General features: G+C 46.5%; 1 protein-coding gene across 6 annotated transcripts; it reads left to right on the top strand.

Moving 5' to 3' along the window:
- Positions 1–9,082: 9,082 nt before the first annotated feature.
- Positions 9,083–52,609, top strand: ST6GAL1 (ST6 beta-galactoside alpha-2,6-sialyltransferase 1). Of its 6 annotated transcripts, none has more exons than XM_015637963.3 (10): positions 9,083–9,198; positions 23,681–23,847; positions 24,851–24,973; positions 25,221–25,273; positions 37,896–38,017; positions 39,117–39,780; positions 43,298–43,395; positions 47,866–47,967; positions 49,180–49,354; positions 51,186–52,608. In XM_015637963.3, exons 6-10 carry the CDS (start codon positions 39,156–39,158, stop codon positions 51,425–51,427), a joined length of 1,242 nt encoding a protein of 413 aa, XP_015493449.1. In that variant the 5' UTR covers positions 9,083–9,198; positions 23,681–23,847; positions 24,851–24,973; positions 25,221–25,273; positions 37,896–38,017; positions 39,117–39,155; the 3' UTR covers positions 51,428–52,608. The 6 variants fall into 6 exon arrangements, with proteins under 6 accessions (XP_015493449.1, XP_015493448.1, XP_015493452.1 ...); XM_015637962.3 differs by having other exon boundaries at positions 25,221–25,265; XM_015637966.3 differs by lacking the exon at positions 24,851–24,973.
- The last annotated feature ends 11,972 nt before the right edge of the window (positions 52,610–64,581 follow it).

Below are 64,581 nucleotides of genomic sequence, written 5' to 3' on the forward strand. Positions count from 1 at the left end.
TCCATCCTGGGTGTATCCTCAGCCAGGCTCTTGCACTGCCCAGGGTGTATCCTTTGAAGGCCTTTTAATAACTCTCCACTTTATTCCTTTAACTCTGGCCAGCCTCTGTTCCAGGGAACCTCTCTGGGCATCAGGACAGTAGGAAGAGGGAAGGTTTTTTTTTGATCCTGGCCCACAGGTGTAACCAGTATAACCTAGAGTTCCAATATTTTATTTTGGTTACTTTGACAAGTTATGCTGCTGAAGTTTCAGAAGGACGTGCTGGGTCTGTCCTGCACTGTATGCATGGCATGAGTGGAGCCACACTTCCAACAACAGGGCTAAAAATCTATCTGTATCTGCTGCTGTTATTTTGTTTTTGCACCTTTTCTTTCCTTTTTTTTCCATGATAAACCAGTATTCACCTGTACTAGTGATCATGGTGAAGGACAGCAATTTTAATTTAATTTAATTTAAATTAAATTAAAATTTAATTTAATTTTAAAGACAGAAAACTTCAATTATCCTTGTCATACAAGTGGCAGTGGCCATGGAGTGGTCTGACACACAGGAGCCATTTGGTGGCCAGGCACTGGATCAGTGACAGACTTTTCCTCTGAGAGTATTTTGGAAGTCACTCCCAAAAAAGTGCATCTTGAGGTTAAATTATAGCAATGGACTGACAAACTTTCCTGACAACCAACCTCCATGCTATGCTTCTAGCAGAGGAAATTCTAGATATTTTATTAAATCACGAAGCTGTGGGGGTCAGGGTGAGCACGGTGCCAGTCCTCATTTTCTCACATCAGAGCTCATTTGGAGTAAATTTTGCTGTGATTCTGCCAATGCAACCAAGCTTCACAAGCATTGTCATTCCTGGAAAGTGCTTTTTCAGGCACTGCTGAAGTAGGTGCTGTGTGAGCTCTTTTTAGGCCTGTTTTGGACATAGTTTAAAAAGTCAGCACAGCAGATAGCTGCATCCTGTTGGATACCTTGCCTCCCCTATTGTCTTTTCTCACACAAGGATTCAAAGCATGGGCACAGGACGTGCTGCAATCAGCGTTTATGGCCCCCTTACAATAACCTCCTCTGGCACTTCTTGAGGAAACCAAGATCAAGACTGAACATAAAATAATTTTATTTGTTGATCTTAAAAATCCCCTGAATAGCAGGCTCCAGAATCAGGAGGAAGTACACTTGAATTTCCAATGAACTGTGACAAAATAACAAAAAAAACCCTCACTACCCCAGACAATTCTCTGGAAATCTTAAAAATGCAGAATCTCCACATTGCTTTGTTAAGCAACATCTTTCTGGGACTATGGGGTGGAGCTTCTTGCCCACAGGAGTGTGGATCAACAGGATAAGGGCTTTAAAATCTATCCCTGGACTTCCACACTGGTGACTTGAAAGTGCAGTTATTTATTTTGCATACCTCAGGATGATGAGTTCAGCACCTGAAGGTGTAGAGTGTATGAAGGATTCAGGTACATGTATGATAATAAAACTATACCCAGGAGAACCAAAGGGAAATTGCAAACTTAATGTGAGTTATGCATGGCAAAAATATCCTGCTGCCTCCCTGCTAGGGGTGGTGGAAAGCACAGGATTGCTCAACATCAGGTAACTGATTATTGCAGGAGGAAATGTTACACTTTCATCAGTTCTGGATTTAGAGGAAAGAAGGGGTAATGTGAAGTTTGTAGAAGCAGGCAGGAATGGTGTGTATTTGGACATGAGCTGGCTTATCATGAGCTCACTAAAAAGGAAGGTAAGCAATAATTTCTTAATTTTTGCCTAATACACGCTTTACCCTCAGCCCTGGAGCCAGACAGCTCCATCAGTCAGGTGAGAACCCTGCAGAAGTGTGGATGGAGCCTGTGCAAGGCCCCCATTGCTGGCTCTCTTTGCCAGGGACAGGCAGGAGCCGTCAGAAGTGACACCCTCGGTGAGCACAGCCCAAAATCGCTGGTCCAACCCAGCCCCTGCATACACTGGGATCACAGGGTGGCCACAAAAACACTCCACGGCCCAGAGGACACTGAAAATGGGGGGTTCTGTCGGGATCACCTTTCTCTGTTCAGTGTGTGCTGAGTTTTGATGCATCTTTAAAGATTTTAGACTTACTGGGCTGGGTTCAGCTCAGAAAAGCTCCTAATTCTGCAGCTCCACACAAACACACAACAGACAGGGTATGAAATAGAGAGTCCAGACATACTGTTTCTTAATTCTGGGCTGGGCTGGAACATCTCTGTAGGAGATGTTACATCTGTCAAGGATTCTGAGGATGTCCTGATGAGAACTGCTTTAAAATGTTTTCTTGAATTTATTTTTCCAATTAACTAACCTTTTGCTGGTTGTTTTGAGTGGAGTTTTTTTTTTCCCTAACAAATGTAAGAAAAATATTTTTATTAAATTCCATCAATAAAAGCACTTTGAATTGAGTGGTTTTCATGTTGGAGTTTTTGGTTTTCCTTAAAATGTTCTGTTACCACTAATGGCAGGTGCTGACCAGAGTGGCTGAAGTTTTTTTCTCGTGGTCTGACTCTGGACTGCCTTGTAATTAAATGGTTTATTGTGCACAGTCTAATTGCTATAGACTGACAATCTGGATGACTCAGCCACTCTCAGAATATTCCTGGCTCACAATATTCCTCTGCACAACAAAAGAAAGACCCTGCACAACTTCAGGGCACTGTGACCATGTCAGATGTGCTTTTATCTTTGACCTGTGATGGTTTAGTAGAAAGAGGAGAGGGGAGGAGAGGTTTTGGTGGGTTACTATTTCAGGGCTGTGCAGTTCACATTCATGGGGAAGGCAGCTGCCTCCCCAGTCACTCCTTTCCCCACCCCTATCCCCAAAAAAATGAAAATAAAAGTGCCAAAACACACACCCAAACACTTCAGAGACCCCAGAGAGTGAGAGACTAGGGCCTGTGGAAGCTCTTCACTCAAGTGCAAAGTCAGGCAGATTTGGGCTGACTTTGCAGAGAAGCAAACTGCCACTCTCAGAGAGGCAAGTGGGATAATGCAGAGCTAACTAAATTCTGGATTACCATGAAGTAAGCAAAATTTTGGGACTGTCTTCCACCAGGAGAGCTGATGGTTGTGTCTTGGCTGTGACAGCTGCACTCTGCATCGGCAGAGGGAAGGGCAGCTCTTCTGCAGGCAGGAAATCTTTCAGGGATGGGCACTGGCCTCTGATGACCCTCAGGAATGAACACTGACCATGGGCTGCCTGCAGTCAACTGCACTCTTCCTGCTAGCCTAAAAAACAAGTATCCAGGAGAAAGAAATGAGACTGCACAAGGGCTCCTCTTGCCCAAGAGCCTGGGCTGGGGAACTCTGTCCTTGTCCAAGGAAATTTCTCTTGCTCATCTCTTGACCTCCCAGACTGTTGGCTGTGCTCCAAGAAAAACCTCCTCCTCCTCCTCCTCCTCCAGAGCACTGATGGGGCTGCAGCAGCCTTACCTCCAGGAAATGAGTTAGTGAAAAATTCCCAGTACTCCCTTTCTGCTTGTACAGCTTCACTTCAGCTGGGAAATCCCAGCTGCCTCCTCCTGCTGCTGCCTTAGTAGGTTATGGCTCACAGGGTAGGTGATACTGGATTTCTTCCAGAATTAGGACATTGCCTTAGATGTTCAGATGATCATTTGAGGATGTTTCAGTTACATTCTGAACTTAACCAGTCTACAAATTGGTCTTTGGAAGACAGCAGGTTCTGTGGCAATAGCAAGGGCCTCAAGTTCCCCCCTGAAGATGTTGTGTAAACTCTGTGATTCTGCAGAAAAGGATTTCCTTATTTTCTTTGTAGAAAGGCTAACAGGCCACCCCCCTTTTCTTTTTTTCTAACCATGATCAAGATAATGTGCAGGGGTTAGGGGAAAAGCGTCACTCGTAATCTGATTCTGCTAAGCTTAAAAATATATGAGTTCTCTTACCTAAATAACTTTGGTGCCATTTTCTTCCCCACTTTGTAGTCTCAAAGAGCTGAAGACATCAGCAATGTACATAATCATGAATGATGGTTGCAGGAGTCATTCTAGGTCTTCATTGTTCAGAATCCAATCTTCTCTACCGTGTGAAGAAAACAAAGAAAATTCTACCCACAGTTTATTTTTAGCTTGGCTGGAGCATAACAGTGAAGGGAGTGGTGTGATTTTTCTCACTGGCATGTTGCTGTGCATCATGATCTGGCTTCAGAGCAACCTTCTCCAGTGCCAGCATGAGAGGAGGTGGGAGGTGAGTGGGGCTGGGTTACCTGTGTCTGTGCATTTGCTGTTCTGCCCCACTGCTGTAAAATAATAATCACAGCCCTGGGAGGTTATAAAACAGTGTACTTGGGGTTGTGCTGTGCCCAGAGCGCAGCGTGGGGCCCCTGAGGCAGAGGAGCAATGTGGTCATTCCCTGTGACCAAAAACCACGTCTGAGAAAGCCCCAGATGCCATGACCTGCCACACTGGGTTTCACTCAATCTGCAAAGATTCCAACGCCCTGCCAGGCCCTGGATTGTGCAAAGAATCCAGCCCCCTGCCAGGGCCTGGTAAATGCAGAGCCTGGGCAGAGCAAAGAGTGACTGCTGTGTTTAATGTGTGCTGTACTTGACTTCACACCTTTCCCCCTGCCCTCACCCCGCTGCTGTGCACACAGGCAAACCTGGGCTGCCCTGACAGGGAGCTGAACACAAGGGCATCCCTGCTGAGCCACATCCCAGCTCAGGCTCTGGGGCCCTCTCCCTCCTCTAGCAGATGAGGGATGATGAGCTGCTGTGCCATCCTAAACTCTGTGCTTGTGCTGGTAAGAATTGGATAGGAACTGTGGCCCACAAGCTGCTGGGATTTGTGCTGACCCATTCATTTGCAGGCAGGATCCCAGCTCAGAGTGAAATATTGCTTTCTTCCATGGGAGGCAACTCAGTGACACAGAATTTTCCAGCCAAAAGATGGGATCTGCCTGTTTTAGTTTGGGCTGTGTGTAGACTTGCATTTGTAATGTCTGCAGCTGAGATCTGAGACAATTGAACCTGCCTAATTGTTGCTGTGTGTATATGCTGCGTGTGTGCCAGCATGGGTTATGCATCCTCCCTTCTCCTTGCTCCTGCTGCCTGGGGAGTGCTGTTTCTGCCACACTTAAATGTGTCATATTTTTATTGAATAGCAACATCCCAACCGAAGAGATAAATACAACACAGGCATAATGAATCATGGGCTCTGTGGGCTTGCTCAGCCCCAGGAGGCTGGAGCAGGCCAAGGGATGAAACACCGTGGTCTAACTCTTGTTTTCTTCACTTTTGCCTGCTAAGTGTACCCATGGCAATTCAGAAAACAATATTCATCCTGCCTGTGCAAGAATCCAGGGATGCTAAAGAGGCCAGGAGAAAAGCATGTGCAAGGGTCAAGAGGGCTAAGTGGAATCATGCTCAACATCCCTGTCTGAGGAGGGGTCTGGCTGCTGCTGCTGCCTGGGGAGCCTGGCCAGGGGCTGGAGGACACTGATCTTACAAAAAAATCCTTGGTTGGGCTGAACATGAGCCTCTAACAACACTCCCACTATGAGAAAAATAAATGAAATGAAGAATACAGACAGAAGTGCAGCCACTTGCAGGCTTCAGGACAGATGTCAAAAGATAAGGCCTGACTGGGGAAGAACCAGAGATGGGCAGCAAGGAAGAGTGGAGGACTTGGAAACATGACCTGTGAGGGCAGGAGGAATGACCTGGCATTGGTGAATCCAGAGGAATGAGGACCAGGGGGACCAGCTAAGCCTTTCAATGTATAAAAGACTACCACAGAGTAAGGCAGTAAATCAGCCTCCCACTGGGGACAGGGGAAAACTACAATAATATTTTTGAAAAGACATTGAGAGGAACTTTCAAACTGCAGGATAAATAAGGACTGGAAAAGATACAGGTTGGCATATCTCCACCATCAGTTGTTTTTAAGACCAGGTTAGACAAACCTCTGTCAAGACTGCAGGGTCTGGCAGCAAGGAAGGACAATGTGGGGTGTTAAGATTAATTTCAGTGGTTTTTTTTGTTAGCTGGTTTCACTGTGCAGAAGCCAGAAGCTTCTGGAGAAGATTTCTGCCTTTGCACAGGGTGAAGGTATTCCTGCACATCCTGAGCATGGTGGGACTTCCCTGCAACTGCTCTGCCCAGCACGTGTGGTTTCCCTGCAGTTCAAGGACAGTCAGGTCAGGCAATCGAGGAGGTAGCAACTTTTTGTCATAAAGCTATTAAAGCTTTAAGCAAAGAGCTAAGAAATTGAAGATGTGGCAAAATATTTTTTCATGTAAAAGCCACTCAAACCCACCTTAGGGGCGTCTCGGTAAAGGAAGGAGCCTTTGAGGAAGATTCAGTTTAGAAGCCCCATAAAATCATTGTTCTCGAACTTCTAATATTAGCAGGCACAGAGCATAAATATTAATCACTTCATTGAGCAGCTGAGTGCTGCTCTGTGATGTTTCCAGCACTGCACAGCTAAGTGTGCCCCTTCCCCACTCATTCATGACTAGATGTCACACACCTACAGCCCATAAAATCAGTAGTGCTGGGACACACAACAGCAGCTGCTGATGCTGGGGGTGGTACAGGATGAACCTGAACTGGCCTGGGATGTGGCTGGGACAGGAGAAGAGCATGCTTGGACAAGAGCCACCTTTATATGCTGTTATTCTGACTCTGTCCATCTCTTTAAAGTGACAAATCGAGAGGGGTGACTATGACTCCCAGCCCTTTTCCCTGAAGTGCTTGCTCTGCAACATAGGAAAAAGTGACTTGGATGAAGATTCTGGTGCCAGCTTTGTTCTCCAGAAGGAAGCTCTGCTGGAAGGTAGGAGTCATGAGCCTGAAAAAGCCAGCACTGCTCAACACAGCCCTCTGGAATTTGGATGCTCTCCCTCACTCCCCCTGTGGTCTCCTGTTGCTGCTTGCCTGGGGGCATGGCAAGGTAAGTGGGTGAGGTTCACCCTGCAGAGGCTCCTGGGCTCCAGCACATTGCTTTCGGTTATCTGCAGATTTTGTAAGAGTTTCCAAAGGTAGGGGAAGGGTTTTCTCCACCATGGGTGGTCCCTGTTCAGGTACCCTCATGATCTGAAGCCCCTTTACAGCAAGAAGGGAGGGATGAGCAGTTTGTGAGTGTCTGTGGGTGTGGGTGTTGGGGAAGTGTTACAGTAGTTTGAGGATTTCTGTACTATCCAGGCAGATGAAATTGTTAAATTATGCTTTTTTCTGAACACAGCACAGCACAAGAGGAATCTGAGCTGGAGCCAAGCAGCAGTGAGAAGGGGACTTGTGCAAGAGGGGAGTGAGTAGAGGGATGAGGCAGAAAGCAAGCCCCATGTTCCTGACCTGGAGCCCTGAAGGGGAGGGCAGGGGGCTTTTGTGCAGCTCCTTGCACTCACAGGTGGTACCTACCTCCACACGATCTAAGTACAAAAAAAATGAGAAGATGCTGAGTGAAGGATCTCAGCCCAGGCTAAGACCTCTCTGAGCAAACATCCACATAAACATACCCCAATTAGTGGTAAAGTGTGGGCTGGCCAGCTGCCCATCTCATTTATGTCCCTACTCAAGAGAGCCGCAGGAACTCATCTGCCTTCAGGTTCAGCACATATGCAAGGCTTAACCACCTTTTAAATGTCCTAAACCACTCTGTCTGTCCAGGAAAGAGTCTGTGTGCTGTGAACCCACAGCTTCAGCGCTCATGCTCCAAGAGCAGCACTCTCAGCCAACGGTTCTGAAGGGCACGGGCTGTGTAAACCCACCCAAGACCTGAGTCCTGCACCTTCTCCAGGCAAGCAGGCTCTGCCTTCCTGATTCTCCAGGGCAGTGCATCAGACTGCTTGCAGGGAACATCCCATCCAGCCCCTCTGCATCCAGGGAGAGGCACCAGGAGACACCAAAGCCTCTCCCCATCAGCTCTTCCTCCAGCCCCTGGCTCAGACTGCTACCAGCCATAACGGGAGAGCCTGGGGAGTGCACACGGTTGCAATGTGAATCTGGTGGCTATTTATTTTCTGAGGGTTTATTTTGTAATACTTTATGTATCCTTGCAGGTGTTTCATGTTCTCTGGTGTTGGAAAGCCCTTGTGAAGACCTTGCTCCGTCTAGCCAGAGCAGAGAGGCACATTGTGCAAGGGAACATCATCTGCAGCCAAGCTGGGAGTAATGCACAGTGAGATGCTGATTTTGGATACAAACTCGCAGGATATAACCCCACATCATATGCTGACTCCTTTCAAGTTGGAAAAACATGGATGAACCCCAGAAACAGCTTGCTTGCTCTTTCCAGTTAAGCACTGGAAGCACCGCAGCCGAGACAGGCACAGTGGTACCGTGTCCTGCAGCCCCAGTGGGGACTGGCACTGATTTAAGCAGGGCTCTTTTTCTGGCTTGCTTGGCCAGGGCTCAGAGTTTGAGCTTTTATGATCACAACAATCAGGTTGCCTTGCCTGGACCCTGATTAGTACATAGCTTGGCAAAACGTACGGCACGCACTGATCCCTGCTTGTGCTTTTGTTTGACAGAGAGGAGGCCAAAAGTAGCTTAAGGCTGTAGCCAGTCGCAGGCAGGCAGTAGCCATGTACCCCATTTTCCAGCTGTGGCATCCCTGGGGATGAAGGAGCTGGAGGAGCCATGGCCCGGAGGGCTCTCCCTGGGCACCACTGAAATAGGTGCTGGGGGAAGCTGCCTGCGGCTCGCTAATGAACTATTGATGGATCTGCGGCGTATATTCAAAATGAGCCCATAGTGATGGGGTTAGATGGCAGCTCTGCCAGCGCGGGGCTCTGCCCGTGTCCGTAACGGGCTACGATCGTGTTTTGTGCTTTTCCCCACGGAGCAGGCGGGCAGGGCCGGCGCTGGGGCCGCCAGCGAGGCGCTGCGGGTGTGGGGTGTGTGTCCCGGCCGTGTGCGGCACCGAGCGAGCCCCCTCGGCTGGGGCTGCGCCCCGCTGCCCGGCGCCGCTCCCCGGGCGCACCCGGGCTGGGCTGGGGGGCGGCTCGGGGGCTGTCGCTCCCGGGCAGCCGCTCCTCCTCCCCGCAGCTGTGCCGTGAGGGGCGGAGGATGAGGAGGGCGAGGAGGATGCCCCGTGCCGAGGCAGCCGGGCTGGCGGCGCCTCCCCCGCGCGGCGGCCCCCGCCTCCCCCCGCCTCAGCGCCTTAAATGCCTCGGCCGCGGCGGCAACAAAGGCGGGCGGCGGCTGTGAGTGAGGGGCCGGCGGTGAGTGACCGAGAGCCGGTGGGGACTGAGGGGCTGCGCTGGGGGTGAGGGGCCGCGGGGGTCGCAGGGGTCGCAGGTGCCGCGGGAGGACGGGAAGGGCCGTGCCCGGCCCGGTCCCGCCGCTCTCGGGGTCTCGGCTCTGGCGTGAGGCGGCCCCCGGCTGTGAGTGGGCTCCGGTGGGCAGCGTGGGGCGGGCGAGCGCCAGCTCCGCTGCGGCGTAACTTCTGTTCGTTCTTCTTATTTATGTTTATAATCACGTCAATATAAACTTCTAAGAGCGGCAGATGTGTATGGCGGCTGCCCGGGCTGCCGGTCCCTCCTGCTCCTGCTGCTCTCCCCGCTCGCCGGGGCTTTGGCGGCACAAAAATCCTCGGTGGCTGCGGAGCCCGCCCGGTGGAGGGAGAGAGGATGGCAGAGGGGGATGAGGCAGAGCCCGACCCCTGCCTGCGTCCGGTTTGTGTTCACCCTCGCCTGAATTTGACAGATCTCTGCTGGCCTGGGTCAGCCCGCAGCGAGTCGTAGCAGGGGATTTACTCCGTAAGTAATTTTAGAAGTAGCTGCATTCGTCTCTACTAGCGCACAGCAGGTCGGGCTGCAGAGAGAATAAATAATGTGTAGCGTGTTTTTTGTGCTACTGTGTACTCGTCTTTCAGGGTAAATCTCTGTTCCTGCATTTATGAGCCCCTGGTAAATCAGGGCAGTGGACGGGAACCAGGGGGTGAAGCAGTGGGAACTGCTGCTGCTTTATCCTGTTCCCTTATCTGCTTGCTGCAACTGGATCTAATCCCTGGCAGTGTCAAAACAGATACATATGCAAGGGGAAAGGTGCCATGGCAGAGCAGCTGGATGTAGCAGGAGATTTTCTTGGCTGTGATGGAGTGAGAAACCAGAGCTGCCTATTAATGTGCGAGGAATGAGTCTAATTTGTGTGACTCCTCCTTTAGTGGCACCCGCACAGGACTGCACTTGCCTAAAGACTGGTAGCTAACCTGAATTACTTTTTCTGAGCTGGGATAACTTTAAATAGATGTGAGTGCTGTGATGCAAGGCTGCATCATCCCCCTGCTCTCAGAGGGGAAGAGTGGAAGGAGACCCCAGCAGAAAAGGGTAAGTATACCTAAGGTGTGTTACTGAGGGGGAAGGGGTCAGCTTTCTGTCCTCAGCTTTTGCTGCAAAAACTTGGGTATTGTACTGACCTTGGTTGTGTATGTGGAAAGTTCTCCTCATCTCCTGGTGTCCAGGACAAAATGCAAACACTCATCCATTGTGTTTCATAGCAGCACTGTGGTTACTGTGTCCCGGAAGGTTTAGGTGGAGTTCTAAATGCCTGAGGAGCTTGTTTAGATGTGAGTGATGCTAAATCCTCCCCAGGAGGAAGAATATTAGCAGGAAAAATCTTCCCCGAAAGGCCCCTGGGACAGAGGCCAAGAGTGTCTAATGAGGCAGACTTTTCCTGTTAGCTGCAGCTCTTGATGTGGGAGGGTGGGGGCCTGGGGGGTTGGGGTGAGCCGATGTGGAGATCTCAGAGGGCAGGCAGCCCATCGCCAGGTTTGCTCTGCTCTGGGCAGCTGATATCTTCACCTGGGCATAAACCACTGCTCTGGAGGTGATGCAGCTGCTGAGTTGAGGCAAATTGCCTGTTTTCTTCTGGTTCAGCAAATAAATTGTTTGATGATGGTGCTGCAGGGATGAGCAGCTCTGTAGTGCCAAGGTGTGTGCTGTGTTGGTGTTGGGGATAGGACGGCCAAGCAAGGCTGCAGCTTGGCTCCAGATAAATCTATCCACTGCTTTTCTTCTCTCGCTTAATTGTTGTTTCTCTTAGGTAAGCTAAATATGGTGGAAGGAGCAGTGTTTTGTGGGTTTAGGGGGACCATTGTGGGGTCCTCTGCCAAAATGTGTGCCTCTGGTAAAAGTGATGCGTGGCCTGAAATTGGAGATGGATACAATAGTGAGCTGCCACATTATCACTGGAGCTGCAGCACTCAGTTGGGCGTGTATGTGTCTCTTGCTGGCAGCAAATCTGAGGTTAGGTTTCAGAAGACAGGAATATCTAATCATATCTACTTAATTCCTGGACACAAAAATATTTGTTGATGTGGCTTTGAGCAGGCTGCCTGCTCTGGTGGGTGCTGTTTGTGTGCTCCATAACTTGGTTAAAACCAAAGAGTGGAAATGCGGGTGTATCATTGTTCATGGAGACCTAGTGTTTTAGGGACAAAATAGGTGAATACTTAAACCTTGTTTAGCAGTGACTGCTGGCAGAGTCATCTCCTGCGGGAGCTGGGAATACACGAGAGGAAACAGAGGTGCCAGTATGAGGTGATCAGAGGTGATCTAACGAAGGGCAGAGCAGATGCTGCCAGTAATGTTCTATATCTTACCTGTCCTTGAGACAGTGGTGCAAGAGAAGCTGCTGCAGGAGCAGATCACTGTGCACTCAGAGCTTTATGTCTCTGTGGCTCTGTTGGAGGTCAGGCAGGTGCTGAGGAGCGTGTCCCAAACACCCACACAGGCACCTCAACCACAGCACCTGGGCAGCACAGTCTGACCCAGCTCCTGTCCTGCTCCGGGCTGGAGGAACCAGCCAGGAACCGTAATGGATCAGGTTGTGTTGCCCTTCGCTCTCAGGCTGACTGATGTGGAGGAGATGATTGAATTCAAGTTCTTTGGCTGACAGTGCTTCTCCTCCCACCCTTACTCTGCTGCATTGGCAGGTTTTGGAAGGGCAGAAATTATGCTGCAGTCGTGGTCCTCATCTCTTTCCTCAGGAGAGGTTCAGTGGCATGCACAGCTGCCTGTGAAAATGTCCTTCTGTTCTGTACTCAACATTCTGTAAAAGGTCTGACAGAATTGTTTTGATGATACTTTTTCAAAGTATTCAGACCTTTTTCATGGCCCTCATATTTTGGAAGAGTGATGTAAATCACAATTCTGCACAGGATTAGCAATCGGAGAGCATTATGAATCAATCTGATACTTTGTCTCAGCCATAGCCCTTCTGAGAACACTGACCTACATATTACAGCTTTCACTGTAACTGCTTCACCAAGGACAGGCTTTGCTTCCGAGGGTAAGGAGGCCCGGCGGATGGACATGTTTGTGTTTGAAGAACATTCCTGGTGGCTTCAGATGTGCTTCAAGTCTGTGCTGCTTGACTGGAGAACTTGTCAATGAAGTGTGAAATACAAGTGGTTCCTTTGAATGTTCTTTTAATTATAATTGTGATGATGAAAAAGCTAGAAGATGAAATGAGATGCTTTCTGTATAAAGTGCTCTTAGATGTCGAGCCAGCAGGGATTGCTGTTATCAGATCCTCTAATCACTTGTGTGATTAAAAACCTTGGAAAAACTTACATGTTTGAGCCACTTGATTGTAGGTAAAAATTGAGGTTTACTGCCTTTTTGAATGTCTCCTCAGCCTTTGGTGAGCTGTGAACCCAAAGCTTCTGTAAAATCCCTCCCTGTGGGTCACCGATGGCACTGAATGTGAATGCACATCTGCTTGTTCCACTTGCAGATGAGTTTTCCTGATTCCCAGAGCCACAAGGTGAACGATGGTAAAAAGTGGTGTCTGCAAAGCAGTGACTCGTCAGGCTTAAGTGCTGCCTTAAACCAATCTCTCTACCTGTCACTGTGATTCCAGCTGCACAGGATAGATGCTTTGGTTTGAAGGCTGCTGGGAAGCCATGGAAAATGAGTGTACTGGTGTGCACGTGCTTCCCAGCACGTTCCAGTAACACAGACCATGGTAAAGACCCTTCCAGGTGGAACATGTGTACAGCAGTCTGTTCACATGCAGATCTCGGGTATGGAACATCACTTGGTTGTGTGTGTGTGTCAAGGAGCTCTTCTGTGAAACCAGAGGAGGTCTGCCCTGCAGTTTTTTGTCTCAGCAGGTTCCAAGCTGTGCCTTTGCCTAGTTTGGGTTTGCTGGTCACTGCAGCATTTGGAAGCTGCCTGGGGTGCTTGGCTTGGGGTGTCTCTGAAATAAAAGCTCTGCCACCAAGTCCTCAGATGGTCTTGAATGTTTGCTTGTGGTCTGTTGCTCACAAGTTCCCACAAGCTCTGTTCTCAAACAGAGGTTGGTGTAGAAAGCTGCAGCACAGCATCTCACAGTTTCTTTCTCTATAAATAGCTAAAATAAAAGGTCTGTTTGCAAGATTGGAAACAGTGCTTATAATATCTCACCTTCTAACAGGATGCTGAAGTGCGGCAATGCCTCTACTGTTTACCTTGTCTCCTGTGCCCCAGACTCCTTTGCCTGGGAATGGTGTGTCTTTACAGGCAGAAGGGAGCTCTGTGCCAGACTTTGCTAACATTTCTCTGCACTCCTGATGCGTGTTAGCTCTGGGAACTGGCAGCTACTGAAAATGAGCTGAGCAAAGCTGCTCCTGGTACCTCGGTGCTGCCGAGGAAGTGGAGAACCCGAATGCACCCAGCACAGGATGCCAATCTGTCTGGCTGTACATCCCACACTGATCCCTGGGCACTGGCTGGCATGTTTGTCACAGAGCCCAGCTTGTGCCTGGGACTCCTAAGGCTGGTGGAAACTGTAAACAAGCTAATGCTCCCTTCTTAAATATTGCATCCATTCTGCTTACAGTGGTTGCAGCCCTTTGGATTTTAAGCTGTAAAATTTTGCAGAAAAATAAAAGTTCTTGACAGCAAGGGTGAATTTTTTAACAGGCATTGCAGTTTGCCCTTTGTGTCTTTGTGGTACAGCATTTGCTGGTTGGAAATCAGAGGGGTTCCAATAAACCTGTGTTCACTGGATTTTCTGCAAATACCCTGTGAGTGCCAGCAGAGTTCCAAGTGTGTGGGAGAGTGTGATGACCCTCATTGGCACTGGAATGACAGCAGAAAATGCTAGGGCAGTTGTGCAACAATGACAGCTTTCTAAAATGGATCTCCTGCAGGCTAAAGGATGTCTGTGGTCCTGGTTTCCCCCTGCTAATCTCAAGGACCTGCTTTTACCGTGAAATAATGTTTAAGGTATAACATCAGAGTAATGACTTTTTGTTCTGAATTTATTTGTAAGGCAGAATCCTTAGGAAAGGCTGCAGCAGAGCTCTGTTGCCTGAGCTGCTCTCTTCCAAAGGCACAGAGCATCCCAAAAGCAATTAGTTTATATCTTAAATTAATATAAAACTTACCAGAGATGACATCTTTATGCTGTGAGCTGCACTGCCTAGCAAGACTGAAAATTTGAGTGTGATCCTTTGTTAACTAAGTTGCGTTAATGTTTATTTATTTGGTTGGTTTTTGTTTTAATCTCCTTCTCTCACAGTTTAGTTGTTCCTAAATTCAAGATTTTACTTTGGTCCAGGGATGGATGATCACTCTGTTAATTCCTGGTTATCCCTGTGACCTGACTGTGGTCTTGCCATTCTTTTTGCTTGCAAGGGGTCTTAAAGAAATTAGGAATTTAGATGTAAAAGATTGTAATTGTTGGAGTAAAATCTCCCTGTTGGTCTCATGAGACCCCACTTGGAAGGCTGCACCCACCTGGTCTGGGGTTCCCAGCACAGGAAGGACATTGGCCTCTTGGAGCAATTCCAGAATAGGCTGCTGGGATTATTAGAGGGATGGAGCACCTCTCCTGTGGAAAGGCTCAGAAAAGTGGGATTGTTCAGCCTGGAGGCAGCTTCAGGGTGACCTCATTGTGGCCTTCCAGTGCTTGGAGGGAGCCCGCAGGAAAGGTGGAGAGGGACTTTTTACAAGAGCCTGCAGTGACAGGACAAGGAGAAATGGCTTCAAACTGACAGAAAGTAACTTTAGATTGGCTATTGGGAAAATTCCTTCCCTGTGAGGGTGGAGAGGCCCTGGGACAGGTTGCCCAGAGAAGCCATGGATGCCCCAGCCCTGAAAATGTCCCAGGCCAGGCTGGATGGGGCTTGGAGCAGCCTGGGTTAGTGGAAGGTGTCCTTGCCCATGGCAGGGGGTTGGAACAAGATGATTTTGATGGTCTCTTCCAACCCAAAACCTTCTATGGTGATTCTATGATACTTTATATTTTTTGGGTTGCTTACATTTTTAGATAAATTTATATTTGTACTCCAGCTCTTTTCCAGCAGAACTTCAGTGTAAATAATTGTCAAGGAGTTGGGTGCTTTGTAAGTGAGGTCCATTAGCAGAAACGGAGCAAAGATGGAAAAGCTGTGTTCTGGCTCCTCTGGGCTGGTATTTCACAGGCAAGTCTGATGAATACTTTATATGTTTTATGAGAGTCTGCAAGGTGCTGGATGGATTTTGTTCTCATCCAGATGATAGTGTCTGTGAATATAAAGCTTGTTTCTTATTAACAGCTGTTCTTGCAGTCTTGAAATCCATTTTTCACAAATCCTTATATAGTCCATGAGTGTTGCTTTCTTGGGAAGATTGTCAAAGGGTGACTGGTTGTGTCTTAACAAATTCCTTCCAGAGCTTGATAACATTTATTTTGTGAAGTCTGTAGCTGCCTAGGGAGCTGCCTTGTAGCTTTCTGAACAGAACCCATAGTGGAGAGAAACCTCCTCCCCAGTAAGGGATGTGTTGTGACTCGCCTCCAACAAATGCTGCAGGGGCGGGTTTCAACTGGACAGGGATGGCATCCAGGGTGAAAGAATTGGGAATAAGAAATTAAATAGTCCCAAGGATATGTTTTAGTATTGGGGACGGGGGATTCCCAAAGACAAAAATGGAATTGCTAGAAATAAGTATTGCTTGTGCCTGTGACATGAAAGGGTATTTTTAGAGATACGGGAGTCTCCAGTTGGAGAGGAAGGAAGAGCAGTGGTTGGAATGCCTTGTGTGATGGGTCGGTCAGACTTTCTGCTTAATAGGACAAAGTGAGGGATCACTGGCATTTTTAGGCTTTTCAAATTTAATTTAATGTTTGTTTAAAGAATAGCTGTCTTGAATCCTGCAGACTGAGCAGCTTCCTGGGGATAAAGTGTATGAAAAGGTGATGGAGCCTTGGAGCTGGGCAGTGGTTCCATGTGCATGGAGCACTGCCAGGCTGCCTGCTTTTCCAGAGGTGTCTGAACAGAACAGAAAGGTGGGGGAACTGTGTGGATGTGATGTCATTTTCCGTAGATTTAGCTGCTGGTTTTCGGAGCAGTTGTTACTTGTGTCTTCTGTTTTATTCTTTTACAACGTAGTGTGGGTGTGGAGTGGCAATTATTTTAGGTTCTATGGATGTGGCTCAGCAATTTCAAAGGTGGTTAGAAGCGAGTTTTTAAAAATTGAGGTGAACTGCTTAAAGTCTGTACCTGGGGTAACAGTCAAGTTAATTTTCAAGTGTGATACACCACCCCTGTCCCTTTCCACTCTCAATTTTGGAGACTTCTTGCCACTTTGTAAATCACTTTGCAAAGCACCCATCTCTTTCAGATTAACTGCATGTTTTAAGGTTAAGAAGTTTGCCTGGTTATTAGGTGAGTGCAGTTGGGTAACTATTAGATATTCATGGATGAATTGTTTAATTAGATGATCATATGCTTGCAATCTAAGGAGAAAAATACAGAAAGGTTAATTAAGGAATGGTTAGAAAATTTGATGTCAGAAATGGTGTTAAATTTCAGCCTGGACTCTCTTAATTAAAATTAGTTTAGTTCATGCTGGAAATGAAGGCAATTTATCACAGCTGAAGATGTGGGAGTGTACCAAGGTCAGCAATGCATATTAACTCATACTTTTAAAATTATTTTCTGGCATTAATGTAGCTTGAATTTTCCCCGTCTGTCTTCACGTAGATAGCAAACCCTGTGGGAGGCTCACTTATTCGAGATATTGCAGAAATGCCTTTTTCTTCCCCACTGCACCTTTGCGACCTCTGAGCTGAGCTTTTACTGAGCTGGGTGAGGACGGCAAGTCAAACCCTGCAGGTGATGTTTCAGATGCTTAATTGTGCACCTAAGCACTGTCCTGCTGCTGCCAGCTCCTCGGCTCTGTGAGGAATTCCCGCATGTCCTGCCACACGGAGGGGAAGCCGAGCACGGAAACAGCCAGCCTCGGTGGGGTGACTGCCTCCGGGACAGGAAAGGAGCGGCTCTGTCCCCGCTTTGTCACAGCCGCTTGTCCCGGCTCAGCCCTGCACAGCCCAGCCTCAGATCGCCCGTGTGTCACAGCCCGGCTCAGCACCTCTGTGGATGCTAACAGAGAGCACAGTGCCTGGGGAAAAGCAGGCCTCAGTCTTGCCTGAGAAAGTGGCCTGGGAAATCATAAGGAGGAGTTAAAACAATCCTCAAAGATAGAAAACAGCCTTACAGGTGCTGTTTGTCAGTTTCTTCTTTTCTTGCAAGAGAAGGTGGAGGGGTGGTGTACCCCACTGACCAATGATGGTGATGTGTTAGTTTACTAACCAGTAAGAGGTTTACTTTCCTGTACTTTCACATATCAGTCTATAAAAGAAGATCTGAGGTAATAAACCTTAAGGAAGAAGAGAGAGGAAGAACTCTCCTGTTCAACTCACAAGAGAGTCTGTGTCGTTCTTCTCGCTGTTCCCAATAGAGCGACACACCTCGGCTGGGAGCTCATCGGGGGCTGAGCTCCTACAGCCAGTTGCTGCTGTCCGAAGATCTCTCATCTTCCTTCTCACCTTCTACCCACGTGGATTTCCCCTGGTTGCTCTAACTCCCTAATCTGGAGGAAAACAAACGTGGGGTGTAGTTAAATGCTAGGCAGGGCTCCCAGTAAGTGGGGAGAGCAGCTGGGAGCGTGTTGCCAGCCCCCCACATTCCTGAGTGCTTGTGCTGTTGCTGGCCAGCTGGTGCTGGAGACTGCAGGATGCTGGAGATGACTTTTGGAGAGCCTGAGCCACCAGGGGTGCCCTAAGCCCACCTGCCAGGGTTTCAGTAACCACAGTTTGTGTTTGTGGCTTGCTTTTTCCATCACCAGCTGCTTTTCTGAAATGGAAAACTCAGCCTGGGTGAGAAGGTGGTCATATCCTGCTTCTCCCCATCTGAGACTGCCTCTCAGGTGTGTTTTAATGCTGTGTCCTGCAGTCTTGAAGTTGTTTTAGAGCATTTCCTTTGACCAAATTCCTGGCTAGCCATATGATCCAAGAAACCTTTTCATCTTAGAATGAAGGAGCATCATATTGCTCCTTCTAGCCCCTTTAAGCCCCTGCCAGATCCCTAAGCAGCCATCTCTTAGACAGCTTTTGGTTTCTCTGGTCCCTGAGCATCTTTTAGCCCTCCTACATCCTTGGCTTCCTTTCTCTTAGGTTTCATGAAAACAAACTCTTGGGGAAAAAAATCCAAAACCAAAAATACCACTGCGAAAACCCCTACCCACACTCCAAATGTCCAAATGCATTCTGTCTTTTTTTCTCTGTAGTTGCACTTACTATTTTTCACAAGACTGAATTTAGCTGTTGGTGTTATCAGTAGTTCTAATGATTTTATTTTTTTTTTATAGCCAGTTACCAGGAGACTATTAGCTGTGTGTTTGTGTCAAAAAGTAGGTGTAATGGTTTAGAACAGATGAGCTGCAAAAACTACCCCCTTAAAAAAGGCCTGTGGAGAAGCTAATTTGGTGTTGCTCACTGGAGAAAGAGATTCTTTCTCTGGTTCGGGGAGGAGGATCAAGGAAGTTCGATTCATCCTGAGCAAGATGGGTTTGAAATGGAAATATTGGTCTTTGCAGTAGCTGGGAAAGGCAGTGTGAAAGTTGGGAGGTGTGGGAAAAGGCTCGTGCTGGGGCACTGCTGGGATGAGGCTGTGACTGGGTGAGAGGTTGGATCAGCCATAACTTGCACAGGTCATCCTTTTCCATGGCCACCTGTAGGTCCTGCTTGAGCTGTGGCTCTGGGGTTGGCTTTGTCCCTGTTGCTGCATTGTATCCTGGGGACCGTGGGAGATACAGTCCTGCTTCAGCTTGCCTTGCAACAAGTGAGTTTCTGTGTTCCTGGGAAAAAAGTCCAATAGCAGGGGATTTCCTCTCTAGGGTATCCCAATAATTGAGCCAGCCTAGCAATCAGTACTGGATTTTCAATTCCTACCCCTGTTCTGGGTAGCAGAGGTTGAGGTCTGGCAGCAGTGATCGCATCAGTCTCTGATCCCTGACTAAAGCTTTTGCTTGAGTTTTTGCTTGAGCACTCACTGCCTGAGTGCTTTTGCTGCTTTCTGTGTTCTTGATTCCTTGAGCCTCTCTTCTGCAGAAGGGATGGTTTGGGGTTTCTTGCTCTTCTATTGTGCTGCTGAAGTTACAGTATTTGCACAGAGCCAGTTCCTCTGAGATGATGATCATTCTTCTGTTCAAGCACAAGCTGCCAACTTACAGAATTAATTGCCAGTGGTCTGCAATAGCCCTTGACTTGTCCTAGAGTTTGCTTTATTAAAAGGAAATAGATCTTTAATGAAAGTGGAAGGACTTCTGTAATTTCTCTGGAAATACAGAAGGGGTTGCAAAGCCAGGTTCTCAGAAGGCAGGACAGCTTTTAATTTACACAGACCAAATTTGGCCTCTGTGTGTGCTGCAGGTTCTGATTGTGTGGTTCCATAGCTGCTGCTTGGCTTGATGCTGCCTTGCTCTTTGTGCATAATTGATCTGTATTTGTGGTTCTTTGGTGGGGTTTTCATTTTCCTTTTTACAGCTCTAAGGTTGTGCTTTACTTGTGTACTTAAACCTTGCCCCAAGGACAAGTTGTCCAATAGGCCCCTCTGCAGTGCTGCTCATAAATGTGTGAGCAGCTGCAGTTCATGGTGTGTTTGTGGGAAAGCAGCTCTGTAAGTGGGGAGCTGAGGCACGCACAGGGTACTCGGCCAATTCTGGGTGCTCTTCTGGGAAGCTGCCAGGAATTCTCTCCTCCTAATTTCTGATGTCCATGAAATGGAATTCTGTGGCTGAGAGCTCAGCTTGTCTGCAGACATGGTCATGAGACTGTCCTTCTGCAAGGGTCTGGCAACAAGGGATGTGAGAAGTTTATTCTAAGGTTTGTTTGATTTCATAGCAGCTGTAGAAGAAGCAAGGCAGAAATCACTTTTTTGTCAACTTTGGCTTGCCTTTCCAGAGACTTTATCTGTCTTTTGTGCCTTATTTACTACACCCTAAGAAAAAAAAAAATCTACTGAGAAAAAACCCGCCCAGGCAGAAAGTTATTTCATCACTGTCATTCAGTGAGTGCTTCTGCTGTGTGAAAGGAGTATGCTGTGACAAAATGAGGGGCAGGATTAGGTCTTTTTTGTGATAGAGGTCTTTTTAGGGATAGAGGAGAGGGCTGGGCTGTCTACCACACAGGCTCATCCTGCTTGAATCATCACCAGGCAGTGCTGATGAAACACTATCCTCCCTATGGAGCCTGAGTGGGGAGGATGGGCTGTACAGAGGGGATTTGTTGGCTGGTTGACACCAGGGGAACCATGGGATCTACCAGTGGCCTGAGAGCAGGCATTTGCTCCAGTCATTACATCTCTTCAGGCCAGTTCCCAGCCTGCCTTCCAGTCCTTGCCTTAGTGGTCTTCATAGACCAGTCCTGGTCTGAAGCTCTTCAGTGTCTCATTCCACTTCCTTCTTGTCTGCAATGTCTGGGTTTCACATCCTGCTCCTTGTGTCTGGTAGACCTGCTCCATCCTGGTTTCTTTATTCCTCACATCTTCTCATCTGACTGATATGACCAGAGGGTACTGCTATCCCTGCTGGTGGTGGCACTGTTCGTGTCCCTGCTCCCTCCCAGCCATGCTGGCCCCTGTCTGAGCCTCTGCTATGGGGCTTGGGGGCATTCCTGGCTGGTGCTCTGCTCTGTAGAGGCTTTAATGATTTTCCATTTAACTGTGAATAACCTGGCAGGCAGGGCTTTGCTTATTGCATTCTGGAAGAGTTGTGGTGCAAGATTTCTAACTTTGGGATGAATCAGCACTACCAATTAAGCAATAAACAGATACCATTTCTTCTACAAGATGACAGCAAGATGTTTTCCTCTGCCAAAGCATCCATCAGGCTGTTGGTTAAGCTGTAGCTGGTAAGGTAGGAAGGAGAAATAATTCCTCACTCATATGAAAAAAAAGAAGTCACAAGTCTGCATTGACTGCCAGTGGGAGGAATGCTGAATGAGAGAGGAGGCTGTTGCCTCCTCCTCCTCCTGGTCCCACAGTCTGGTGACTACTGGCTGTTAGTGCACACACCTGTCACACTGGAGTCTGGATGTTACTAGAGTGTATCAAATCTCTTCAGGCACCTGGGCTGGTACTTAACTTACAGAACTCTCCAGGATCTTTCCATACAGGTCCTCTTAGGAGGGAAGAAGAATTAATGATAAATTAATGAAAACTTTTACGTTGGTCTGAATTGAGGAGTAAGTTTTGGCCCCTAAATAACCTTGTCATCTTTCCAGCTATTGTCTCTTTTGCTAATTACCTGCTTGTATTCATGATGGGGAAACTTGCCATGCGGAAATGTTGTGTAGATGAGTTCCTCGTGTTCTGATTTGACCAGGGGGCAAGGAGGCCTGATCACTCATGTTCTCATGGCTTTCAGAACAAGTGCTGAGGAGTCAAGCTCTGCCAAGGGGCACTGCCCACTCTGCAGCTGGTGGCTTGCAGCCCCCAGCATCGGCTCTGTGCAAGTCTGGAAGGTACTGGACTGTCAGAGGTACTCCTGAGCAGCCACTCTTGCTGTCCTGCTCTGCTGAGGGGCACGTGTCCCCTTGATCCTTTTGCCTCCCAGAGATGCTGGTGAATATTTTGGAGCATTTTGCCCTGTTAGAAGGAAGGAATGGGTAAATGACTGGGAAGCTCCCAAGGCTCCAGCCTGGCTAATGTTCTCCCTTTTACAGCTCTGTGGCTGCCCAGGCTCTGCCACAGCAGAACTTGCATTGCCTCAGGTGGCATCTCTGGGCTCACTTTCCGGTCATGTATAAAGGCAGACTTCAGCAGGGAGCAGGTAGCCAGGGCTGGATTGTTGTATAATTTTAAATATACCCTGAAGAAGTGTTGCCTGGCTGGACAACCAGTGTGCTGGCCTTTTTCAATTGTCTGTGCTTCTCTGAATACCTTTTACCTCCTGTTTGCATCATTTTTCTCACTTAAATGCACCCTTTCTGCAGGCCACAAAGGCTGGTGTGAGCACAGCCTGCAGCGAGGGGATCCTGCTGAGCTTGCAGGCTGGGGACTTCCTAGGCTGGCATGTGAAAGTGCTGGGGCTCTGGCTCACTATTACTCATCCAGCCTTCCTGGAGTGCCTTACAGCTGTCCTGGGGGTCTGCCTGTGCAAATTTCCTCACTTGCTGTGATGGCTGACCGTGAGATGCTTATCAAAGATGCAGCCATGCCAAGACACTGCTGCAGGCTGGTGGACACAAAAAATGATATTTTTCAGTCTAGCAGGTAGCTGTTGCTGGTTTTTCCTTTCTCACCTAACCCTCGAGTATCATTCTAGTTTCACTCCCTCACCTGGCAGGAAACTTCACCAGCCTGTGCTGGTGGGACCTCAGTGCTTGAAGTAGGGCATTGTGTGCCTATGCTGTCCTACACTGCTGAACATGTCTTTGCATGTCTTTTTCATGTCTTCCTCCTTTCTTGCTTTTTACCTTTCTTTTCTTCCCCATCTTCCTCCTTTTCTTCGTCATGCAAAATATATAAAGCCTAAGCTTACCTTTTTCCTGCTTTGCCTCCCCTGCTGTGGTGTGCTGCTGTGGCTTGGGGTCCCATGGATGCTTCAGGCTGGCTGTAATTTGGGATATGGAGACCCAAATTACTGGGACCCCTTATTAAGCTGTGAGTGCTTGGGCTCCCTACTGAGAGCAGAAAGCTGAGCTGCTGAACTTGAGATGGAGCATATGCCAGGCCATGCACATACACTGGAAACTTGCCCAGGGCAGGATAATTATGGGAGGTAGTGTTTCCTCAAGCGGACTGTGTGCTCTTGCTTGCTAAAAAGTCTTGTGATTAGTATCTTATTTAAGAGGATTTTAGGATGTGTGCTGCAGTTACACTGAGTTTCTTTTAGAAGTAGGCAAGAGGTTGGAAATAAAAACTCTGTAAAGGCTCTTTTGTGTTTCCAGCAAGGGTCACCAGGTAATTGCACTGCATCACTCCTCTGTTGTCAGTAGGCAGTAGGTTTTGCTGTGGATGGCTCAGTGGAAGAGGGATCCTTGAAGAGCTTTGCACACACTTTTGTACAGGCTGCATTCTTAAAATCTCCTTAGGGACCCATAGCTCCAGCACTCAAGGTCGAGTTCTTCTTGCCCTGATGTCAGCATTACCAGCTTTCCCTGACTTCTGGCATTAGACTGTTGTGAGTTCTGCAGCCAGCAGGTGTTCACCAGCAGGTTTTGCCTTCAAAACAAGGCTCTGTGTGGTGTTTTACTGAAGTAATGTTTGAAGGTGTCAGCAGCTTGATTGTTGGCCTTATCCAGGACACATGGTGTGGACACACCACTGTCTGCATGCTCTGGGTGTTTCTGTGCCACTGCTGACTTGCTGTGTGGTCTTGGCTGGTGGTTGTAGTCTCCTGGTAAGTCTGATGTGGCTATCTAACATCTTCACCCTAATTTCTTTCCTAGGCAAGAGCACTCAGTTAAAAGGGACATGGGAGCATGAAGAATTGCATGGAGACCACAGATGTGCTGCTTGTGGTGGCATCTCCTACAGCTCTTACCTGGCAATCTGCTGCTGCCTGGAAGGGATTGACAGGAACCTTTGTGGACAGCAAAGGAACCTGGAGATGAAGGTGAATGACCATAGCTCTTCCTCTTTTATTTTTCCTTGTGCCTTTTTTCACTTCCATGTCTGCAGCAAGAGCAGGGCTGCTGTCAGTGTGACAAGGCAACATACATTGGGGCACTGCTGTTTGCATTGAGGCCATCTCATGTTACAAGCAGAGTTGGAAGGATAGTAAAGAAAACAGGGAGGGTTCCCTGATACTCCCTTAGCAATTATCCTACATTTCTCTGTTAAAGCAAAATAAAACATTCTGCTTCTTGTGGGAGCCCTTGTAGAAGCTGACATGTATTGGTTTTGTGCCAGAGATAAGAGTCTGATATCCAGTATTTATTCTGACTTGCATAAGACGAATATGAGATGTGTACTGGGGCTCATTTTGATAAAGCTTTCCATAGAAACCCTGTGGGGACAGTGGCTTTGGCTCTAGGTTAGAGTGATTAGCTGCCTGCTTATACAGCTGACCTCTGCTGATCATGCCTGAAGTGCTTCTGTTGGTGATGTCACTACTTTTGCTATCACTCTTCCTCACTGGTATCCTGCCCCTTACCACAACACTGCAATCCTTTGGCTGTTGCCCTCGAGGATGACAGGTGTCATGTGAGCCATTGCAGTGATGGTTGCTGATGCTGGGACCTCCTTTTTTCTCTTGTGCATGGGAAGGCTAACTTGCTAGGAAGCACTTTTAGAGGCAGCTGCAAATTGCTATTGGGTTTATGTCTTTTTGTTCTTGAAGAAGGTTTGGGAGGACCTCATTGTATAGCTGTTTCTCTGAATATTTAACTTGCTGGCATCAAGAGTTCTAGCTGTTGCTCCGTACTTCCTCTTCTGCTGGAAACATGCTAATGTCCTCTCCTCCACTTAAAATGTGACCTTTAATATGGAAAATGCACCTCCCTTTCTTACTTTCTGGCTGAGCAACACTTCTCTCTCCCAGTGTTGTGTTACCTTTAGCATTGCAAACTAGAACACTTGGGCGAGGGTAGTGGTGTTCCAACAGCCTGCTTGCCTAGGGCCCACTGGACTTCTAACCCCAAAGACACCAGAGAACAGCCAAAATCTGCAGAGAGATCAAGACAGAGCAGTGTGGAGCCTGGGGAGCATTGGCAGGAGTGGGAATGCTCTGCTGGAGGTAGGTGAGTGGAAAAGAAAAGGCATAGCCCATTGCCTTAGGCATTGCTGGCAGCTGCTCTTTTCTTGGGGAAAGAAGAAAACTAAGCTGGAGACAGTTTGATTTGTGGTTAGGTGGGATTTGGGTGGAGAATAAAGGATTAAAGAAGCAAGTCAGCCAGTCCTCTGCTGCAAAACTTCTTGTTTTGGTTGTTGTACAGAAGCAAATTTTTTTTTTTTGTTCTGTTTTTCTTATTTGTTCCCCTGTGGAAGTCACCTGCTCATTGGACAAAGATGGGACTTGAGGTGTGATGCCAGGTGAGCTGGTGAGTTGGCTGGGTCTCATGTGGATATGGGAGCCATCCTCTCTGAGGCTGTGGGAATGCAGGGCACATCCACGTGCAAGGCACAGATAGGCAGCAGGGACTGGGACTGCTGGCCTTGATTGGGTGCCTGACTTTGGGACAGCTGAAACTCAAGGCCAAGTTGACCTTTCAAGCTCAGATACACCTTCTTGTGTGGAGATATTCCCTTTCTTAATGAGCATTCACCTTCTGTTTGTGCCAGAACAAAATCTTGAGCCCCTTTTGAAACGCTCAGAAGTCTTCCTTGTTGAACATCCAAACCCAGCCCTCTGTTCCCAAGTCTGGTTTCAGACTAGGCAGGCCTGGTTAGGCCTGGCTTGCAAGATGGCAAGGCTGCTGGAGAAGTTGGATATATGAAAACCACCCAAGTGATATATACGGTCTGTAATATCTGTATATCTACCTACCCCCTTCTCAGAAGTTACATTGTTTTATATGTTAATATCTGAAGTGGGAAAGGGACTTACCTCTGAAATAGGGAAGTAAAACCAAAAATTGGCACACACCCTCCTTCATGCCCCTGTGGCTGTGTGGGAGCCTCTGACCCCCTTCTGCTTTAGGAGAAAGGGGCAGAGCCTGCTTGTTGGAGCAGAGGGTTTGTTGTGTGTTGGGCACAAATGGGCAGAGGAGAGAATAGGGATGTGCTTCAGTGTGTTGTGTCCAGGTTTAGGAGTGATTTTCCATGGAGGGTGTCCAAGCAAGTGGATACCAGCAGCAAAGCCTTTGACCATATACTGAAATAATTCCCATCAAGGTAATGGGATGATGCACCTGGAATGGTATTGTGTAAGATTAACAGTGCAATTTATTCTACTTGTGCTGAAGTGCAGTGTGAACCTATCTGCATCTGTTTTGGCTGCAGTTTTGTGTGTGCTTTACTTTAGAGACAGTCCCAGCAGAGCTGTGAGTTTTGGGCAGCTCTGTCAGGAGCTGGGTGTTGATGTACGTGGCTCTGTGACCTCTCTCCACACCGGTGGCTGCTCTGTTTTTGTGTAGTCGTGGCTTCTCTGTCTGAAGTCTGTGCTGTGGCAGGTGACACTTGTCTCAGACACTGCTTTGCACTTGAAGCATTTTGTGGGACTTGTGCACAAGCTCTGAAATGCCTGGATGAACAGGCACTGCATGCAGTGGGTCTGGGAGAGCTGGGGGAAAAGCTGACAAAACTGAAGGAAAGGACTTCCAAGAAGGAAGGTTAGTGGAGGGTGGAAGGAGAGCTGGTGATAGGATCTCACCAAGGCAGGAAGGCAACTTGCTGCTGCTGCACTGGGGGAAAGGCCACAGAAATTAGGGCATCCCCTTGTTTGTGCAGTGTGGATGCTGGAAGGGATGTGACAGGCCTTAGGGGAAGATTTCCCTGGAGGAAGAGGAGAGTCCCAGAGATGCTGACACAGTAGGAAAGCACCGCAAAGCACCTCCAGCCTCCTCCCGTGTTCCAGGCAGCGCTGTGCATCCCTGGGCTCTGAGCACAGCTCTTGCACAAAGCACTGTGGTTGGTGATGGGTGCTCAGCACCAGCACTGCTGCTCCGTGGGCTGGGGCAGAGAGCAGAGCCCGGGGCTTTTATCTGCCCTGCCAGCAGCAGCACCATGGCCACGTCCAAGGCATTGGGGGAGCCGACGCCTCCAGACCAGTGTGTGTGGTGAATTTCTGCTCTGCTCTCACACAAGTGGCTTTTTGCCTCTTTGGGCCATAATCTGCCAAGATATCTGAAAGAACTCTGATGTTCAGTCAGCTTTTAAAGACCTCCCCAAAATGGCATGGGAGGTTTGCTGCAAGTTTCTGAAGCACTGGTGCTTCCCCTGTTTGAGATGCCCCCAGATAATGGTGTACAGAGATCCAAACATGATACAGAACCTAGGAACTAGGGCTGGATTTCAATTTTTAGCCTTGTACTTTGGGGAAAATACCCTTAAATTACTGTTTAGCAGACTTCAGAAAATATTCATCAGGCTGATGCATTTTTTAACTGGTGATTTCTATATTTGTTACTTCGGAGTGAGGAAGAAAATTTCAGACCTAATGACATGTGAAAGTAATTTCCTTTGACAGCATAGAATTCTGGCCTATATTCATGTTGGACAGCTAATGAAAAAGCTTTTATTTCTGAAATGTCACTGTATTATGAGTGCATTATTTCTTAACTCAAAAATAGATGAGGCTATGTATGTAAATATATGTGTATCTGTTACAAATCCAAGAGAGAGTGCATGTTTCAGTGGAACAGAATTACTTTAGCTGAATTCGCCTGACTCTTCAAAAATAATTAGAAAAAGCCCCAAACCAAAAAAGAAAAACCCACAAAAAGACCAGTGAAATGCAAATTAAAAATCTTTAAATAGTTTGACAGCTTTACTAGGCTGCTCTGCTGTTTTCCTTTGCTTTAATAGTAAGGTGCTGTGGCTCTTCCTACATGAGAGGAGTTATTCTCACCAGCATACCCAGGGCTTGAGGATTCTCTACCAGTTTAGCCTCAGGGGATACTGGTACGACAGCATGAGGAGCAAGAAAAAAAAATCATGTGCCTCTTGTCAAGAGATAACCAGCACTTTTTATCTTCAGATGCCTGTGCAAGCTTAAAGCACAGTGTGGTAGCAGCCAAGTTCCCATTGTGTTAACCTGGAGGGGAGTTTGTGGAGAGGAGAGTGAGGTACCTTACTGTTAAGGTTTCTTTTGGCAGGAAAAGGATGGAAGGGGGAGATGAAGGTGTGGAGGCAGCTGAGCCTGCCAAGGCTTTCCCTTGGAGAAATGTGCCCTGAGGGACCTGTAGGAAGGTCTAAGTATCTCAAGCCTCTTCTGGAGAGATACCTCTTGAACAAGACCATCCTCTGTTGTCATGGTGAGAGCTCCAGCTACCCCACCATGCTTTGATGCCTGTGTTGATTCTTTGCAACCCATTGGCTTTTCCTCCTTGGTACCACCCTGGCTTTCCCCCCATAAAAACCCCAGCTCCTGCCCAGTTCTGGCTCCCCTTTGCAGAGCTGCTGGACAATGAACGGCATCTCTGTGGAACTGCCACATGGTGCTCCTGTCTCTGACTTGGCCCAGGATAACCTCACAAGCTGAGCACAGGCTACAGGCTGCCCCTTGCTGTGGTTACCCAGCGGCCAGGGATTGCCAGAGACCCCTGAAGCTGTCTCTTGGGACCTCTCTCTGGGAAGGTCGTGGCATCCTGGGTCAAACCAATGGACCTGGCCTGGCCCACCACATGAAGGGTCACCTAAGATCAGTTCCCATGAGACTATGGTCGCATTCCCATCTGAGGTGTTTAAAAACTTGTCCCTTAGCAGTATACTGGAATGAAGGTAGGCAGATTTGTTTAAATAAAATGAATGAGTAACTTTTAACCTAAAACTTGGTCTGAGCCAGGTCAAAAGTCAGCCTTGTTTAATGTTCAGTGAACTTAAGGCCAGTGCTTTTCCACTTTGAGCTTGGATTGGATATTGAGCAGCAAGAAGAAATGGCCTTGTGCTAGAGGTGGCGTCAGATCCTCTCCTGGTCTGGAACACTGTGATGTTGTGGGACTGAGTGAGATCACTGCTGTTGGAAACACCCATCAGATCTTGCTCCAAAGCAGTTAGGCATGGTGTCCCTTCAGGGTGTCCTGGGAGCCACCACCAGCATGTGGAACATCTCTGCTGGATTTCTGCAGGCTCCTTGTCTGCACTGGGGTGCATCCATTCCAGATGTGACAGATGCCTGACTTCTGTGTCTGGGGAGAGTTCCCTTTACCAAGGAGGAAGTCTGGTGTCTTTGTGGCCAGGTGGCACCGGGTGGCCAGAAGGAGCTGTGTCCTTTTGAGCAAGAGTCAGCTCTTGGCAGTAACATCCTCCTCCCATTCCTCCATGAATCATCCTTCCTCCTGTATCACATCCATTCTTCCACCATACGGCTGGTGGGTTGTAGGAGAAGATGAGGACCTTTCATTGCTCTGGGAGGCTGAGAGAGCTTTTTTAAGTCTTAGAGCCTCTTTCTAAGACTGCAGAAACATGTTATACTAAGGGCAGTATGAGAGCCAATGTTTAATGGAGGAGGTACAAAAAAATGTCTGGTGCCTCCTTCATTGCTTTAGGGAGTAACTTCTGTTTTTGTTGGAATTATCTGTCTAGATCTCTCAAAGTCTCATGTACATGAAATGTCTTAAATAGCAGGGGGCAGAAATCTGCCTCCTTCAAGGAGTGCGGTACAGATCCATGATGGATCCATCCACGTGTCATCTGCAAGCTCTGCTGCCAGACTTGGTTCTGAAGTGCTGACTGTAGGAAGTGAGTGATGCGTTTGGGAGCAGAAGCTAGGTAGTGCTTTCCAGGCTTTCCACCTGGTTTTCTGATGGTGAAGAAGGCAGGCTAAAAACTCTGGAGGAAGTGATAAAAGACATTAATGTGACCTTTATTGCATTCTTGACCTCTCAGAAACCCAGTGAGCTTTACATGTTTCAGGCATGGTGTTTTCCTCCCTTCAGCAACTGTGTAGACATGTTTCAGATCAATTCATGCCATGGCAACACTGATCCATCACTGGGATGCTGTCAGGGTATGTAAGTGGGGGGAAAAAAGGGAATTCTTTGGCTGTCATGTACATGGCACCATGGAGCTGCCAGATGGGTGACATGCTCTGTTTGGGAGCTTCCAGCTGGAGGTGGTGCTAGGCTTTGCCAGTCCTCCACCCCACCAAAGAGTGGGCATTGCACATCAGAGAGGCACCTCTTTGTTCCTGCAGTGTTCTCCATGCTGGGTCCTTAAGCAGAGGACATAATCTTGGGTTTGGGTAGGAGGTACTGCTGAACCTACTTTTCTTTCCTAAGCATCTGGGAGGATGCTGAAGGAAGAAAATAGTGAGGAGGTTTCAAATGCAGGCTTTCTCAGGAAGGTTGCATTAGTGTTTTCTGTTCTTCTAAATATGTATGTGAAACTTTGAGAGTGGAGGAGTGTCTTAAGCTCTTTAGATGTCTTTCAGTATGTCTAGTCACCTAGTTTTGTGTTATACATTTATATTGCTTATGATTTATAAAATTGAATTGTATTTAGGCAAAGTTCCTTCCCTGGCAATATTTTAGTGGGATTATTGACAGTAGATACATTTGAAAGGCTGATACAGGAGCACAGTGTTCCCAGACACTAGAACAGGGCAGCTCTTTCTGTTAGTGCTGAAGTTCAGCCATGCCAAGAGCTCCCTGTGGGAGGATGTGACTTGATGTGCTTTGCCAAAAGATATTTGATATCTGCTACTGCAGATACTCTGACTTTTGAGAACCTGGCCGCTGCTTCAACAAGGAACAGTATCCAAGGTTTTGGGGTACATGATTCATGTTTCTCTGCTGCAGCCTGACACTGAGCTTGGACCTGGGCTTTCTCAACTACTTGTGTTGAGTTATACCCGGCATTCCTCTGGTTGTTTCACTCTGTTTAACCAGTGGAAATGGTGGTGTGTGGTAGAAGGTGGTATCAATTAATCTTCTGTATTGCTGGGGTTATGGAGACCAAAACCAAGTAGTTTTGATTTGTGGAAAAACATCTGATTATCATAATGCTGGGTTTTTTCCTTCCTCCTTTCTTAGCAGAAATAAAATAATTAACTCTAATTTTGAAGTTTCCATTTGTCCTCTATGCCTCAAGTTCCATAAAAAGGAACTACTTTAATTTTTGCTGGATAAATAATTGAACTGCTTGTTACATTATTGTTTTTACAATTTCTCTGGTAGTGTTTTCCTTTGCTGGCTTCTAGCTGGTGTCCTTTGTAATGTTCTCTTAATTGCCATCAGGACCTGCCTTTTTTTCAGCACCTGATACTTTTTGATAAACAGCCTTCACATCTGTATGTGTCTTTGCATTATAAAATACGGATTTCTTAGTGAAAAACAATGTATTTTAAATACAGTGCAGGAAATGTTTTGCTTAACATTGTTTGTTTGAATGGGCTTTCTGAAGTCAATGGCTGGAACTCACACTTTGCTTCTTTCTTCCAGTGAAGTTGGTGTGGTAGAACGCTGCTGTTTGTTGAGTGCCAGCTCTGCCATCCCCAACAGGAATGAACTCTGACTATGTAGAGAAAAATAAATCTTGGTAGCTCTCTTGGACTGAAAACTAGCATTGGTAGATCCAGACTTGTGGAAGTTCATTTCACTTAGTGAAAAACTAGGTCTTAGGTTAAATTAAAGTCTTCTTTGAGCGAGTTGTGAAGGGTTACTGCATAGTCCTTCAGACAGACAGACATTGTCCTCACCTGCAAAGGGTTGGTGTCAGATGTGTTATCCTGAAGGGTAGTGTCCCTGCAGCTGGCACACAGGGAATTTTATTGTCCTGTGGCCACGGAACACCAGTTACGTGTCTTGGTGCGCAGCGATATTTGCAGAGGCGTTGAGGTGTTGACCTGCCATATGCTGTTAATTTTAAATAAGGCAGAGTCTCCTGTTCATTCTGGAGGATAAATGTCACAGAGGAACACATGCTTGGTGGGGAATGATTTGAAGATGTAATGTTCTATGTAAAGTAAATGGTCACAAACAAATGATTGCATCTTGGACTTTAAAATTGGGCATGGTAGGGGGATTTCTGCTGTTGGCTTCAGTGTGGGAATGGTTGTGATAAAGCTGACTAATGATGAAATCCTCACTTGTAAAGCCCTGACACTGGGGCTCTGGGTATGGAAGAAAAAATAGCATTTTCAGGAGTTAGTGCTGTTCATGCACGTACTTTTCTCCAGCTGAAGGTGAAACTGGCAGTTCTAGAAATGGAAAAGGTTTGTTCCTAGGCGGGGTCTCCAGGTATCCTGCTGAGTGAGACCCCCATGGGGATGTGCCCATCAGGAAATGGCTTGTGTGTTGAGCTGCACTGGGAGCTGCCATGGCAGATTGCATCCAGCTGGGAGCAGCTGCAGGAGAGCAGAGCTGGCCTGGGGCATGCAGACACCCCGTGCAGGTGGGCTCTCTTGTCCATTACTGTTAACAAGGAAAATTCAGCAGGTGTCTGTCTGTCTGTGGGGTAGGAAGGGGGGTTTTGTAAGGGAGAAGTTCTGGTCCCACCAGCTGAGGGCTGGGTCCTATTATGGAGTTCATAAACATTCTGTCCCTCTGGGTGAGTAACCCACCAAAAAGGATGCTAAGCATGCTCCTCTACATTCACTCTTTATTTGCCTCAGTTTATTTCCTAACTGGAATATGTATTATGAGTCACTAAAAGCACCCTATACAGCAAGACTAAAATGTAAACCTTTAATTAGATGAAGCACTGATAAATCTAATATCCTGGATTTATGTGGCATCTTGTGACTCAGAAAGCAGTTTTAATGTATAAGTATTATTATTATTTAGAATACTTTGATGATAAAAATTGAATACATGTATACAATGGTTAAGGTACTAGATCCATATAAAACACTTATTATATATAAAAAAGCAGCTGCTTTTCTATATAATGAGTTATAAAGGGAAGCAGAGTGCTGCTAGGCACAGCCACCCTCCAAAACCAACATGGCATATAGAAAAGAGCAGGAGTAAAGGGCTGACAGAGTCAGAAATAAAGGCTTCTGACTTATATTAAATCCCAGTGTTTGTTGACATGTAAAACCAAAATGAAACACATGCTTAAACTTTCCCTGGTGCCTTCCCCAGAATCTGCCTCTCCTGTTCTCCTGGGAAGATTTTTTTTTTCAGCTGTGATAGCAGCATATTTTCACTGGCACATGCAAAGATTAATGCAGGCAGGACTAATGGAATGATTTATTTCATTACAAGTGACCTGTATAGCTCCCCAATGTGTCACCTGAAATTTAACCAATGCTTTTTTTCCTCAAATTTCTGTGTAAAGTTTCCTCATTCTCCCTGTTCTATTTAGTGGCATTGGAAATGCCGAAATGTATGGCTCAACAGATGTTTTATTTTCACAGCACAGTGATATTTTGGAAAGAAACCAAGAATTGCTAGAAGCAAGCCTTCTCTGCTTATATATTTACAAAGTCATGATGCACACAGTTGAATTAACAGGCTGAGCTAAATAAGATATCAAAGAGATCTGAAACTTGGCTCCAGAGGGACAGACCTTTAGCTTGGAAAATGTTTTATTGCCTTTCATCTGGTGTATCCAGCATGTGGAAAGTGTAGCTTCTTCATTTGCAAAATCGCATGAACATACTTTGTTTGTTACTGTTAAGGGTCATGATAAATATTTTTTCCTCAGGACAGGAATAGGGAATTTTCAGAGCAGATACAGTTTGGAGGTTACTTTTTGAATCCAAATTTTTTCTTGTGTTAGGTTTTCTTGAGTATGTTATTTTGAACAGAAGAATTCCTGACCTACATTTTCATGTCTTTCCTCTTTTCCACACACATAGGAACTTATTCAGCCCTTGGTACCAGCCACTTCTCTTTTCAGAAATTCTTTACAGAGGGCGTTGGGTGGAAGAAAGGGTTAGCATTCAGAATGAACCAAAAAAAGAATAGAAAGGTGTAGTTAAGTAGAAAATGTTCATATAGGGCAGCATAAAAACATTTAAAAATACATCAGTAAAAGTTGGGAACAAAGCTTTCCTACTTTGTGGGCAGGCACAGCATTGTGGGTGCAGATAGAAATGCATAAATGAAGGAAATCTGGAAAGAAATGTAAATGCTCTGAGTTTAAATATGAAATAGTTAGCACATTATCTAAAAAAAAATGAGCAAAAACTTGCAAAAGTAAAAAGCTTTTGTGAATTCATCAGAGAAGAAAACTGCAGCTGAATGATGCTGATGTACGACTGGCAGGACCAAGGAGAGGTGTGGTAGACCAGGTGGATGTGATTCCTGCATATCCTTCAACCCTGGGGTTATGTCTCTCAAGTCATCATTTAAATTAAATTAAAGGTGTTACTTGACAGGGTTATATTTCAGAGGGACTCTGTAGGATCCATGGCTTCAGACCAGTAAGCATAATAAAATTAACACCTGTAGACTATGTAAGAACTAATGAAGAAGGCTCATCATGTGTTTGCAGAAGGGTCACATTTCAGATCTGTGTCTTTCCTCTTCTCTCATTTTCAGAAGGTCTTAAGCATGGAGAGGGAGACCTTGAATTTTCAAGGTTTTGGTGAGATTGCTCACCAGGAGCCTCAGAAAAAGCCACCCTAAGGTGTCATGGGATGAGACAGTTCCTGACGTGGATTAGTGGCTGCCTGGCAGGGGAGAAAGCAAAGAGTCGGGTTTCACAACATCACAGAAATCCCACAGGAGTTTTCTGGGATCCTCACTCTCGAATGCTGCCAAGGGCTCTGCAGCAGAGAGGAGGAAGGACTGAGCTCTGAGCTTGGCTGTCTTTGTCACCAGAGGGGCTGCTGGAACCAGGGGAAACCCTGAGCAGCTGCAGAGGAGTCTGGTGATCCTGGGTGGCTGGACAGCAAAGGAGACTTCTGCTAGCAGGAGTAAGAGAATGCTCTTTTAGATGTATTTATTCCTGCACCAGGGGCAGCTTGCAAAACAACCTGAAGTCATTGCAGACTGTGTAGAGCTCAGGGCTCAGAAGTGGTCAGGAAGGGAAATAAAGGCAGGAAGTTTCACAAGGAGAATTAATCAGCTGCATTGTTGTGTTGGTGATGGACCATGTGGTGTGAGCGTGTTCAGCAGGGGTGGCCGGTGTTTTCTGCCTTGAGGGATGGTCACACTCTGCTGACGGTGCTGGAAGGTTGACCAGGAGCATCTGAAATGTGGAAAAGGTGCTGTGTGAGGAGGAGTTGGAATGAGTGGGACAGAGCCTGGAAAAGCAGAGGGAGGAGGGGTTGTCTGTGCACTGTGTGCAGCTGCAAAGTTCATTGCCTCGAGCTGTTTGGAAGGTGAGTGGTTTCAAGAGCCAATTAAACAAATGTGCAGAGGATGGGCATCGGTGCAGCTGATGACACAACTTTTGGGAAGCTGTGTGCATTTCCTGGAAGAAATATCATTATACCTTTGTCCCTACTCGTGTGGTTGTCTGTGTACCGGCTGTCAGGTGCTGTAGGAGACAGGTAAAGGCTGTTTGAGATGAGGATATTGTTAGCATTTTTAGGGTAAATCTGCTTTGGGATGTGGAAATCAGGATTGCTGAGTGTTCTCTGCCATGGCACTACAGGATGCAGCTCCCTGGGCAGACAGCAGTCTCTGGGACACCAGAGGAGCAGGATTTTCATACTCTTGTGTTCTTTACGGGTTAAGACCTGAGACCAGTGAGATAATTGGACAGTAAAGGTCAAGAATAAGAGTGTGTGGACAGAATGTAGTTCCCTGACTGCCTTGAAGATATCACATCCCTCACTTGTGTTCTCTGCATGGGATTAATTTACCCTTGAAGGACTTGCTGTGTGCTGTACCCTACAGCTGTGTCAGGTTCTGGGTTTCAATAAGGCAGCTATTTAAGTATTTTTTTCTAGGTTTGGGGGATTTTTTTTTTTTTGTCCTTTCTTTCCTCATACTCATAGCTGACACTCTGTGTTTTGTGTACATGGCAAGCTTCCAACACCTTTGGAAAAGTACCTTTGTACTGGCCACTGCCAGACAGAAGTGCACACAAGTGGCCACTTGTGGGCTGTCCTACTTTGCCAGGAGGAGCAGATGCTTTCCTTCTCCACAACAGTTTTGGTGGCAGAATGCTTGAGAGGGACCCCATCTTAGGGCACTGCTTGTGCAAATAAAATAAAATCCCATCATGTGATGTAGTAGTAATAAGCTGAATTGCAAAGCATCCATAGTGAGCAGAAGGTATCTTGAAATGTTGTGGCTCTACTAAAACATGTTTGCAGAACCTACTTTGCCAGCTTGAAAATCAAAGCAAACTAACTGTTCACATTGCAGCAGCGTGTACAGTCCAAGGTGGGGATAATTTGTGCAGAAGATGAGTTTTCCAGGTGCCTTTGAGTGGCCTCAAAAGGAGAGGAGGAGTTGTGACTTGCTGGGCATCCTGTGCTGTGCACTACCACAGGGAGTGTCCCAGCAGGAATTTGCAGAGCTGTGAAGTTGCCTCACTGTAATGAACCTGCCACCCTTCTAGATAATTCAAGCATGAGAAGCAAAACTGATGGTTACTGAGATGTGCCTGCTATCACCTCCACCTGGAAACCCCTCAGGAGACCTTTTTAAGTCAAAGGAAGGGCAGAGTCCTGCAAAGAGCTCTGCTCTGCAGGGTGGTAGGCTCTGGGCACCTCTGACAGCACTGAGGCTCTGTCCTCTCTGCACAGAAGGTCTCAGTTTCATTTTCTGGAAGCCAGATCCTTGCCCCTTGTAAAGGGAAATAGTGTGAATAAAAGGTTCACAGGCTGGGGGCTGTGGGCAGAGGGAGGTGTCTCAGAGGGCAGTAGGAAGAGCTGACACTGGACAGCTGTGTTTTGGTGTTCCTCTGGATTTGGAAAGCGATGCTGTGTGTGTGGTTTGCCGGCAGAGCCCTGACAGTGTGGAGGCTGAGTCAGCACTGCTCTCCCCATCAGCAAATGGCTTTGCAGCCAGCTGCCTTCATGTGCTGCTTTCTGTTCTCTGTGGCACTGGGCAGGCCCTGAGTGGGCTGTCCCAGCTGCAGAGGGGATGGCAGGAGGCAGCAGGGACAGTCTGAGAGACCACAGCAGGAGAGGAACCATAAACACTGGGGACCCTTACCCATCACAGAACAGAGCACAAGGGTGCCCTGCGTCCCCTCCTGATGACCCCCCCCTTGCATCCCCTCCTGGTGACCCACCTCTCCAGACTGCTGTACCTCTCCTGGTTCAAAAAGACTTCAGCATGCCCTTCTAATATATTTGTACTTCTGGAAATGAAAAATTGTACAGCTTGTCAAGGCAGGGCAAATAATTTTAATTATTGGAATTACTTGTTTCTTGCATCTTTTTGTTGTTGTTTAAGAACTGGAGGTAGAACAATATTTGTTTTTTCATTGTGGAATGCTCTAAAATAATTTTGTTCCTTAATAAAGTTAAAAAATAAGTTGTCAGCATTATGATGCTTTAATAATTTAGTATTTAGTCCTGGAAAGGGTAGAGTTTGTAATTTAGGTCATGTGGCATTGTATTGACTCAGACTTCCTGTAAAAGCAAGCTACTTTCTTGATTTCTCAGCTAATACTGTCAAATCTCCCTTTCTCTTGCTGCATTTCCTTGACAGAGTGAAACTAAAGTCTAAAACATATTTATCTATTTTGTGAAGACTTGCGGATTAAGATGTTTTATAAAGCAGTCTTGTTCCAAAAAAGCAGGGAGCCTTCTCTGCAAGAGTGCCTGAATTACTCCAGGATAGGCAGCAAGATATTTCCCTAGGAAAAGTTAGCTTTTTCTTTCTTTCCCCCATTCATTGTGTTAAGCACCAGATCAGGTTATTTCCTTCACTGTATTATGGGTGTATCCAGTGAGCAGGCAGCCTGTGAGCTGCTGTCTGCTTTAGCTGAGAGCAGCTTTCAGATAAAGAAGGAAGATGCCCATTTTGAGTGGGCATTTAGGCATTTAAAATGTTTATGTGGTGTTTAATGTATTTGCTGCTGTCCTTCCAGGCCTTGGTAACAGCTTCTTTGGGACCACCAAGCTTATCTGAGGCAATACTTGCTCATCCCTAGAACTTTGAGGCTCTTCCTTAATAGGTTTTTCTTTTTTCCTTTTTTTATTTGCAGGTATTCCTTGAACTCTTCGGTACATCACAGAAGTGTTGTATTTGGGGATATCCTGCTTAAGCCCACGGAGGAAAATCTGCTAAAAAATGACTTGAGTTGGAGAGCTGCTGCTTTATCCACAGGTAGTGTTTGTAGCTCAGTAACCTCTCTGCAGCCCAGCCCTGCTTTCAGCAGGCTACTCAGTGAGGAAGTTGTGTCTCTCTGGGAATGATAGATCACTATCTGCATGTGTTTGTCTCCTGAGGACACCTGCAGTCTCCATACTGTTCCCGTGCATTTGGACACATCTGGAGCAGCCATGCAGGGAAATGAGCAGCTGCTGTTCTGTCTTCTGTGGTCTTGTGTGCTGCTTGTGAGGTGTTTATGCATCAGTGTATGTTTTACACACCAGCTCCCTGTAAATCAGCCTAGTTTGAACTGCTTTTTGGGCAGTCCTCCTGTTGGATTTCCCCTTTTATGGCATGATGGGAGCTGAAGGTATCTGCTAGTGTGAGGCAGTGCAATTGAAGACAGGCAGTGCTGTACAACAGTGTCTGGCTTTGCTTTCTCCAGAGGTAACTTACCTGGAATAATTGTTAATGCAAGTGCATTTAGGAGCCCAAATATGGCCCAAACCTTACTGGGGTTTAATTGGCTTCCAGCAGGTGTTCAGTGAGGTTTGATGTTGAGAGTGTACTCAGCCTACTGCAGACTTGGAGCACTTCCCTGAAAGGTCACCAAAGTACCAGGCTGGTGAAGCTCCTGGTGCTCATGAGCTCAGAACTTTTTTTCTCTCTCCAGTTCTGTGCTTTATAATGTTCTTTATTAGCATTAAAGCCTGTGGTCAAGTAAAAACTCATTTCTGGAAGTGCACTTGTTGGCATTTGGATGTTGACTGTCAGGGATGGGAAATGAAGCAAAGCAATGTGGAGACTTACCCTGCCTGCTGGTATGATACTGGCAATGTTAAATTTGGCTGTCACTTGTGGAAAGGAGTAGAAATAAGGTTTGAGTGGCAGTAGCCTCACCATTACATAGCATGTGATGGCTGATAGCCAGCTCAATCTTTCTGATTGGTGTTTGAGGTGATAGACTTTGAAATGAGATGTTTAAACAGCCTGAAATTTTAGAATTACCCTGATGTTGTCTCTCTCCCCTCCCACTGCAGGCAGATCTGCATGACTTTACCTGTGTGTGTGTGCCTATGTCTGCAGCCCTGACTGAGCTGTTTCTTTTTCCCAGGGCCAGCTTCCAGTGCCCCACCTGGATGCACCGTGCACTATGGTTCACATCAATGTGTTGAAAAAGTTCATGTGTGTTCTTGTGGTGATACTGATAGCACTGACAGTTTGCCTCTGGAGAGAAACAAGAAGAAGCTACTATGATCCTTTGAAGACCAGCAGTGATGATTTTCAGGGACACAGGAGTTTGGAGAAATGGAACCTGGTTAAATCACAAGGCCTTTTCCATGAAGCAGCCGGTGAACTGGGGCAGGTATCCAAAATGTGGTTTGGTACCCAAAACAAAGTGAAAGGCATCACCTCTGAAGCAGCTGAAAAGTCCAAGAAAGCAGCCTTTGGGAAGGTATGGGATAAGGACAGCTCATCCAGAAATCTCATACCCAGGCTGCAGAAGGTCAGGAAAAACTACCTGGCCATGAACAAGTACAACGTGAGCTACAATGGAAAGAGGAACGCTAAGCTCAGCCCAGAGAAGCTGCTCTGCCAGCTGCGGGACAGGGTCAATGTGACCATGATACAGAGGTCAGATGGTCCTTTTGGTACCTCTGAATGGCAGCAATACCTGCCAGGGAAAAGCCTCAGTGAAACAGTGGGACACTTGGGTCGCTGTGCTGTCGTGTCCTCAGCAGGGTCTCTGAAATCATCTCGCTTGGGACAAGAGATAGGTTGGTATCTTCCTGTTAGCATGAAGTCAAATATCATTTATAACTTGGGCTGAGTAGGAGTAACCTGCTGTCATGCTTTTACTGATAAGTCTCTTGTAGTCAAAAGGTGTTTAAAACAAGTTGAAATGTTAAACTTCTAAAGTCAGTAAATATTTCAGCCTAGCTGGAGATGGGAGTAAGAGGTAGCTCTATTCTAGCAAGTCCTTTTGGTTCTCGTGATCCTGTTGGCATCATGAAGAAGGTTACATGAGTATTGGATACTAGAGAGTAGTCTTGGTTCCTCAAGTGTTTGTTTCTTGAGGGGGCTTGGGGTGGTTGTGTAATGCTTATTGTACAGTCAGAAAAAAATTCATACAGGAAGACATTTTCAAGGAAGAAATTAAAAAAAAAATGCTAAAGGGGGAAAAAAACCCCTGGACATAGCCCTGAGCAGTCAGTGTTGAGCAGATGGCTGGGCACAGACAATCTTCAGAGGTACCTTCCAGCCTCAGTGGTTCTGGAATTCTTGCTTAAGGCTTTCCAAAAGTGGCACTGCCTCATTCTGAGCCATAAGGCAGCTGACTGAATTTGAGTGCCCCAGAAGACCATCAAAAGACTGTAGGGGTTTATCTCTTTGGACAAGGTTTGGTGATGCTTTGCAGTCTCATTGGACCACATTTACCTGAGATTAATGGATTAATTAATAACTTCTGAAGTTTTGGTCTTTTACTGTGGATTATAAAGAGGTGTGTTTTGATGCCAAAGCATTTTGTGTCTTTGCAAAAGCAGCATGCTGGGGAAACCAGCTCTCTGGTCTTCATCTGAGGATTTTGTACCAGGAAATAATTCTCCAGAGCCTGCAGCTTCCTCAACTTGCTTCATTTTTTGGTGTTTGAAGCTCAGTTAAGGTTCATGCTTTGCTGAAATGTAGTTTCACTGAAGAAGTTTTAAAGTCTGGGATTTTCCTCTCAAGTGGAAGTTGTTTGCAGGCTCGGTTGTATTCCTAAGTTTTCTGTTGGATCAGATCCCTTTGGCCTGCACTAAGGTGTAAGTAGACTTCATCTTCTTAAACAGGTGGATGGATAGATTTTAATGCATCATTCATGGACAACTTTGGCAGAGCCTTCAGAATCATAGTCCCTCGTGGGAGACAGTGTTCAGTTCTTGCTCAGAAGTTGTCCCCCAAACTCCTCTGTGTCCACATGGCAGATGAGCAGGAGCTAGAGTGAGGCTGAGCAATTGGAAGTGTGTTTAAATGCTATGAAATATGCAATGAACAACAGCATTGCCTCCTGGTACAAATTGCAGGTGGGAGTTGGTTGATTAAATGTTTCTGCCTCTTAGGAATGTTTGAAGTGAGATGGGTCAAGACTTGGGAAGCCAGTTCTTACTTTTACTTCTAGTACTTGACTCAGCTTGTTTGGGTGCCTCTTGGAGTTCAGAGCTAAAGGTTTGCCCAGAAGTGACCTTGTGATGAACAGCCTACCCAGCTCAGCTGGCTTGTGCCCAGGGGTGTCTGTGTTAGGTTCCAGCACTGCTGCCAGTGCCTGTTCCTATGGAAGGAGACCCTCACAGGAGTGGGAGGTGATGTTCTGGAGTGGTGGAATGCAGCCCCTGCTCTCTGGATTGGATATGGGAGCAGCCAAGTGGGATGGGCTGTGCTTTGGCTCCTGCACAGATGTCAGACAGGGAAAGCCCTCTCATTGTTCCCACAGCCGATGTCTGAGCCCTCCCCTGACTGAAGCACTGGTTTGTTCCAGATCACAAGGGATGGATGCTGGGGAGGTCACTGTGTAGTGTGCCTGAGGCAAATGCCATTAACCCCTGCTGGTGTCCCTGCCCTGTGTTTCTCCTGCCTGGGTGACAAACTTTCACCTTTCTGCTCAATCACTTACCTCTGCTGGTGCTTCTGCAGAGTTTGAGCACTTGCAGCCTTGAGCTGGGCAGGGTGACTATTAAGGATTCAGGAGCATTCAGTGTATTTCTGTAGGTTTTTCCCCAGTTTTTCCATGTAGGAAATGTGATGTTGTTGGAGGAAGTTGTTGACAAGGTACTAAATCTTACAAGATTAAAGTGAAGTACTTGTGTAAATGAGCACAATGGATTGCTGAGTTATTGTTCCATGAAATACTTGTTCCATGTAATCATGTTAAGCTATCAAATGAGCAATTAGGTAAAGTAAGGGAGGCTGGCAAAGCAGCACAGGGTTGTAAACAACCACCTTTTCCTGGGCTCTTGGTATTACTGAAGGTTATAAATTGTCCCTGAAAAATCTGATGTGAGAGATATCAAGTGTAGCACAACCACCTGGAGAGAGTGAGCCAGCTACTCTGCCTGAGCAGTCACTGAACACCCTTTTAATGTGCAACCTTGGGGAATATTAATGCTTGGTGTCTGGCTGAAGTTATATTTGGGGAAATCACAACCCTCTATTGCATTAGTGCAAGGTAGGATGTGGAGCTAAGGGTCTGTAGTGGTAACCACAGAGCCACTTCTCAGCATGGAGACACTTTTTTCCAGAAACAGCACCTTTCTTGGTTTTGTATGGTGCTTTGGAAGGGAGCCCCACTTGTTGGGGAGAATAAAATAGCTGAGAAATCAGTCTTTGCTGCTAGGGATTACTGATCCTCCAGCATTGCTTGTTAGAGCACTCCCATTTTCAAGAAAATTATCTCAAAAATAATATCTCCAGTTCTGGACCAGATGGGTCTTTCTGCCCTGGAACTTGGCAATTCCCACAGACCCTGACTGCAGGTGCTGTGCCATAGTTGTGCCCTCAGTGTGAATGCAGGAAAGATGACCCTGCTTCTCTAACTCAGCCCCTCTGATCACTGGGGAGGTTTCTTATCCAAATGCAGCCACAAGGCAGGGGGAAGCCTGGGTGTCAGACACAACTGCCCTGCATGTCACAGCAGCAGGCTGACTCCAGGACATTACAGTGGCCTGGCTGGCTGTGCCAAGGCAGAGGAGGGTGCTGGAGGAGTGCTGTGCGATCTTAAGAGATGATTCCAGCAGAGGAAAATGCAGTGAATCCCAAGGCATGTAAGAAGCTGTGTCTGTTGAAGGCACAGCAGTGTGTTTGTTTCTGTGGGAGGCATGCTGGCAGGCTGAGGTCACTGTGGTTGGTGTACATGTTTCTGGAGCTGGTCAGCCTCCAGGCTGCAAGAAAGGATGCTGGCTTGCCACTGCTTTCTGGTTTCTTAGTTTGCAGCCAGCCATGTGGTAAATGAATTGTGTATTGGTCTATCTCCTGGTAAAGTGTTTGGAAGGAGGAAGAGGGAGAACAAATACTAGGGTTGTGCTCTCAATCTGGCAGTGAATTTGTAGTTTTAAAGAGCAGGTTTTAAAAAGTGTATTGGTCATGAAGTTTGAGCCATACCTTCCTCCAAAGAATCTGACTTGCTGATTCTAGATGTTAGGCTGAAAGCCAGGGATTAGCCAGATTGTATTAGAAGTGAAGGTGAATAATGTCACTTGTTTCTGGTATCACTCAAACCCAGTTGCTGGCTCACAGGTTTTCCCTCTGTTTGGCTTTCAGACAGCCACGACGCCGTCTTGCGGTTCAATGGGGCTCCTGTCAGGGGCTTCCAAGATGATGTGGGGCAAAAGACAACAATTCGTCTTGTGAATTCCCAGGTAGGTCTGAGGAATGTGCACCAAGCATGGCAGAGCTGTGTGTGGGAGCTGGGAAGAACAGGGCTGTCCATCTGATTTCTCCTGTCCTTAGCACATTGCTATAGGATGGGGATGTCTCTCCTTGGGCTGGGGACAGTTGATAAATCTGAGGTAGCTGGAGTGACACTGGCATGCACCTGCAAACCTGCAGTAGCCTGCTTGTGATTTACAGCAGGCACAAGGTAATTTGTGCTTTATCTTTGCTCAAAGGCTCTGTGTAGGCACAGGAGGGCCAGCTCTGTGCTGCTGCTCCGTGCCTTTGGAGAGAGAGGCAAGAATCAGCCACTGCAGGTCGGCAAGAAGGGGTGTGCCTGCCCCTGAGATGGGGATGAAGAATGAAGGACCTTTATTTGACTTTCAATAAAAGAACAGTGTTTCTTTATTGCCCAGCAGTGTTGCACACTCTCTAGATAAAAAATTAACCAGGGCTGCTAAATGGCTGAAGACACTTGACAAAAGACCCACCTTTAAAGCTGGAGCCTGTGCACAGCCAGGAGAGGGATGGGATCTGGTGGCTCCAGGACCTCATTGCAGAGCATGGCAAAAAGTGCCTTTAATGCAAGGCCTTTCTTACAGAGTTCAATCTCCCCTGCCTCGGAGAGCTCTTTGTAGGTATCAAGGTGTTCCTTTGCTGATTCCCTTTAGCAGCAGCAGGCTGTGAAGCAAACTCTCAGGGTTAGAACCACGTGTCACAGGACATTAGCAGAGTCAGTCTGCCACTTGTCCAGCAATAGACCCTTTCTCTTGTAGGCACATCTCAGAGCTTTTGCACCTTTCCTCCACAGACCTGTTACCCTTCATGGTTGTCCTTTCTGCCATGCCATGTCTTCAAGTGTAGACATGGCAGAGTAAAGGGGAAATCACAGTAGGATGTGTTGGTGAGAGAATGGAGGAGGACCAAACAGGCCAGGAGTCATTAGGTTAAAAGACCTGGTGCAGCATTGCAGCACTGAGTACAAGCACCTCCTCACCCCACAAGAGGGAAGAGGAGGCTTTGGGCACATGAAGGCTGAGGAACTGAGTGAGGGAGAGATGAATGGCTGAAGTGTAGCTTTTGTAATCCCGAACCAAAAAGGCAGTTTCTTTTCCTTACCCCAAAGCTAAGATTTGTAGGCCTGAAGTTTTCTCACCTGTCCCTGTGTGAGGAGTGCATGGATGCTGCTATATAATGAGGTCTGAAGTTTCTCAGAACAGCAACAGGAGCTTGACCATCCTCTTCAAAGGCAAGAAGACACAAAACTAATGTGTAACCAGTTTGCCTAGTTCATTTTGTGTGTCTTTTAAAGGATATTCTTGCTCCTTGTGTGAATGCTGTTTCTGCCCTTGGGTCCCTCTTCCCTTGCTGCCATGCTCTTTGCTGTTGCTGCATTTCGACTCCCCTGCATGAAACCCCCAGTCAGAAGGGTGACAGTTTGTCCTTTCTGAGCCAGTCTGGTTTGAGCAGACAGATCTGGCTGCTGACTTCTGTGCCCTGTTTGAAATATTTCTTTTTTTTTTTTTTTTAATCTTTCCTGTCTCTGTGTATTTTTCTGATGTCAGATAGGTGTTATCACTTAAACAAACTTACTCTGGAGGATGTACTCATGGCCAGGCTTACAGTGATATGAAGAGAAAATACGTGCATGACCTATGTGCTATCAGTGTTATCTGCACAGGAAGGAGGGTAACTGTGTGGTTGTGATAGGACTCTCCATGTGGATTCACCTACTTTGAACCAAGTGTAGTTACAGCCATGTCATTACAGTGCTTCTGCCCTCCAGTCAGCCTGCAGTCACGGCTCGTGTTCCTTCTGAATGGAGACACCACCTTAGAAAACTTCAGTTACAGGGAGAATAATATTGCTGCAGTTTTTAGGGGCTAAAGTTAACTCAAAAGGCAACATCGATCTGGCTGCTGAGCAGGGAAAAAGATTTTCTGTGTTTGTAGTGCAGGAGTCTCATCTCAGCAGCTGTGACTGCAGTCCCTGTTAACTTCAGAGTCCACTGGATGGGAAGCCTGGTTTTCTTACCCATTTTCATTTGCACATTGAATGGTTCAGTGGTGTTCTAGTCTGGGTGACATCATTTAAACCTTCTTGTTAGTGGGGTGGCCTGATCACATTCTCTTTTATTTAGGATCCTTTTCTGTGATTTGCTGGCCAGTCTCTAGGACATACATGGGGTGGATGGTTTAAGTATCTTATACATCTGTGCACACAAAAGGATTAACAGACTGGTATTGACAGGAAGGCAAGAAATTTGGGACCTCCAGATCTGAGGATATGCTTGTAGGTCCACAAGCCTGGTAGTTATTCTAAATGGAGAATTTATTTAATGTTGCCTCATTTATTTTCTCAGGCTTTGACTGGTTCATCAGTACTGCTGCTTTTTTAATGGCATGTCTTCCTGCAGTCTGACTCAAGGCATTGGTTTGCCCTAGGAAAGCAGTCACATCTTGCAGAAGGAAGGGCTGAAGTGTGAGGGGAGTGCCAAGGTCATGCTGGAGGCCAGAGCTCCTTTCTGCAGAGCTGACTATGGCCAGAGTACCTCATTCCTCCCAGCCCTTGCTTCCAGTTGTACTGGGCTGGCTTCTGGCTCTCACAGAGAGCACTCTCTGTTCTGGCTGCCTCTGCTGTTATTGGCACTAACAGTGTGCAGAGAGGAAGAGAGAGGAGATAGCACATCAGTGGAATGGAGGAAGGCTGTGGTGGGAAGGGAGAGCATATTTAGATTCCAGGACATTGCTGCTAGCAGGAAAGGAAATCTTTGTGATATGGCCAATAAATGTACTAAAAGGGTAGGGGCTGTATTAATAAGATATTGTTAGACAGTGAACTGGCTAAAGAAGAAATCAGAAAACCAATAGATCAGTTAACTAATTGAATCAAAAATCTGGGCAAGGCAAGTCAGTCATGTAGTAATTTAATTGAATTTTACTACTTAGAAGAATCAGTCACTGTTAAACAACAAATGGACACTAAAGGTAAATGGGGAGCTAGATTCCTCCAGCAGACAGGTTAAGTGACTGACAGCTCACAGGCTGTGCCAGGAGCCATCTCTGGTGTGTGGGAGGACACAGCAAACAGTGGCTGTGCAGGTGCTCCCACCTGGTTTCTTGTCTGTTTGCCTTTGTGTCTGTCACAGCTCTCTCGGGGTTTGTGTGCTTCTGCCAACTGGCATGGCTACAGAAACAGTGGAATGAAAATAAAGTGCACGTGCTCTTTGCCATATTCCTGCCCCTTTGCAGTGCTCCATCCCACTTGTGCTCAGCTGAGGGGATGGCTGGTGCCAGCTGCTGTGCCCTTCTTTGCCTCTGTGTCCACAGGCTGCAGGCAGGTATTCACACCTGCAGCACTGCACACTCCAGCTGTCAGTGGCCTAGATATTTCAGCTGCTGTAAGGAAATGAAACCAGGCAGTGCACGTGGTCAAGGCCTAATCCCATAGAGTTAACAACAAATGTGAGGAAACTCTTCTTGCTTTTGGAGTAATTCCCATCTGGGCTGGCTGCAGTATCCTTTTGCTCTGGTTATGGGGACAGCCATGCAGGCAGCCAGGATTCTCAAGGACTAATTGGATAGCTCATAATTACATCTGTGGAGAAAATCAGGACAAATGGAAGCAGATATTTATGATTATGATTTATGATTACATCATTTATGAGCTGTGCCTGTACAGGTTATGGCTTTGGGTGAGGAGGACAGAAAATTAATTGCTTGATTAGGATGGTTTTCTTTCTGCTGCAGACCTGAGTTACCCTTGGGTGTCCCTCCTGTGGTGGTTATGCCCAGTGTATAGAGGGAACTCTGTTTGAAGCTTTCCTTCTCATTTCTGCTCTCAGGAGATTCAAACCTCCCCTGCCTGAGCTGTCCCCTCCCTGCTCTACAGAGGCCATGGGGGCTTGGCACAAGGCGGAATTGACTGGGGATGTTGTAGTCTCTCCTCTCTTGCCCTGATGGTCTCAGTAGGCTGAGCACTGGCTGCCAGGGTTCTTGTTGCTGAGGAGAAACCATGCACCTACCTGCAGGCCTAGATTTGGGTTAAATAAAGGTTCTTGATAAAGCCAACAGTGTGTTTGCATTAGGCTCTGCCTGGACTGTCCTGGTGACTGCTGGCAGCAGCTGGTGTTCCCTCCTGCTCCTGGTATAGTGGTGATAGGATCCTCACCCAGGCTGGGTCGCTCTGAGGCTCCTGTCCTTGGTTTGTTACTGGAGATGGATAGAAAGCCTTGCAAAGGCTTTTCTTGTGACTCTCCATAAGTCCTTTGCTGCTAGTTAGGACTGGCCTGGGTGCTGGAAGGGCATTGCTGGAGCTGTGTCCTTGCTGCACACAGTGTGCCATGCTCAGTAACCAGCACTGGGGTGGCTCTGGCTGTTTTCAGGTGTTTTATTGCTTGGCTGCCTGCTAATTTTGATAGCATACTGCATATCATTTATCTGTTGTTGTTTTCCAAGCTTGTAACTGTTGAAGAGCAGCAGTTCCTGAGGGAACCACTATATAACACTGGAATCTTAATTGTCTGGGATCCAGCACCATATCATGCAGAAATTCATGAGGTAAGGCTGAGTTTTTTGTCAGTAAAAGCAGATTCCCATGCTTTGAAGTGCTTCTGTTAAGCCATTTCCTCCTGATGTGGGCAATCACTCATTCTAAAGCCATTCTTGTTCACTGTTTTGTTTTGTGGGTGTCTCTGTGTGTATTTCTGGGAGTATCCCATGCATGAGTAAGAAAACACTTGCCTGCTTCTGATGCCTGTAAAGGCCCTCAGGCCAAGGATAATGGGTCACCACTTTTCCTTTCCCATGGGCTGATGTCACAGGGAGGAGGTCACTGCTGGCTGTAGGAGTTGTCTCATAATAGGATGATTTCCTCTCTCTGACAGTTAATCTAAGATTTGCTGATGGTTGATGCTTGGATATTTCAAGCACCAGGCAGCCATGGGATATAGTTGATGCATTATGAATGGATTGGGAAACCCTCTGAAGATCTGTGTCAGCTTTCACATGTGGGTGTGCAATCCCTCTAGCAATTAACTTTTGATTTTGAGTACAAAAAAGCATTGTTGGATATGTGATTAGCTCTGAAGGCTCACAGTGAAAGCAGGTAGGAGTGAATAGTCTCTTCTTTGCTTTTATTTTAAGCTCTGGATGTAACTGAGAGGTCTTTGCGTTCCTTTCTTTGGCCTGCATTTCATATTTTCTCCCTGATGTTTATTTCTGTACTTGGTCCCAGGGCTTCAGGAGGCATAAGGGACTATGGGACAGCATGTTTGAGAGTCAGAAAAACCAGGATGAGATACTTACAGCATAGGGAAAAAAAAAATCTCTGAATAATTTTAGGAAAATATAAACCATTCCTATGTTTTTACTGAAAGGGGAAATTTAAGGATGCAAATCAGCTCAGTCTGGTTCAGGAGGCTGAGCTGGGAACACTTGCCTGCAGAATAAGATGCTTGGTATTGCAATGTGGAGAAGGATCTGGTTCTGGAAGATTTAAGGCAGAATTCTCAACATTATCTGGTCTTGGGCAGTGCAGAATGAAATCACAAAATATCCTGATCCCGTTCAATGGTCCTTCATTGAGATTTGGGGTTTCCCTGCTCTGTTTACTGGGTCAGCTCACTAGTGGCCCAAGGGGACAGTGAGTGAGGGTGTGTAGCAGGATCTCCTTCCCCAGCAGCAGCAGGTTCTCACTCATCCTTGTGCCCTGTTGGCTACAGTAAAGTGGGCCAGAAATAAAGAATCTGACCTCCTGTTTCTGTTTTGCAGTGGTACAGAAAACCAGATTACAACTTTTTTGAAAGCTATAAGGCATATCGTAGAGCGCATCCAGAGCAGCCTTTCTATATCCTGAATCCCAAAATGCAATGGCAGCTCTGGGATATTCTGCAGGAGAATTCCCTGGAGCATATTCAGCCTAATCCACCATCATCAGGAATGCTTGGTAAGATAATGCTTGGTAAGGTAATTGCCCTCTAAACTTCCTGGTTCAGTTTGCAGGCAAGAGCTCTCCAAGGTGCCTTTTTTCAAAGACAGCTACAAATTTATGGTGCTTATCAGAATTGTGCCAAAACTTAAGCTTCCTGTCTTCAGAGCAGCAGCTCAGTTGTATTAAAGTAAGTGTTTTGCAGCACTCCCCTGAAACAGCAGTCACAAACATGGCCCAGTTCCAGGTGGAAACAGGAGAGCAGACTGCACCACTGGGGTGGTCTCTAGGATTTGTAGCTTCTAGTACCAGAGCAGTTCCCACAGGGTGTGAGAGGAAGGATGTGTCTCCTGCAGGCTCAGATCTGGTCAGGCAAATAAATCTGATTACTGTAAATGAATTCTAAATATGTGCCTGTTTCTTTTCCCTATATTATTTTTATTATGTGTATGAGAATACACACACACACACACACACACATATATATATATATATACACATATATATATAGACTTACTGGAGGTCTGTGTAAGGTCAGACGGAATAGTTGCTGAAAAGGTCAGTGATATGCCCTCCTCAGCAAAGGAGCTGCTTCTTACATTCTGCTGTTGCAAAGGTTTTCCTGCTTAGTGGAAAGCAGCTCTTGTGAGCAGCTGAATAAAAAAGAGTGAACCTCTGGGGAAGCTGCCATGTATTTGAAATCACAGCATAGATGTAGAGTCTTGTTTGCCATGAATGTCCAACTGCTTTTCCACCCTTTGTCTGCTCCCACCTCTGCTCCATCACTGCTGGGGCAGAGGCACTTTCTGTCTCTGTGTAAACAGAGTTGTTTCATTATTTGCCAGGCCCAGCACCAATTAAATCGTTGTTTGGATATGTGTGGAGCAGCTGTGTAACAGCATAGTCAATGACTTCAGCAGAATTGTTAACTGGAGTTAAGGGCTTGAAGACACGCATGTCAGACAGCAGTTCCTCTGGGGCTTAACTTTGGGCCAAGTCACCTTGCCAAATTTTTGCTTTGTTAAACAAGTCACCTTGGCAAATTCAAGGGCATAGATGAGCTCCAGTTTCCAGCTCTGTGTTCCCTGGAAGTGTGATCAAAAATTTTCATTTGAAAAGGTGGATGAAAACATGTTTAAAATATACTTTAGATTCTTTCAATGGCTTAAAGTTCTCAGGTTGTACATGGTCCCTGGTGCCTCAGACCCTGCATGAATTATCTGTGGTGTTACACATTGATTCAGTGTCTCTGGTATTATCCTTGCTGTTTCTTGCACTTGGAAGAAAAGCAGCCAGTAACTATGGCTGCTGTGGCTGTGCCCAGCACTGACTGGTGTGATGTCCTCGGGTGAGGAGACACAGGAGGGCAGCACTGCTCTGCTCCAGGGAGCTGAAGAGCAGAGGCTGCTCAGTCTCCTTGAGCATCTCCCAGCACAGGCCCTTTCATGTTCCCTGCACTCACATCTGGGACAAATGCAAAGGTCTCATCTCTGCTTATCCAGGAAAGTTTGGGACAGGATGTTTGGATCAGCTCATTGCAGTGCATGCTTGGTAGACACCCAAGTTTCCATGAAGGTCACAGCTAATGGTAGCACTCTTAAAAATTGTCCTTTTGGCATGGCTGTCAATGTAAACAACCTGCTGAAATCACATTGATCATGCACTTGGCAAGGGAGGGCTTCAGAAGAGAGCCCAGTCTGGCCAGACTTGTTTTCTGCCCTCTGCTTTGAATGTTAATAAAGGAAACCCCCTTGAAGCTGCCTGCTCCTTGCTGTCTGCCTGTCCCTCTGGAATGTTTAATCCTGTCTCTGGTGTGACATGGGGGTGTCTGCTCTCTGTCCCTCCCCAGGCATTGTGCTCATGATGACGCTGTGTGACCAAGTGGACGTGTACGAATTTCTCCCTTCCAAGCGGCAGACGGACATTTGCCACTATTACCAGAAGTTCCACGACCATGCCTGCACCATGGGAGCTTACCACCCCCTCCTGTTTGAGAAGAACTTGGTGAAGCACATGAACCAGGGCACAGATGAGGACATCTACACTCACGGCAAAGTCACCCTGCCTGGCTTCCGAAAAGTGCATTGCTAGATTGGTTTTACTGTGTTCAGTTTTCCTTGACTTTCAAAGCACTTTTTTAATCAGGGTTGTCAGATTTGTTAGGTCTAAGCACTGGTGTGTTTTGACAGCTCTTCCATGAGCAAGGCTTGCTCTTAGGACTTTGTTGACCAGCTCTGAGCTGTAAGGCTCACTGTGGTACAGCCACTTGGCTGCAATAAATGGACTCCAGTGGAGCCAGGCTCACGCAGCATGTGGATACCTCTGGCTTCATCTCAGCCAGTGATGGTGTAGGGGAGGCACAGGAGAGGCTTTCTAAGCAGAGATTGCACAAGTCAGGATCATACAATGAACACAGTTTGGTTTGCTTCAAAGGCATTGTGACAGCCAAAAACCTGGGCCATTGGGAAACATGAAAAACATTTAGAATTTGTTCTCATAGTCGGGAGCTCTTCAGAGTAGGGCTAATTTATGGAAATGTTGTCAGGCTGTGTAATGATAAGCTAAACTTCTAGTCCAAAATATTTGATTTTATAAACAGTCTGTGAACTTCCTTCCAAATTGTAAGACTTCTGAAACCACTCAGGTGACATTTTTGGCAAAGGAAGAGGAAAGCAATTCATAATTCGGTGAATCTTGCAAGACTTTCTAATATTTTTACTTTTTTTTTTATAATTTAAAATAAATTTTAGTAATAATTTCCTTTTCCAGTGCAGAAGAATCCTTATCAGGAAGGTTTTGGGAAGGTGCTCCAAGGCACAAATGGGAGAACTCACTGGAAGTTGGTGCCTTTTTCCAGCTCTCTGCTGCTCTACCTTTGCAATTGTTGATGAATTATTTGCTGTACCCATTAACACAAACATCACAGAGTTGCTGCTAGATGAGTTCCAGCCCTCTGCAAGCCAACAGAGGGGATTTCTCGACTGCTGTGTGCTTTTCTGCATAGGTGGGGGGAGCAGGTTTGCCAATTCCATGCTTCATGAGTGATGGGGAGGGAGAGCATGCTCTGCTTCTCGTGCTGAAACACAGGCAGAGCTGAGAAGGGCAGCATCTTCCTGCTCCAGGGACTCCTGTGGCAGCATGCTGGGAGGGGTAGCTCTGCAGTCTCAGTGTGTTGGTGAGAACACCTTCCCTGTCTTCTGTACTTGTGTGTTCCATGAGGTCTGGGAAGAAATCTTTCTCCTGTTTTGAATAAATCCTGTGGAGTCACTGGCGTGGCTTTGGTGAATGGTAAATGTCTTGTCCCCATGGCCCTGGGGCTTTGTAGCAGCCTTGCACCACTGCTGGCACAGCTGGTCCCTGCTTGTTCCCAGGAGCCCTCAGCTCCTGCCCTGCTGCTCCTCCAACACAGGGGCTGCCTTTCAGCACATCCATCTCTTGGGATGGGTTGGATCTGTCAGTGTTTACCAGTTACATACAGGTAAAAAGGTCCAGGTCCTTGCACCACTGCTCACTCCACTAGGCCAGGAATGCAGCTTGGAAAGCAATTCCTTTTTACTGCCAGGGAGGAGGGAGCTTACAGGGGAAAAGCCATGAGGGGTTGCTTGGGACAGCCACAATAATCCTCTCCCCATCTCTACCCTTGGGTTCTGACAGCCTTACTTCTGTTCCTTGGATCAGGAGGAGGAGGTATCTGCCACAGCAATTTGTCTTCTTTTACTGTGTATTTAGTTGAGATTCAAATAGCTTCTGACTTTTTCCCTAGGCTGTTTCATGTGTTAATTCTCAGAACATTATTTCCCACCAACTCCCCCACTGTGGAGATCAACCCAGCCACCCTCCCTGGCTCAGGCTGTGTTATGGGTGGATGGGATGTGGCTTCTGGGGAGCCAGCACAGGCTCCCTGCTGCTCACCTGGGGTCCCAAACCCACCTGCTCCCTGCAGGGCTCCTACAAGTAGACAAAATGTCAAACAGATTCCCCAGATCTCTCAGAATTCTCAGTTACTTAGTGGCAATAGTCTTGCACTGAGCATGGAATTTCAAATGTTATGCTAACAGCTACATCCAACATGTGATTCATTTACAGTCTAAACAGAGTTTTACAGGATTTATGACAGAGCTTAAAATAAGCTAGTGGTAACTCTTTTTCCTTTTTTTTCTCTGCCTAGGTCGAAATCTAATATAAAGTACAAGTGATGACAAATCTGGTATTTAGAAGAGCCAGGTGTAAGTGGGCAGTAATAGCTAGATTGTAACCAAAGTCTTGTCCTCCTGCAGTGTTTACCATTTCCAGAGTGAGCAGCTTTCTGTCCATGTAGAAACACTGGAACACTGCCTTTTCCAGTTAGCCACTGCAGGACTAAGTACTGGGAAGGATGCTCTGTAGTTATATGGGAAAGCTGGAAAATATTTCCAGCTGGAGCCTGGTTTTACCCGTCCTTGGCTTTGCATTTTTAGAGAGCCATGGACCTGGGTGGGAAGAGGTTCTCTGGTCAGACCAGAGCCCAGAGGAGGTAAGTGCCACTGTCAGCAGTTCATGGCTGAACAAGGATGAGTTTGGGTGATGTAGAAGGAATGACAGTGTGTTACTGGCAGGGGAACACTGGACTTCGTTGTCATTAAAGATTTTTCATTGTCCGGGCTGACAAAACTGCCTGTGGGTTTTTGTGGTTTGCTTTCACTAAAGAAAAGAGGGAAAAAGTCCCAGCAATTCAAACTATATGCACCTGAGTCAACACACCCATCCTAGGTGCCCTAAGAAGAATGGAGTGGGTGAGTGGGAACTAGATCTGATGACACACTACTAAATCAACAGTGATGGTTAAAAGATACATGCTGGCATCCCCTGGAAAGAAACACAAGCTGCCCCAGCCCTTGTTTCTGTGCATGCACACAGCTGAAGGTGTGGGTACAGGCAGGATGGCTCATCCTCCTCTGCTCTGTGAAGTCTGACACTCTTGCCCAGAGCTGTGGGTGTTTGATTTCATTTGTGAATTGTATCAACCTGGCAGGGAAACTGCAGCACTTGCATCAGGTGATGATACAAGGCACGGTATGGAAGGCTTCATCTGGAGCAGATAATTGGTGTGCATGGCTATCCATACCTTAGTTTCTATCCCTGTGCATTTATAAGAGGTGAAAGTTGGGGTTTGTGGGATCACCTGCAGCTCGTGGGCTCCCTGGAAAATGCTGGGAGCAAGCTCAGCCCCAGCTGGCTGTGTGCCTCACTCCAGAAGGAGCTACAGATCAGGACTCCTTTTGTGAAGACAGAACTTGTAAGGAGGAAGACTTGCTTGTTCCTAGCTTGGTGTTGGAAGTGCAGATGAAGGTGAAATTGTCTCTCTGAGCTCTAAGCAAACAGCTGCTTCTCTTTTTGACCTAAACTCAGTGAGGTGTGTAACAGCCTTGTCTTGTGAAAGGTATGGAAAATGGCTTCAGTAGAGAGGAAGATTGGAGGGATCTGGTGTCTCTTGGGACTGATAATGCCCAGATCATGTCATGCACAACTTGTGTGCTGTTTTGGCAGTGTGTGCAAGGCTTCTTCCAGGGGGTTGTTCTAGAGGGTTGCAAATGTAGCCTGCTCACGGTGTCTCCACTGAGAGGGGAAAGAGCCCTTCCAGAGGCCAGCCTTGGAACCTCATCTTCCACCCAAGTCCTGTGAAATCCCTCTGTAGGTAGGTGGCTCCTTGGTGCTCCTTATCCTCCAGGATGTCACCTCTGCAGCGGTTCAAGTTTTGTAGGAGTTTGCATCTGTGTGTTCATTTGGCTGCAGTTAGCTTGTAGCTTCATGTGGGATAAAGGGAACAGTTCATTTGAATTGCATCTTTTGACAGCCAGGTGGACTTCAGGCTTAGTGCTCTACCACTAACTTGTGTTCAGTGAAGAAGACTAATTTAGGGAGAAAGTTTAAGCAATGAGTATTTGAAAAAACAAAAAATCCTCCTCAGTTTAAGATATGTTTTAGGAAGATACATGGATGATTCCAAAAGCAGAATGGAAGATGAGCAGGGAAAATCAGGCGTGAGAGATAGTTTGGAAAAGTGTTTGTTTAGTGCAATTTGTTCCAAATAAGTCTCTTAAAGCCAGAGAAGGGCAGGAGCAGAGGGAGTGGACTGAAAATGGTTTGGTCTGGAGTGAGTGATTTCTGGCAGAAGTTGGATCTCTTGGAGCAGAAACAGACACTTCCCAAACCCCAGTGAGCTTGGCTTGCTGTCTCCATCCAGGTCTGAGTGTGCTGCTGGTTTTGGATGTCAATGTGCATGGAAAGCTGTGTCTGTGGGAACAAAACTAACTTGGAATGTCTTTATTTCCATTCCTGCAAATACCTTGCAGTTTTTCCTGCCTGGCCCTGGCATCCTTTACAAAAACAACAGCGAGGTGATTCCATGGGCCAGCACGGTGACATACAAAAGATCCTGGTAACAAGGGGATTAAATCAGCCAAACATTTGCTAATCCTGCTCCAGACACTCTGCTGTGTGTTATCACCTGTTCCAACCCCTTGGAGTTCACACAGAGCCCTCAGGGGTGTTTACCTCTCACCACTCTGGTGATGCTGAACTGCCCTGGGCTGTTTCAGGTCTATAAACATAACTTGTCAAAATGGGGAATAGCTGAGTCTTTCTCTGATAGTTAAAGACAAATGGAATGCAGAACTCTGGGTGGTGGAGGTGGTACCAGCATTTGTAGCACTCCTTTCCCAAAACAAAATAAAAATCACTAATAAGTGTGAAATTAGGCTGTATTTCATTAAAAGTGAATTTCAAGTATATTCAGCTGCATAAAAGTAGGAAAACTGAATTGCATGCTCAGTGTGTAGTTTGTATATTACAAAATCAATGTTATTTATGGTGCCTGAAGTGTTACATAAACACGAATTTTAACAAGTATATGGAGGGGGAACTTCCTTAGTTTTGTCCTGCTCAGCTGAGTGTTCCACTCCCATTCAGAAATGCCAAATAGCTGTGTTACCATGCAAAATTCTTCCAAAAAACCAGAAGCTGATCTTTAAGTGGGATAAGTCACTGAAGTATTATCCTACAATCAAGGAAGGTATAAATAATTTTCATGAACTGAGAATCTGCCTCCCCTCTCAGCTGCCTATTTTTTCCTTGGATATCTTCACAGACATTATCCTACTTGCTTTCTTAAGTAAATATGTGGGAGAGGGCATTTGCACTGGGATTTAGGAAGAAGGCTGAGCAAAGTGCAAGTTTCTTACTAGGGGAACAGAGTTTTTTAGGGAATTTGGAAGGTGCTGTCTTGTCCCAAGTGCTGGTTTTAGGCTGTTTGTACAGGATGTGTGAAGTGGGACTGAAGCCAAAGAATTTAAGGGAAACAACAAGGAAAAATTGTTTTGGTAGAACTGAGATGCTCAAAGCAGTTTTGACAAGAAGCAACTTAATCCTGTTGATTAAGTTGACATGTTGAACTGTCAGGGCAGATAATTTGAGTCTGGCCAGGCTAATTGTGACCCACAGGTTAGATAAACCCTTTTCTTATTTTTAATAACAGTTCTAATTTGTATAAATAAGATATACAGTCCCTTGCATATTTCTCTCAGATATTTGTTTTCCTTTCCTGCTTCCAGTTCTAGCCCTTGTTTGTGTAGGGAGATTGGTGAGTGCCTGGGACAATGAGATGGGGATTTGGCTTTGGCACGAGGTAATTGTGTGGGTAAGTTGTGTATCCTGGCAGCAGCCTGAGCTCCCTGTGTCCAGCTGGGCTCCAGGTGTGCACCAGGAATGCCCCATCACCTCCAAACCTCTGCAGCCTTGCTCTATCAGCTCTGAGCTTTCTGAGAGAGCTGTCTTTGAGCTCATCTTCCAGCTGAGCTTCTGTGCTGAGCTCATGTGCAGGTCTGGGGTGTCCCTGTGCCCCAGGGTGGGCACAGTGCCCCCTGCTCTGGTCATTCTACCAGCAGATGGAGGTGACACTGCTGTAGCTGGCAGGGGCTGCTGCATTCCACCATCTGATTGCCTGTGCTGGTAAGGCATGCAAAAAAAGAGCCATAAAATGGGTCTGTTCTCATAAACTGAGCCCCACACCATCATTGTTGGATTGACTTTTGAACCATCTCCTCCCTGGCTGTGTCCTGCAAGGAAGGAAGGAGGTCTCTCCAGACCTCAGTCCTTGATTTGTGTAAAGCAAAGGCAGAATAAGTGAGTGTGGGTCTGGGGTATGTAGGGACACCAGGGGCTGGAAGCTGGGCTTTGGTGAGGCTGTGCTGCTCCAGGTTTCATGGTGAAGGTTTCATCCAGCTCTGCATGCCTGTCCCTGGCCTCCTGATGCCTTCCTGCCTGTAGACACCTAAACCTGTGCCCTGAGGGAATCCTGATTTACTCTGGTTTAACTTTACCCCTTTAGTTAATAAAGAAATATCATGATGGTGCTATAATGCAGCATTGTTATATATGGCAGAGAATGGAAAATATAACAAATGAGTGGCCCTGGTGGTATGTGCAAACGAGGAAGTGGTGTGTTAAGAAAGCTATTTTTACCACTGCTTTCTATAAAATGAACAGTGCAGAAAATCATTCTAAGCTGAGTTAATTCTCAATTCTATTGAATAACTATTAAAACAAGGCTTCTGTTGCCCCCTGCTCCCCCCCTTTCTGTCCAGCCCTGTCACCCCAGGGATGTCACTGGCCATGCTGTGTCCCCCCACTGCACCTTGCCCTGCCCCAGAAAGCCTCCAAGGGCAGTGCTGGGTGTGGGTTTCTCCTTTCTGAGAGCTGTGTGTGTACCTGTGCTCTGATCCCACCCCTGTTCTCTGCCCAGCCATTCTCAGGAGCAGATGGTTTCTCTAGAGCTGTGCTTGATATTTCCACAGCCTCAGCATTACAGGGAAGCTTTTATTCACTAATCTGCCAGTGTAAGCAGTAAAGCATCTTTGCAAAAGCTGATACACAGATTAAAAGCAGCTGAGCTATCCTATCACCTGAAGTCATGCTTTATATTTTGCAAAGTGGAATTTGTCAGCACACTTAAATTCCACATTGTGCCCAGCACTGTGTGTGTTGGGGGGAATGGTTCTTACAGGGGAGCTGCTTAGAGAAAAAACAATAAATACAGAAAAGTTCAGCCCTGTGGTCTGCTGAAGCAGCTCAAGCTGAGGGTGTAATGCAGCAAGAAGCTCATTGAAGGTGAGGAGAAGGAGTCATTGAAGGAGGAGATGTCAGTATTGTACAGTAAGTGTGTGTGGGAGCTGTGCACCACACTGCTTTCAGCACAAGGACACTCAAAGGGCAGATTTTTTGCATCTCTGGTACAAACCATGTGGAGGTGGGCACAGCTGCTTTTGTGCCAAGTGTTGTGTTACAAAATCCCTGTACTGCAAATCTTAGCTTAATCCCTCCAAACTCCCCAAAGCCCTTGGGAACACCTGGGTATCTTGCATGAGGTTTTCAGCTGTGATGAAGTTGCAATTCAAAGCTCTTCTATGGATCAGTAAATACCAAAAACACTTTGTATTTTACTTTCAAGCAGGGCTGAGCCTCCAGTGACTGCTCAGTGCAAACCCGAGAATTCCAGTGCTTATGAAAACACTGTCATCTGTCTGACCTGGTCAAGTTAAAAATTTGCTCTCTGTTTATTTGCTAATGTACCTTTTGCTTGGATTCATAAAGATCTGACAGAGATGAGTGCAGCATTTCCAAGAACACAGCTCTTAAAAACAGCTCTTCCTTTAAAGTCAGAAAGTGATTATTCTACCAAGAGCAGTACTTGGCACTTGTTCATGGCCAAACAATAACAAAAGCTTAGTAATCATTAGGGAAAGTAACCAGGAAATGGCATTTTGGGTGCAATCAGTTTCAGGAAATTCTATTTAATAACAAGAAACCCCACAAAACCCATCAGCAAGATATCCAACAGGCAAAGACCTATCACACACCTTCACACTTTGCAATCAGGAGTGTCCTGAGTCAATGGGATTTTGCCTCATTATTAATATTTTAAGCTCCTTTACTGAGGCAAATTCACAGGCACCCATAAGAAATCCTACAATGCTGCAGCAACTTTGCATTTGCAAACATGAACAAGTCCTTGCCTGGTGCAGAGCCTGGAGCATCTCCCTTTGGGTGATTGATGCAAGGATTGATGTGGGGATCATCACATTTCAGCTAAAAGCTGTGTGTAAATGCAAATTAGTTTCATTCAGCTGCTGTTTAATGAATTTTGCCTGCCTTCACTGAGTTCCCAAGGTCCATTCCAGTCCATTCACGGTGCCATAGGTTGGTCAGTGCCTTCACTGCCACTCTTTGGTTGTTTAGTTTTGCAGTATTTGAGGTTGTTAAAGCCACTAGGTAGCCTAAACCTAGCTTTCTACTGTCTGCTGCCACAGCTATTCCTCAGTTTCTCTCTCAAGACTGGTGATCTGATTCTTTTAGAGACCTGGCTGGAATAAAAAGAATCAGAAAAAAAAATTAAAAATGCCTGAATATATCAAATGGGATAAAATCCCAACCTCCTCCCTCCAACTGCAGTAGATTCTGTCCACAGTAAAGTGCACATTTAAATTAGAACAGCCTTTCGTACGTGTTACAAAAACTTGCACAATTTCAATGGTCTCATAACAGATCTAAGGATTTTAAATGAGTATTTAAACTTGAATTGTTTGAGGAAAGATACCTGGAGCCTGATAGTTTTCTCACGTGAAGCTGTTTAGCGTCACCTCAGAACAGCAATTGTCCATGTTTGGGGAATATCCTATCCCTGTTCAAATTCTGAAGGGCTCCTGTCCCTGAACACCTTGAGGTACGTGGGGTCAGCCAAGGGCTGGGGTTGTGCTGGTGGGTGAGCTGGACCATGGATGGTGGGGAAAATAACACCTGATGGATTCTTCCATGTTCTTTTGGGGCCTGGCAAAGGAGAAGGGAGAACAGCTGGGAATGTGCTGTGTCTTGTTCCCCCTGGCCCTTCTCTGCTGCCCCTGGGCAGGGAGACAGGGCAGTGGCTGGGGCAGTGATTCCAGCTGCTCTCAGGGCAGGAGAGTTCCCTCCTCCATGGCAGGTACTCTGTTGTACAGGGTCAGGAGAATCACATCCCTGTTTTCAATAAAATGGGAAAAAATTATACCTTTCTATCTCAACCATTTAAATATGTGCATGTGGCTTTTCCCCTCTTGCACATTTTTGGGGTTTTTTTGTAATTATAATTTTCTGAACATATTTCCTGGAAGCCAAAGTTATTAATATTTATTCTCCTGGGACTGAATGCTCTGAGTCACTCTTCCAATTACAAATGAATTTATCCAGTATTGCTCCTTGCTGGGATGAGCAGCATTGAGCAATGCACCAGCCTTAGGCTGAAATTTGCTGAAGGGAAGAAGTAACATGTCTGAGGTGTATCCCTGGGGCTCAGCTTCATCAGAGGTGCATTGCAACAGGCTGAATGTTTGGGAAGGCAACAGGGGAAGTGTGATGACTGATTCATTACAGTGTGCAAGTGGGAAAAGCCCCCAGTGCAGGGCAGCTCCCCAGGGCTTCTCCCCCTCACCTTCCCTCCCTGACTCTTGGGGCACAAGGTTTTAAATCCTTTCTCCCTGCCAGGAGAGATGTTCAGGACAGGATGTGCATTGCTGAAGGCGTCTCACAGCTCCAATTTGCAGACCAACAGCAACTCTCAAAACAAGGGTTTGTTTAACTGGGTAGCTTAAGATCACTCTTCTGGTTTTGGAAAAAATGCAGATATTTGGCTGTTTGCTATTCAAAATAGAAAAAGCTGTTTAAAGGATTCTTAAAAGATATAGGTGGTGGGAAATTACTAAAAAGCTGATGGCTTTTTTTAAATTTAGTTTCCACCAGAATGCAATCTGCAGTGTCTGTAGCCCAAAGTTTGGACTGACTGGTGAGAATCCCTGTTGGAACAGAGGGGAGTTGGAGCCAGTCATCCTGAGGAAGCCTGCAGGGAAATCACCAGCCTGAAATGTGGGAAATGGCTTTTTTTCCTTTGGGATTCTCTGCCAAGACAGAGCCCTGTCATGATCAGTAAGTCGATATCTGGAGGGATCAGCATGAGAACCTGCTGTGCATTTGGGTCATCAGTGAAAAGGCATAAGCTAAAATCCCTTTGGGGTCACCTGAAGTGCATCAAGGGCATCCCATGACTGCACATCCCCCAAAGGCACAACTGCCCCTGACCTGGGGAGCTGCTCATCAAGAGCCAGATGTTTGGGAAGCTGCAGTGTCACCTGCCTGGAGCTGACAGTTATTCTGTAAATAAACCTGCTGTAAATAAACCCCACTGACAGATGGGGCAGGCCAGGACTCCGAGCTGGGGCTTTTGGGCTCCAGCCTTGGGTTGCTCCCTCTCAAGAGAAGCAGAGCCTGGCCAAGCACATTCATTTCTGTAACCCCCTCACCTGCCTGGTCACTTCCAGTAGGTCTAGATGGATTTCCTCTGTCCCCCTTGTCTTAATTATCTTACTCTTATCTGAAAGCAAATTCAGAGAAGTGCAGCTAAAATAAACATGCTGTCCTGGGGTGACTCCCTAAAGAGGCCACATGCCCTCTCTCTTCTTGGAAACGCAGATCCCTGTTTGTTAGACGTGCCTGTTGACCTCCCAGGTTAATTGAGCAACTTTCTGATGCAGTTTGGGGTGAATCTCTCCTCTGTTTGGTGTCAGATGGAAAATTCAGGAGCAGGGAGGCATTTTCTGCTGCGTGGGCCTTGGAAATGTGCAGTGACGAGCGTGGGGCACCCGGTGAAACAAGTGTCCCTCTTGATGTCACTGAGCCCTGGCAGCCCAAATCAGCCCAAAGCAGGACTCCTGGTTCCATCAGCAGTTCTGACTCAGCTGAAGATGTTTTAGCACTGGAAAGCCTGTCTGATTAATCTTATTCTCATTGATTTACTATTGTGTCATTGTCTGGTTTTTAATGCAAAGTGGTGGTGGGGTTTATATTTAATTATATTAAATTATTTAATTAAATTATATTAAAAACCCCAACATGTAGAATTAAGATTGAATGAAGCACCTTCTGCTGCTTATCAATTTTCCTTTATTCCATAAACATATTTTTATCCTATCACCATGATTTTGGATTGAAGGGAACATTTTTGTTATTTACCATATTTATAACCTGCTCATCTCCGTTTTTTCTTTCGTTTTCCTCTCCCTTATTTGTATCCCAGTTGTAAGAAATGATTTCATCTTTCAAGATTGCAACCACAACTGATGTTGGGGTTTAGCAGTGCAAAACCCTGGTGTGACTGCAGAGTGCCTGCTGTTCCCTGGATCCCAGGGATCACTCAGTCCTTGGCATGTCCTGTCCCCAGCTGTCCCCAGCATGGTGTGCTGGTGATTGTGGGGCTCTGGCAGGGTCTGCTGGGGGAGCAGATCCCTTCCTGGGGAGCAGATCCCTCTGGGGGAGCAGATCCCTTCCTGGAGGAGCAGATCCCTTCTTGGGGAGCAGATCCCTCTGGGGGAGCAGATCCCTTCCTGGGGAGCAGATCCCGTCTGGAGGAGCAGATCCCCACTGCAGGAAGGGCTCTCAATTTATTGCACGTACAGGGGTCACTCTCAGGCCTCCCCTCAAAGAGCTTTTTTTTTATTTCTGCTGAGATGCTTGGTATCTCAATGTTTTTTCATGCTAATTTTAAACTTGTAAAATGTTTCTCATGGGCTGTTTATAGACTGGTTGGGTCTTCAAAGGCCCAGAGGGACTTTTTCTGTCCATCAAGCCTGAGAACTTCACTCAGGGAGACTGGCCAGGGAGCCAAGTCTCCAGTGCACAGCTCACTGAATCCTTCACGCAGCTTCCCAGCTCGGAATGACCACACTGATGCTGAGGGAACTGCTCACAAGACTGCAGATAAAGGATTGTATCTGAATGGATGTGTGGGGGGCTGGGCCCAAAGAGACTCCAGTTCCCCAAAATCTGTACCTTTTCAAACCTAGGCTGCTGAGAGAGGATCCTCTCCACACACATCCTCACCGAGGACAACTTATTTTGAAGGCAGTTTTCACACCTGACTGACTCAGTATGCAGTAGTTTCCTACCTGAAAAACTTGCAGCCTGACTGGATTGATTGTTTTGGAGCTTAAGGGGAGAGTTAAATCCCTCTTCTGCTCAGTAGTGTACGTGTAGAGGTTTCTTTCTGAAAGCAAACCCCTCTGTAGTGAGGGTCAAGCATCAATGGGCAGAAATAAAGACATAGTCCTCTCTGAGGTTGTTATGGAAGGCATTGTGCAGTAATACCTCAAATTATTGACTGTATTTGGGTTATGTAGATGGATAAGACAGGTTCTTTTCCCTATGTTTCCTCGAATTCCAATTTGATTCCAATTTGAATTGTTAAACCCAGGCAGTTCAACAAAGCAAATGCAGGTAATTGGTCATAAAATGCTTGTGTAAATCTGTTTCCAGTTCTTGTGCTGGAACAGGGTTGTGTGCACTTTGACTTTAATCATCTTCTTTTATTTTCCCTCTTTCTTTAAATAGATGCTGAAATTCCTTCTCCATTGTTCATCACTTTGGGCTGTCAGTTGTTAATTGAGAGCAAGTGGGATAGGATCCTCTCTATTCATTCCTCCCATGTCCCCTTTGAAAGGATGTTTTTCTTCTTGGATCACAGCAACTTCTGCTGGAAGTGTTTGTGGCTGGCACTTAGTACATTTTTACTAGATTTAGATCATACAGGTGACATTTGCATGAACCCTCATCAGTGGAACTTTTTTCAGCATCTTTGCCTTCAAAAAGCACTCCAAGTTTTTAAATCTCATCCATGGGAGGTACTGGGCAAGGATTCATTAGGTGTGAGCAGCAGGCTTTGAGTTATTTGATGAATATTTCTATGATGTGTGAGGCTGGCTGTGAAGCAATGAGAAATGTGTTCTGTTAGCAGCACCACACGTGGCATGGCAGAGGTGCTGCTGCTGGGATGTAGCAGCAAGAGACCTTTTGTGAGCTTGTTAAGGCCTTTAGCTTCATTTCCATCTTTGATTATAGCTGTGGCTGAGAGTGCTGCAGGTGTGCAGCTGGACCACAGATCACACTGCCTTGTGGCCATCCACAATTTATGGTGGTGCTGATGCCTTGGGGTGGCACCCTGGAACAGAGGCCAGACAATAAATAAGAATAAATAAGAGAATAAAGTGGGGATTTATTGAAGGCCTTCAACAGGCACACCTTGGGCAGTCAGAAACCTCCCAGAGGCTGCACCCAAGCTGGAAGATGCTCACAAGTTTCTCAGACAATTACAAGTTTGGTCCATTTCCATCTCAGGGGTTAATGCTCCAATT

The sequence above is a fragment of the Parus major genome, chromosome 9, assembly GCF_001522545.3.
Source record: "Parus major isolate Abel chromosome 9, Parus_major1.1, whole genome shotgun sequence".
Taxonomy (NCBI): Eukaryota; Metazoa; Chordata; class Aves; order Passeriformes; family Paridae; genus Parus; species Parus major.

Excerpts from the sequence above, each read along its gene's own strand:
- ST6GAL1 (XM_015637969.3), top strand. The coding sequence starts at position 39,156 with ATGGTTCACATCAATGTGTTGAAAAAGTTCATGTGTGTTCTTGTGGTG. Across the intron at positions 39,781-43,297 it reads TCGCTTGGGACAAGAGATAG|ACAGCCACGACGCCGTCTTG; the intron begins GTTGGTATCTTC and ends TTTGGCTTTCAG. Across the intron at positions 49,355-51,185 it reads ACCATCATCAGGAATGCTTG|GCATTGTGCTCATGATGACG; the intron begins GTAAGATAATGC and ends GTCCCTCCCCAG.